The sequence below is a fragment of the Leopardus geoffroyi genome, chromosome X, assembly GCF_018350155.1.
Source record: "Leopardus geoffroyi isolate Oge1 chromosome X, O.geoffroyi_Oge1_pat1.0, whole genome shotgun sequence".
NCBI lineage: Eukaryota > Metazoa > Chordata > Mammalia > Carnivora > Felidae > Leopardus > Leopardus geoffroyi.
Genome location: NC_059343.1, coordinates 83107690 through 83179735, shown reverse-complemented (window position 1 = coordinate 83179735; position 72046 = coordinate 83107690). Strand labels below are relative to the sequence as shown.

The following is a 72046-nucleotide window of genomic DNA, read 5'->3' as shown; positions in this document are numbered from 1 at the left end:
GGATCCAGACCGGGTCATGTGCTCCTCCCTATCTGTCACCTCACAGCCAGGTGTCAGGCACTAGGTAGAGCCAGTTCTGGATTCTCTTACATGCTCCTCTCTGAGGAAAAGGGACACTACTCATGCACTTCCCAAGGTAGATCCTAGCTGCTTTCATGACTCCTTTTCTTTCACCACTACATTCTGCCTAATGAATGCATATGCTCTTTCTCCCTGACTATATATATTTCTTTGAATTTCCATTCTGAGCAGTATCAGGAGGGAATTTGAATTAGACTGTAATTCAAATTACATGAATTCAAATCCCCTTTCTCAGTCTTTGTTTTCCCTGTTCTCAGGCTTGTTCACCACTGTATCCTCAGTGCCATACATGGAAGACAAAGTAGTCAGTTAATAGTTGAAGGGGTTGAAGGCCATCGAATCATGAGAATTCCATGGTATCTTCTGTTGCTTGTAGATCAATGGCTGTCTATAAGTGTCTTTGTCTTTGATGTCTGTAACTCCAGGGCTTAGCCCAGAGTTTGCCACACAGGAGATGCTTTATATGTAATTTTTCTATGGAGGAAGAAAGCAAGGGTTTACCAAAATATATTTTAGAAAGAAACCTGGGTATCTTCATATCTTATATTGTAATTACACTTGGAAGATACATATAATTTGGATTTGGTATTAGTGGTTTGTTATTCTTTTTTTTGTCTTCTATTCATGTTTAGAATTATGCCTTACTAAGCTCCCTAGTATATAGCAAACCCCAATGAATTTATAAAGAAAATATAATGACCAACATCCCGATAGAAAAATAGGCAAATAAATGAACAGACTGTTCATTAAAAAGTCAAGTCTATGTTTCTTAAGTATGTGAGAAAATATTTCATCTCACTGGTAATCTAAGTGCAAGTTATAATTACAGTGATATATTGTTTTTCATCTATCATATTGGCAAAGAACAAAAGATTTGGAAACAAACTGTATTGGAGAAGAGGTGAGAAAACTGGCATTCCTATACATTATTAGTTGGAGTATAAATTGTTACACCCTCTGTGAAGGTTATTTGGCAATGTTTATCAAAATACTAATGTACATAACAATTGACCAGCGATTATACTTTAATAAACTATCCTAAAATATTATTTGTGCACTGAAAAATGCTATATGTATAAGGATATTCATTGCAGAATTATCTTTAATAGTAAAAGATTGGGAATTTTTGAAATAATCATAAATAAGGGAAGGTTAAATAAATTTTAGTGTATCTGCATGCAACATGCAGCTGTTAAAAAGAACGAGCAGCTCTATCTACATATACTGATACAGGAATGATGTCCAAAACACATTTTTAAGTGAAGAAAGCAAGATGCATAATCATGTTTAGTGTGCTATCATTTGTTTAATAATATTTTATTTTATTATATATATGCATATAATGAATATCTCTGTTAATATCAACAAGTAACTGGTAATAGGGCTTGTTTTTTGTTTTGTTTGGTTTTTGTTTTTGTTTTTTGTTTTTTTTTTTTGGTTTTTTGGAGGATAACCTATTGGCAGACAAAGATGTGAAGTACACTTGATGACTTATGTGTATGAACTTCTGTGCTTTTTGAATTTTGAACCTCATGTTTGTATTAACTATTAAAAATTGTAATTTAAATAAAATATTCCTTAGCATCTGAGGATATTTAAAAACTTAAACCACATGTTCTTAGAAAGGCTTAACTCCTCAAGCCTACATACCTGGACTCTAAGCTCGGCCACCATGTCGGTAAAAGACAATAAGAGAGTCCTTTTTGTTTGTTTAGGAATGTTTCCAATTCCGTAATAGCATTGAGGGTAAATGGCTTACCCTCCGGATTTGAAGGACAAGCTTGTTCCAAGAATCCTTTATCTACACACTTCTCCTGTGCAATTCACAATCTAGTTTACTAAGTAAGTCCATAATAAATGATGTTCTAGTACTAATACTACTACTAAAGATAATGCTTTCCATTTAGAAGATTGTGTTTGAATCCTTACAGAAATGTGATGTGAAACAGCACTCTTGATACTCATAAAACACCCAAGGAGTAGAAAGGGTAGCTATTGAAAATAATGATTATGGGAGCTATGCTTTATATTTCATAGGCATCTTTATTGTTTTGGAGAGGTTCCAGATTTGGGCCCTTTCATTGGAGGAAACAGAGAACAGTGAGATAATAGTTCTCATTATCATACTTTTAATTGAATTCATACATTGCTTTAGAAATGTCCCATATTCTGAAAATGATTTAGTTTCTTTTCTATTGCATCATTTTCTATTCAAATTTCCAGGAATGTCTGTTTTACACATGCTTTAACTTATTTTTTATTACCTAAGTTATATATGTTCACAGTTGAAAACCTAGTAATTATATGAAAATTAAAAGAAAAAGATATTGCATTTCCTAACACTGATAAATACTCCTAACATTTTAGTATATATCCTTCCAGACTTTTAGAAATGCAAATATGTGTATATATATTTACACACCGCCCCCCCAACACACACACATCTTCAAAAAAAAAGATTTCATTATACTTATTTCATTGTAATAAATTATCTTTCCAGCAACATAAAACATTCTGTTATTTCTCCCATTTTAAAAACATACTATCTTGAGACCTCTCTTTCCCCAACACTTGTGCCTCCACTATTTCTTGCTTCAAAGATTTTTCTACTTGTTTATTTATAGTATTATTTTAATTTTCTTTCTTGAAATTATGTTTAGGAAAATTTTAATGACATAAGGAAAATTCTTGTGAAATGATGCCAAGTGAAAATATATATATATATTCTCTAAAACAATTTCATCCAGAATATAAATTATAAAAAGAAATAATACGTGCAAAGAAAAGCAAAAATCAGCAGTAGTGATTGTATTTATGGTTTGGATTATGTGAGATTTCTCACCATAATTTTATATCCTTCTGTATTTCCCACATTTCTACAATAAGTATGTTATATTCATGAAAAAGTCAGTATTATTTTTTTAAAGAACCCCACTATGGATTTTTTTAAATTGTGGAAAAATACAGACAACATAACATTTAACATTTTAATCATTTTAAAGTATACAATTCAGTGGCATTAAGTACATCCAAAATGTTGTACAACCATCATCATTATCTAGTTTCAGAAATTATTCAGAAACCTCATGCCACTAATCACTCACTACCATTCCTCCCCCACCCAGCTTCTGGCAACCACTAATCTGCTTTCTGTTGCTGTGGCTCACCTATTCTGGATATTTCATATAAATGACTTTTTTTCATTTTCCAAAATGTTTTCAAGGTTAATCCATGTTTTAGCTATTTTTTATTGTGGAGAATGTCCTATAACATAAAATTCACCTTTTTAACAATTTTAATGTGTACAATTAGTTGCATATAGTACAATAAAGTTTTGTACAATCATCACCACTATCTAGTTCCAGAACGTTTTCATCACTCCAAAAGCAGACCCCATATCTATTAAGCAGTCATGCCCCCGTTTCCCCCTTTTCCTAGCCCCTGGAAAACACTAAATATACTTTCTATATCTATGGATTATTCTGGATATTTTATATAAATGGAATCATACAATATGTGGTCCTTTGTGACTTACTTCATTTAGAGTAACTTTTTCACAGTTCATTCATGTTGTAGCATGTACCAATACTTCATTTTGCATGGCTAAATAATATTCCACTGCAGGTATATACCATGTTTTGTTTATCCATTTATCTGTGAATGTGCATTTGGGTTGTTTCCTCCTTTTCACTATTGTGAATAAAGCTGCAGTGAACATTGTTGTATAAATATCTGTTTGAGTCTGTGCTTTCAATTCTTTGGGACATATACATAGAAACAGAATTGCTGGATCATATGGTAACTATGTTTAATTTTTTAAAGTATACTTTATTGTCAAATTGGCTAACATACAGTGTGTAAAGTGTGCTCCTAGTTTTTGGGATAGATTCCCATGGTTCATAGCTTACATACAACACCCAGTGCTCATCCCAACAAATGCCCTCCTCAATGCCCATCACCAATTTCCCCTTCTCCCCCAACTCCCCATCAACCCTCAGTTTTCTCTCTGTATTTAAAAGTCTATTATGGTTTGCCTCCCTCCCTTTCTGTTTGAAACTATTTTTTTCCCCTTCCCTTTCCCCATGGTCTTCTGTTAAGTTTCTCAAGATCCACATATAAATGAAAACATATGGTATCTTTCCTTCTCTGACTGACTTATTTCACTCAGCATAATACCTTCCAGTTCAATCCACATTGCTGCAAGTGGGATGATTTCATTCCTTCACATTGCCAAGTAGTACTCCATTGTATATATAAACCACATCTTCTTTATCCATTCATCAGTTGATAGACATTCAGGCTCTTTCCATAATTGGGCTATTGTTGAAAGCACTGCTATAAACATTGGGGTACATGTGCCCCTATGAATCAGGACTCCTGTATCCCTTGGTTAAATTCCTAGTAGTGCTACTGCTGGGTCATAGGGTAGTTCTATTTTTAGTTTTTTGAGGAACCTCCACACTGTTTTCCAGAGCTGCTGCACCATTTACATTTCTACCAACAGTGCAAGAGGGTTCCCATTTCTCCACATCCTGGCCAGCATCTGTAATTTACTGAGTTGTCCATTTTAGTCCCTAACCAGTGTGAGGTGGTATCTCAGTGTGTTTTTGATTTGTATTTCCCTGATGAGGAGTGACGCTGAGCATCTTTTCATGTGTCTATTTGCCACCTGGATGTCTTCTTTGGAAAGATGGCTATTCATGTCTTCTGCCCATTTCTTCACTGGATTATTTGTTTTTTGGGTGCTGAGTTTGGTAAGTTCTTTATAGATTTTGGATACTAACCCTTTATTCAATATGTCATTTGCAAATATCTTTTCCCATTCCGTCAGTTGCCTTTTAGTTTTGTTGATTGTTTCTTTTGGCGTGCAGAAGCTTTTTATCTTGATGAGGTCCCAATAGTTCATTTTTGCTTTTAATTCCCTTGCCTTTGGAAATGTGTCAAGCAAGAAATTGCTGCAGCTGAGGTCAATGATGTTGTTGCCTGCTTTCTCCTCTAGGGTTTTGATGGTTTCCTGTCTCACATTTAGGTCTTTCATCCATTTTGAGTTTATTTTTGTGTATGGTGTAAGACATTGATCTAGTTTAAATCTTCTGCATGTTGCTGTCCAGTTCTCCCAGCACCATTTGTTAAAGAGACTGTTTTTTTTCCATTGGATACTCTTTCCTGCTTTGTCAGAGATTCGTTGGCCATATATTTGTGGGTCCAATTCTGGGGTCTCTATTCTATCCCATTGGTCTATGTGTCTGTTTTTGTGCCAATACCATGCTGTCTTGATGATTACAGCTTTGTAGTAGAGGCTAAATTCTAAGATTGTGATGCCTCCAGTTTTGGTTTTCTTCTTCAATATTACTTTGGCTATTCAGAGTCTTTTGTGGTTTCATACAAATTTTAGGATTGTTTGTTCTAGCTTTGAGAAGAATGTCAGTGCAATTTTGATTGATATTGCAATGAATGTGTAGATTGCCTTGGGTAGTATTGACGTTTTGACAATATTTATTCTTCCAAACCATGAGCATGGAATGTTTTTCCATTTCTTTGTGTCTTCTTCAATTTCCTTCATAAATTTTCTATAGTTTTCAGCATACAGATCTTTTATACCTTGGGTTAGGTTTATTCCTAAGTATTTTATGGTCTTAGTGCAATTGTAAATGGGATCAGTTTCTTTATTTCTCTTTCTGTTCCTTACTTAATGGTGTATAAAAATGCAACAGACTTCTGTATATTGATTTTGTCCCCTTTGACTTTGATGAATTCATGTATCAGTTCTAGCAGCCTTTTGGTGGAGTCTTCTGGGTTTTCCATATAGAGTATCACATCGTCTGTGAAAAAATGAAAGTTTGACTTCTTCTTTGCCAATGTTAATGCCTTTATTTTATTTTCTTGTCTTATTACTGATTCTAGGACTTCCAACACTATGTTAAACAACAGTGGTGAGAGTGAATATCCCTTTTGTATTCCTGATCTCAGAAGGAAAGCTCTCAGTTTTTCCCCATTGATGGTGATGTTAGCTGTGGGGTTTTCATATATGGCTTTTATGATGTTTAGGTATGTTCCTTCTATCCCGACTTTCTAGAGGGTTTTTGTTAAGAAATGATGCTATATTTGTCAAATGCTTTTTCTGCATCTATTGACAGGATCATATGGTTCTTATCTTTTCTTTTATTAATATGATGTATCACATTGATTGATTTGCAATCACTGAACCAGCAATGCAACACAGGAATGAATCCCATTTGATCATGGTGAATAATTCTTTTTATATGATGTTGAATTCGATTTACTAGTATCTCATTGCAGAGTTTTGCATCCATGTTCATCAGGGATATTGACTTTTTTTGTGGGGTGTCTGTCTAGCTTGGGAATGAAGGTAATGCTGGCTTCATAGTATGAGTCCATAAGTTTTACTGCCATTTCTATTTTTTGGAACAATTTGAGAAGAATAGGTATTAGCTCTGCTTTAAATGTCTGGTAGAATTTCGCAGGGAAGCTGTCTGGCTCAGGGCTCTTTTTTGTTGGGAGATTTTTGATAACTGATTCAATTTGTTCACTAGTTATGGGTCTGCTCACATTTTCTATTTCTTCCTGTTTGAGTTTTGATAGTGTGTGTGTGTCTAGGAATTTGTTCATTTCTTCCAGGTTGTCCAGTTTGTTGGCAAATAATTTTTCATCATATTCTCTGATAATTACTTGTATTCCTGAGGGATTGGTTGTGATAAATCAATTGTCATTCATGATTTTACCTATTTGGGTCCTCTCTCTTTTCTTTTTGAGAAGTCTGGCTAGGGGTTTATCAATTTTGTTGATTTTTTCAAAAAACCAGCTCCTGGTTTCATTGGCCTGTTCTACTGTTTTGGGTTTGTTTGTTTGTTTATTCGTTTGTTGTTCTATAGTGTTTATTTCTGCTCTGATCTTTATTATTTCTGCTTCTAGTTCTTTTAGGTGTGCTGCTGGATTTTGTATTTGGGATTTTTCTTGTTTCTTGAGATAGGCCTGGATTGCAATGCATTTTCCTCTTGAGACTGCCTTTGCTGCATCCCAAAAGGTTTGGATTGTTGTGTTTTCAATTTCATTTGTTTCCATATGTTTTTTTTTTTTTAATTTCTTCCCTAATTGCCTGATTGACCCATTCATTCTTTAGTAGGATGTTCTTTAACCTCCAGGCCTTTGGAGGTTTTCCAAACTTTTTCCTGTGGTTGATTTCAACTTCCATAGCACTGTGATCTGAAAATGTGCATGGTATGATCTCAATTCTTTTATATTTGTTAAGGGCTGTTTTGTGACTCAATATGTGATCTATCTTGGAGAACATTCCATATGCACTTGAGAAGAATGCGTATTCTGCTTCTTTAGGATGAAAATTTCTGAATATATCTGTCAAGTCCATCTGGTCCAGTGTATCATTTGGGGCCATTGTTTCTTTATTGATTCTCTGTCTAGATGATCTGTCTATTGTTATAAGTGGAGTATTAAAGTCACCAGCAATTACCACATTCTTAACAATAAGGTTGCTTATGTTTGTGATTAATTGTTTTATATATTTGGGTGCTTTTGTATCTGGTGCATAAACATTTATAATTGTTAGCTCTACTTGATGGATAGACCCTGTAACTATTATATAATTCCCATCTTCATCTCTTGTTACAGCCTTTAATTTAAAGTCTAGTTTGTCTGATGTAAGTATGGCTACTCCAGCTTTCTTTTGACTTCCAGTAGCACGATATATGGTTCTCCATCCCCTCACTCTCAATCTGAAGGTGTCCTCAGGTCTAAAATGGGTCTCTTGTAGACAGCAAATAGATGGGTCTTGTTTTTTTTTATTCATTCTGACACCCTATGTCTTTTGGTTGGAGCCTTTAATCCATTTACATTCAGTGCTATTATTGAAAGATAATGGGTTTAGAGCCATTGTGTTATCTGTAGGTTTCATGCTTATAGTCATGTCTCTGGTCCTTTGTGGTCTTTGCAACACTCACAGAGTCCCCCCTTAGGATCTATTGTAGGGGTAGTTTAGGGGTGATGAATTCCTTCAGTTTTTGCCTGGGAAATCTTTATCTCTGCTTCTATTCTGAATGACCGTCTTACCGAATAAAGGATTCTTGGCTGCATATTTTTCCTGTTCATCACATTGAAAATTTCCTGCCACTCCTTTCTGGCCTGTCAAGTTTCAGTAGATAGGTGTGCTACTCTTCTTATGTGTCTACTCTTGTAGGTTAAGGCCCATTTGTCCCTAGCTGATTTCAGAATTCTCTCTTTATCTTTGTACTTTGCCAGTTTCACTATGATATGCCATGCAGAAGATTGTCTCAAGTTACATCTGAAGTGAGTTCTCTGTGCCTCCTGGATTTCAATGTATGTTTCCTTCCCCAGATTGGGGAAGTTCTCAACTATGATTTATTCAAGTACACCTTCAGCCCCCTTTGCTCTCTCTCTTCTTGTTCTGGAACTCCTATGATGCAGATATTATTCCGTTTCATTGAATCATTTAGTTCTCTAACTCTCCCCTCATGGTCCAGAATTTTTTTTTTATCTCTCGTTTTCTCAGCTTCATCTTTTTCCATAATTTTATCTTCTATTTCACTGATTCTCCTGTCTGCCTCTTTAATCCTCACTATCACCGCCTTTGGTTTGTTTTGCATCTCATTTACAGCCTTTTTTAATCGTCATGACTATTTTTTAGTTCCTTGATCTCTGCAGCAATAGATTCTGTGCTGTCTTCTATGCTTTTTCAATCCCAGCGATTAATCTTATGATTATTATTCTAAATTCATTTTGAGTTATATTGTTTATATCTATTTTGATCAATTCTTTAGCTGTCATTTCTTCGTGGAATTTCTTTTGAGGAGAATTGTTCCATTTCATCATTTTGGCTAGTTTTCTGTCCCTATGTGTTCTAAAAGCTTTTTATGTGCCCTGCACCTGTGAGCACTACTATATTAAAGAGGGGTCATAAACTGTCCAGGACCTGGCCCTTCAAGAGGTGTTTTTTGGAGTGTGTTACTTGTTCTCTGTTGTTGTGACTTTGGTTACTTTTATCTCCCTACTCATGGTGATGTTTTCGACCCTCCACCAGGTGTGCTTTGATTTGTTCTTTGAAGTAGCCCTGGAAAGGAAGACAAACAAATAAGCAAAAAACAAAAATGAAACAAACAAAAACACATTAACCATCAAAAAGCCCAAAAACAAAAACCAGAAACACCATCTACATGTTAACAACAGAGTGGAGGCAGTGCTGATGGAAGAGGCCTTGTTCCATACAAAGAGAGAAATGACAGGAGTGGGGAAAAAGAAAAGAAAATTGACCAGACAGAGAAACTATATGGCTTAATCCAGAGAGAGAGAAAGGAAAATAAAGAAGGAGGTGTAGAGCATGTATAAAAGAACGGATTAAATATTCCTGCTTAAACAAACCAACAACCAGAATAACTAGACTAGAGGAGGGAAGAGATAAGAAGCAAAAAAGGAAGGAAGAATATATATATATATATATATATATATATATATATATACACACACACATATATATATACATATATATATGCATATATATATGTATATATATATATATGATAAGAATTTTCGAGAATTAAATCAGGCAATGCAACAGCGCTAGTCTGGAGGAAGGGCTGTCTTGTTCCTCAGCGTCAATTCCGCTCAAGTAGATATTCAGTTACCAGGCATGGAGGGACCTGCTTTGGTGTAGTGGAGGTCCTGCCTCCCCTGTGGGCCCTCTGTATGCTCCCTGAAGCCCCATCTTGTTGGTGATGGGGAGAAAAATGGTGACACCTCAGTCTCTCCTCCATGGACCAGGTGTCCCAAACCACTCTGTTCAGGCCATCCTCACTGTGCTGTGGGCATGAATGAGGTGGTTTGTCCTGTTCTGCCAACTCCCATGCCTCCCTGGTGCTTGGCTGGGATTTAACCCCTAATGTCCTAAAATGTCCCCCTCCATGCGTCCCAGTTCCAGTCAAGAGCCACTCTGTACCGCCTCACAGTGCTGCAAACACAGTTTGTCCCACTCAGCCGACTCCCATGCCTCCGTGGTGCTTGCCTGGGACTTAAACCCTGATATCTTAAAACTTCCCACTCCATACGCCCTGGTTTCAGAGAAGTACTGCTTCGCTTCTCCCAATATATGGTCTCTGGTTGGCGGGTGCAGGCAGTCTTTGTCCTTTGAATGGTTATATACCTTCTTCCCACAGCATTCTAGGGCGGGGATTGCTTTCTCCCACTACGGACTGTGCTTCTGATCCAGTCTGAACTAGTTACTGAGCCTGGGACTGGCTCCCCTCCTCCCCCGGGGTGCATGAACAGGGCAGCCATCCCCAGTCAGGAGAAAGCCCTGTAGTTAGAGATTGGATCTTTCTCTGTCCTGGTCCGTGGTTTTTCTCTTGTCCTAATACAGTCCTACACTTCCCCAGCCTCTCTTTCTCTTCCCTTTGTCTTTCTGCAGAAGGGGATCCTGCCACTCTCTTCCTCCACTGCCCATTTTATCTCTCCCAGTTTGCAATCATGCACCTGTGGCCTGCCAGGTTGTCCCAGTGAGTCCCAGGAAGCAACTATGTCTCTTTGCTGCCCATATTCTTGGAGTCCAAAGTCCTTTGGCCTCAACACTGCTGTGTTTGGGAGATGAGAGAACTTCGGATCCCCCTGCTTCTCTGCCATGTTGGATCCCTCTCCCCTCTAGTGTATTTTTAATTCCAGTTATTGAGTTCTTAATCTCTGAGTGGTGCTTTTTAAATATTTTCTGTATCTTTGTTGAAGATCTTACTGAGATCCTCCACTATTTTCTCAAGTCTAATAAGTATCTTTGTGATCACTTTGAATTCTCTATGAGGCATATTGATTATCTCCATTTCATTTAGCTCTCTTGCTGTGATTTTGTCCTGTTCTTTGAGACATACTCTTCTGACTTCTCATTTGTGGAGTCATAAACTCCACAAACTCTCTGTGCTTGTTTCTAGGTGTCAGGAAAAAGGTATCAGATCCTTTTTTATACTTGACCACTGACAACTTTAAACCTCACCTCTGCTCCACATCTGGTAAGCTTATTAGAAAACCTAAATGCCCCCTTCTTTGACACCAAATGGGAACCAAACCACATGAGTCTGTGTGCAGAAACCCTCACTATGTCCCCACCCTTTATACACCATAAAAATCCCAAATCCCCTTTCTTTATTTTCTCAATACATTTTTAAATGATCTTGCGAGTTCCACTGTGCTCTCCCTAGCAGACACATTATGTGCACATTACATGCCTCTTTCTGTGTGTTTGGCACCATCAGTCTTGATATCTGCATCAAATTCTAGGTGGAAATTTATCCTATTTCTTCAGGTGGCTACAAAAAAGGGACATATTGGAAAGAATGTAATGTACTCATATACTGAGTATTAAGTTGAGGATGACAAGGAAATGTTTATTGCCAGATCTAACTGGTATTTCAACTTTGCTCACTGTACACTCAGATACATGAAAATATGTAGGGATTATATATATATTATATATATATTATATATATATTATATAATATATAATGTATTATATATTATATATTATATATATTATATATATATAATATATATATGTTGTATATATAATTGGTCTGGCCATCCTCATTGGATCCATCTACACCTGGCATTGCCTAGTTCACTACCCTCTGACTGTCTTGTTGAGAAAGCACAGCTTTTCACAATGGCCTTGCCATGCACCCAATCATTCTCTTATTATGAAGTTTTGGGCACATGAATGGTTGGAGGGTGGGATGGGGAGGCAAGTGGCAGTGGTGGCATATTTGGCCCTGTGGCACTGGAGAAAAGGTTCCTAGAATAAAACTCAAATGGCTTCTTCTGGACCTTTATTTGATGCTACTGGAAGGTAAATGCTCTAAGCTGTGCCCTGGATTAGTGATATCCTAAGTTTGACTGGTCCTGGTTGTTTTCAGAGGGTGAATGCCTGACATCAACTGCTTGGACCTGTGATCCATTTTATTTTACCCATGTCCTTGTGGTCCCTGTTGATTATTATCTCTTTTGTCTGAGCATTGCTATATTAGATACTCGTATATTTACACAAACACATATATGTGTAACATATATATTCAAAAATAATAACAAAATACAAAATGCACAATAAATACAAATGAATAATGGCCTTTGGCTGGAGAAAAGAGAACAAAGATATTGTGGACATCCAAACCTTAGTTTGAAGGCTTCCTCTGGGATCTTTCCCTTGTTCTGAAGGGAAGGAGTTGAGACATCAGAAGAGCCAGATCCCAGAGTTTCATTCCCAGGCCACCCAGCCTCCACCTTCTTAGCCTTTCTGAAAATCCAGAAACACCCATCTGTAACCCACTTAGTGATTCCCAAACCTCACCTTGAGCATAGTGAAGACCTGACCAGCTGTGGTGTAGTTCCACTCATTGTCCTGAAGACACCTGGAGTGGGAGAACAGGTGATCTCCATTAGTAACATAGTAGAGAGATGCTGACCATGCAGTACTAAATCTATGTCACTTTTTTTTTTTTTTTTTTTTTTTTTGCCAGGACATATGTACCAGTATGTGCACTATGTGTTATAATGAAGAAAGACCTAGTGAAAATGTCTATCACTAAGTTCCATGCCCACTAAAATTCAAAAATAGAGTTGTTTAAAAAACAGCTTAATAAAAATAAAGACAATAAAAAATTAACAAATCAACATTTAAAAATATAATTTTATAATCACTTTTAAATTGTTATAATGTACATATTGTATTCACCATTTTAAGGTGAAGTAAGCACAGTTAGTTCAAGGTCTTTCCAGTATATTCACAAGATTTTGTAATAATCACAATTCCACAATCTAATACCAAAGCATTTTTTTTTATCACCTTAAATAAAACTCCTTACTCACTAGCAGTCACTTCCTAATCCTCCTTTTTCCTGGACGCTGGTAATCATCATCATCATCATTATTATTATTACTATTAGTACTTTTTAAGTGTTTATTTCGAGAGAGAGCGGGAGTGGGGTAGTGGCAGAAAGAGAGTGAGAGAGAGAATCCCAAGCAGGTCACATGGGGCTTGATCTCATGAACATTGAGACCATGACCTGAGCTGAAATCAAGAGTCAGACACTTAACTAACTGAGCCACCCGGGTGCCCCAATACTGTAATCATTATTCTGCTATCCATCTCAATGGATTTGTCTATTTGGGCATTTCAGACAAATGGACTCACATAATATGTGGTCTTTGTTCCTGGATTCTTTTATTTAGCATAATTGTTTTAAGGTTCTTCCATGTACAAACATGTATGAAAACTCCATTATGTTTTATTGTTGAATAATAGTCCATTGTATGAATATATCACATTTTATTCATTTATTCATAAATTGATGGGTGTTTGGGTTGTTTCCACTTTTTGGCTATTATGAATAATGCTGCTATGAATATTTTTTTAATGTTTATTTATTTTTGAGAGCAAGAGAACAGGAGCTGGGGGAGCGGGTGCAGGGAGAGAGGGAGACAGAGGACCCAAAGTGGGATCTGTGTTGAGGGAAGAGAGCTGGATGCAGGGCTCCAACTCACAAACTGCAAGACCATGACCTGAGTCAAAGTTGGACACTCAACTAATTGAGCCACCCAGGTGACCCTGAACGTTTCTGTACATGGTTTCGTGTTAAAATATGTTTTTATTTCTCTAGTAGTGGACTCTCTGGGTCACATGGTAATCACATATTTAAATATTTTTGTTTCAATTTTTTATTTAACTTCTATTAACATATGGTGTAATATTGGTTTCAGGAGTAAAATTTAGTGATTAATCACTTACATATAACACCCAGTGTTCATCACAAGTGCCCTTCTTAAAACCCATCACCCATTTAGCCAATTCCATGCCCACTTCCCATCCAGCAACCCTCAGTTTGTTCTCTATCTTTAAGAGTCTCATATGGTTTGTTCCCGTCTATCATTCCCCCCCATCCCATTTGTTCATCTGTTTTGTTTCTTAAATTCAATATAAGAGTGAAATAATATAGTATTTGTGTTTCTCTAATTTCACCTAGCATACTACTCTCTAGCTCCATCCACATCATTGCAAATGGTGAGCTATCGTTCCTTTTGATGGCTGAGTAATAGTCCATGATACATGTGTATATATACCATATCTTCTTTATTAATTCATCATTCTGTGGACATCTGGGCTCTTAATAATTTCGCTTTTGTTGATAATGCTACTATAAACATCAGGGTGCATGTGTCCCCTTAGAATTGATATTTTTGTATCCTTTGTTTGGGTAAATACCTAAGAGTGCAATTGCTTGGTTGTAGGGTACCTCTATTTTTAATTTTTTGAGGAACCTCCATACTGTTTTCCAGAGTGGTTACACCAATTTGCATTCCCACCACCAGTATAAGTCCCTCTTTCTCCACATCCTCACCATCTGTTGTTTCCTATATTGTTAATTTTAGCCAGTCTGACAGTGTGAGGTAGCACCTCATTGTGATTTTCATTTGTAGTTCCCCAATGATGACTAATGTTGAGCATCTTTTCATGTGCCTGCTAGCCATCTGGGTGTCTTCTTTGGAAAAATGTCTATTCAACACATGTTTAACATTTGGAGAAACTGCCAAACTGTTTTTCATAGTTGCTACACCATTTTCCATTCCTACCAGCAATATATGAGTGCTCCAATTTCTCCACATCTTTGCCAACATTTATTTTCACTTAACAATTGTAGCCATCTTAGTGTGTGAAATGGTATCTCATTTTATTTTGATTTGTATTTCCCAAATGACTAATGATGTTAGGTATCTTTCCATGTGCCCTTTGATTATTTTCATGTCTTTTTTATGTATACTGAGATCTGTGACCATTTTAATAGGGCTACTTTTCTTTTTTAAATTCTAAGAGTTTATTTTTTTATTTATTCTGGATACACATTCCTTATCAGATATATGATTTGCAAATATTTTCTCTGATTCTGTGGTTGTCTTTTCACTTTATTATAGCGTCCTTTGATGTGAAAAAAATACATATTTTGATGAACTCCAATCGATCCAATTTTTCTTTTTGTGCTTTTGGCATTTTATGTCACAAACTGTTGGCCTAATTTAAGGGCACAAAGAATTTACCCTTATATTTTCTTTTAAAAATTTTTTAAAGTAAACTCTATACCCAATGTGAGGCTTGAATTCATGACCCTGGTATGAAGAGTTGCATGTTCTGCAGACTGATCCAGCCAGGAACCCCTCTTTTAAGACTTTTTTGGGGTCTGCAATAGCTTTATTTTAACAGAGAGAAACAAGGCTGAAATAAGTTTACGGAGCAGATGGTGGTTATCTTTCCAAAGGGTGAAGTGTGAGCCCAGCTGGCAGTACACAAAGGTTAAATCCAAAGCCCAGATATCCTCTTTCCTTGTTGGGCCCTGCATCTCTTGCTCATGATATGAGATGCACAACCACACTGAACGAAGTAAAAGTTCCAAATGGGCAGATGATGAGAAAGGTGAGGGTATGGGATGAGTGGTAAGTTATGTTCTTTTTTCCTCAAATAAGTAAATCATATAGGATGGGGTTGAGGGCCAATCATGCAGTAGAATAGGATGAGAATCTAGGCTAGTTATAGATCTCTGTGCCTAAAGAAAAGAACAGCAATGATAAGGGAGAAGAGGGGAACAATAAAATGCCTGAAAGTATTAAAAAGAAAAGTTTTTTTTTCTTAAGACAAGAAACAGCATCTTTTGTTTTCCTCGCTGCAGTGGCCGCAGACTTACTGGTTTAGAACTAGGTCTTTCCCCCAAATCTTCTTGTAGATGCTATTCTCACGCTGGTTCTACAGAAGTACCCCCAACACTATAAGGTGCTTCAGTTAAAACTTCTGAAATATTGCAATGACATAATCAAGAGGTTTTTTGGGCTATGTCTTTATTGTACATGTAAACTCTTTTGGAACAGCTTAAGTTAAAGGATGAGCAGGAGTTTGGTTTTAAGCCACAAAGTTTCAGACACCATCCACAGATGCCTCTGCCCTACTTTATTCCATGTCCTTTTCTGAGAAATGCATTCAATGCTTGATTGTTGAATGGTATGGGCAAGATAGCCCACGTTGCACAAGGTGACCCCTGCCTCAGAGATGCAGCCATCCTTTGTCATGTAGATGGAGAACTCCTTGTTCAGCCTCTAAACCAGTTCAGGTTTTAGTCCTGTGAAACAAAACATACCAATCTGGTCAGTAATGCGCTGTCAGTTGGGGGCAGTCTTCCTTTTGAGGTTGGAGACCAGCTGAATTTGCATGCAAATTATGTGATGGCCCATGCTTTTTACTTCCTGCAACCACTGTTTTTGCAGGTCAGGACTGGTCAGGATAGTTGAGGCAATCTGGGTCCCATTGATTGGAGGGTTGGAATATATGGGATGCATCAAGATCTTCCTTTGTGATTGGCCTCACAGCATCTTGGCAAACCACAATGAAGGCTCCCACATGCTCACTGTATAAGCCAATGTTCTTGGTATAGGATTGGCAGAGACAAACAGTAATTCCCTGTTTGATGAAGATGAAGTGATATACAGCCCAGGCATCTTTTTGCCATCACCACTGGCAAAGCCTTGGTAGGACATGTAAAACGACACAAAGAAATTGTTTTTCTTCATCACTGTTGCTGCTTCCTTCCATTTCTCAGGGTAAGGGTCCACTCCTGGACTGTGGACACAAGCATGAAGGAGAACACTTTGCTGTGGCATTTTCAAAATGTCCTCTATAGTGCCTATAAAGTCACAGCTGCATGTCTTGGGGCCTTAGTATCGATAATCATGTAATTGCACACCAGCATCCCTGAAGATGGGTGTGTAATTTCTCCAAGATGGTTGGGCAGAAAGACATCTTGGCTTAACTTAAAAAATCTTTTCAAAAAACTGGCTCCAATCATCAAGGCTGCATTTCCAGAAATGGTCTGTATGGTGACATACCAGCTACTTTTCAACACTTCATTGTTCTCACTCAGGGCTAGTTCTGCAGATGCCTTACAAAATTTACCAAATCCTGCGATGGACAGGTATTCCTTGTCAAATTTTTTGGCAGTAATCTGGGCCTTTGCCTTCTGAACACTATAAGGCACATAAGGCTTTCCGTTATCATCTCAGTAGGCACCAACTACCATTTTTTTTTTTTGCTGTTGACACCTCTCTTAAAGGTTTATGTGACTCCCAGGATGGGATCTGGGGGCCCCATCCCAACACGGGTCCACCAGGAGCTGGCTCTGGCAGAAGTCACGGCAGCAAGGCCTCAGTGGAAGGTGGTGGCAACCTCAGACAGAACATGGCTGGAGTGCAGCACAGCCATGGTGGGTGGTGAGAAGACAGTGGGTAGCTGCAGGATGGAACAGAGGGCCAGTGGGCACAGACACCGCTTTTAAGATTTTTATGGTGATTTATGCTTGTACATGGTGTGAGATAGGGATACAAATTAATTATTTTGTGGGTGGATATCCAGTTATTTTTTTAACCAGTTGTTGAAAAGACTATTCTTTACTCTGAATATTTTTGGAACTCTGGTTGAAAATAAATTGTTCATAAAGGTGAGGGTGTGTATATTTGTGTGTGTGTGTGTACTTTAATTCTATTACATTAAACTATATGTTTATCTTTAAGGCAGTACCATATGGTATTGATAACTTTAGCTTTGTAGTAAGGTTTAAAATAGGGAAGTATGAGTCTCCCAACTTTATTCTTCAAGAACATTTTGTCTATTTTGGGTTCATTGGATTTTCACATGAATTTTAGTATTAACTCATCAATTTCTGTAAAGAAACAAGCTGAGATTTTGATATGGATAGCACTGAATCTGTATATTAATTTGGGGTGTATTGCCATCTTAACAATCATAAGTCTTCTAGGGGCGCCTGGGTGGCGCAGTCGGTTAGGCGTCCGACTTCAGCCAGGTCACGATCTCGCGGTCCGTGAGTTCGAGCCCCGCATCAGGCTCTGGGCTGATGGCTCAGAGCCTGGAGCCTGTTTCCGATTCTGTGTCTCCCTCTCTCTCTGCCCCTCCCCCGTTCATGCTCTGTCTCTCTCTGTCCCAAAAATGAATAAACGTTGAAAAAAAATTAAAAAAAAAAAAACAATCGTAAGTCTTCTGATTCAGGAGCATGATATACTTTGTACTTATTTAGGTCTTTTAAAATTTACTTCAATAATGTTTTACAGATTTTTGGAGTATATATTTTGCATTTATTTTATTAAATTTGTTTCCTAAGTATGTTATTTAAATTTTTTCCTGAAGTATTGTTGACACACAATTGTACATTAGTTTCAGGTGTACAATATAGTGATTCAATAAGTCTATACGTTATGCTGTGCTCACCATAAGTGTAGTTACCATCTGTCACCATACAATGCTATTACTATACCATTGACTATATTTCCTGTGCTGTAACTTATATCCTTGTGACTTATTCATTCCACAGCTGTAAGCCTATACCTCCCACTCTTCTTTACCCATTTTGCTCATCCTCCATCCCCTCTCTTCTGGTAAACATCAATTTGTTTTCTGTATTTATGGGTCTATTTCCTAAGTATGTTATTTTGGATGCTACTGTAAATGGAATGTTTTCTTAATTTCATTTTCTGATTGTTTATTACTAGTTATAGTAACAAAAGTTACTCTTGTATATTTATTTTGTATCCAGAAACAATGCCAAACTTATTTATTAATTCTAATATTGTTTTGGTAGTTTCCTTAGGACTTTACATATACATGTTCATGTCATCTCAACATAATATTATTTTTAAATTATTTACATATTTCACAGTAAAATTAATATACCTTTTTCATGAGCTTACTTTTTTTGGAAGTACAGCATCCAAATAGTTATTTTATACAAAGTAACTTCAAGTTCCTATTATCCATTCCTTCATTTCTCCTAGCTCCCTCTTATCCTTAGAGACTCTAAGCACTCACTTCTGAGATCACAGGAGGTTTGTCCAAGACTGAGTGCAGAAAACCTGCATCATTTCCTGCTGCTTCTGGGAGATGGTGGGCATGCAGTTTGAGAAGGGTGTGGGTACTGGAAAGGAGAAGGTGTTCTGAGTTTCTTTGGTCTTGGTATTCCTCACAATCAGTCAATCATTCATAATGCACAGACTGGGAGAAAGTTGGGCCCTCAGACAACTAGAGAAATGGGCAACCCCACACCCAACAACAATCCTGCTCTCACTGTCACTTAGCAATCAGATTCTTCCCATACCCTTACTGTGCCTGCCCCTGGATTCCTTGGCTGGTACTTCTGGTCCCCTACAGAGACTATTTTTGGAGGGATTGTCGACCAGCTTAGCTAGGTATGCAGATTTAATTCTAATGCATTTACCCTTTACAGCAGCACAAGGAATGGGCACTCCAATCCCCATTTTCAGGGTAATACAGTCAGTCACTGAGGTGTTATAACTTGACCAAGGTCACTCAGCTGGCTGGTGAGTGTTGAGGTCAGGAAAAGAATCTGGTACTCTGACTCCAGAGTCCATACACTTAACCACTAACCTAGAACTCTCCTTAGTTCTATCTGTTGTCTTTCCAAAATACTGAGAAAACCTCTATGCTGTACCACATTCCTACACCACTGGCCTCAGCCAGAGATGGGTGTTTGTTCCCATGCAGTGCACACAACACAGCACTTACTTGGAATTGCTATCAGAAGTCAAGATGAAGGTCCAAGTGAAAGCACAGAGAGAACCTTGAGAATTTCCTTCCACTTCAATGACAACAAACAGCAATGTCCCTTTAGAGTTGTACATACTTTTAACACAAGCAATATTCCCCATTCAGGGTTTTACCTGATAGTCTTGCAGCACCCTGATGGGAGCCAGATAGGTTTTTCACTGGGAGATATGAGGGGGCTTCAAAGACTGAGGGGGAAAAAGTAGGTATAATCAACTCCCAGAGATAGGACCCCCAACATGTATTGGATCCTCTGATAAATATGTGTTCACTTGATTCATTTTGTAAAGCAGCCCAAGATAAGGGTATTACTAGCTTATTTCACAAAAGAGGAAACTGGAAGGTTAGGTAATGGGACCAAAGTAACAGAGTAAGGAACTCAGATGAGAGCTATAAAATACCACAGCCTGTGCCTCTAACATGTAAGCTGTGTTGGGGAAGAAAGGCATGGATGTACATCAGACCAAGATAGTCTGGGGGCAAGGTGGGGATGGGAGAACACAAAGGGAATCAAAAGGGGAGGGAAGGGAAGAAAATAAAAGGAAGGAAGGGAAGGGGAAGGGAGGGGAAGGTAGGGGAGGGGAGGGGAGGGGAGGGAAGGGAAGTGAAGGGAAAGGAAAGGAAAGGAAAGGAAAGGAAAGGAAAGGAAAGGAAAGGAAAGGAAGTAACTTGGAAAGCCAGGAGAATTGGGAGGTAGCCAAGCCAGGGGCAGGATATAGTGCAGGATCAGGGGAGGGGACTCTACACTCACCTTCTTTAAAAACCCCATTGACAGAAAAATAGAGCAGGGAAGGTAAAGAACAGTTGCTAAGGCTCTCAGTATCCTTCTAAATCTCCTACCCATTTCTGACTTTCATGGTCTGCCTAAGGCAGGAAATACATGGTCGCCATCCAGATGCTCAGGTCTACCACATAGGAGTGAAAGTCATGCTGAGTTTTGGGCAACATATTGAGGGAGTCAACAATGTCATACTTTGTAGCTTAAAAGCTGAATCCACAGGTCTGTAGGGAAAAGAGAAGTAAGGGTCAGGTCATCAGCCTCTATATATGTTCCCTTCACATCCCCTTTCCCATGATGATCTTGCTTTATACATTTACCAGAGTCCTCAACATTCTTAATGTCCCTGATATCCTTGAAGTATTCTTCCAAGCTGTTTCTAGAAAAAAAGAGGGACAGAATGTGGTATATATGTTTCTAGGCAGTGTAGATGTTTCTAGGAGCTGACCCGTGTTTGCTGGGGAGACACATAGCCTAAGAGCAGAGTCTGAGCTGTGATACTCACAATGCTGCATCTTCAGGGTTTAAGGGAATGGTCAGGGAGAAGCAGGCCTCATCATGCCAAGCATTGAGGAGACCCTGTTCATCTCCAGAGTCATAGATCAAGTAATATCTGAAGAGGAACAAAGGCAATGGGCTATCTCTGTAGTTTGGGCCACCAAGGGGACATAAAAGTTCCCCTCAACCCAGTAACAGATTGATGCTTGGGTGGCCTGTCCCATTCCAGTCCTCTTCTGACTCATGGTCCCAAGGGTACTTACTGAAGCAGAAATGGAAGGATTCGATTCGTAAGAATCTAAAATCCTTTATAGTTTTCTTCATATCAAAAGATGCCTTGAAACTATGTGGTAGACAAAGCCTCCCTTGCAACATCCCAAATCTTCCTTGGTCCATCCTCACCTTACAAGGTGTTATTATCTTGGGGACTTCAATATAAATTATATTGGTATAACATACACCATATATATATATATATATATATATATATATATATATATACCAATAATATGCATTTATATAATATATATATACCAAATTAAATTGGTAACACCTGGCCATCCTGAGGAAGGAAGAGGAAGTCAGAAGTGCATACCACGAATGTTGCAATGGATGAAAAAAGGGCATGAATAGGTCCAAGGGGAACAAAGGTCAGAGTTCATATGTGAAATGGCCCCCAAAATTTTATCAGCAAGACTACAGTAGGAGTCTTCAACAGAGGGTCCCAGATGCCTCTATTATTATATGCAAACTTGGGTGAATAGGTGAGTGACAGAGAGTGTGTGTGTGTGTGTGTGTGTGTGTGTGTGTGTGTGTGTATGTGTGTGTGTGTGTGTTTAAGGGCATTTTTTCCCAGGAAGAAAAAAAAGAATAGCCATGCTTTTTTCAGGAGTCTATGGACCCTAAAAGGCTAAGGTCAGATACAAAAACATAACCTATGTAAGTCCCCCAAAAAGATGTAGGGCGCTTGTGGAAGTCATCAATGTTAATAAGAGGAGACAATGATGAATGTAGGCACTTACCAGGCATAACAATGTGGGGAAACAATCTCTGATGGCACTTTTCAAAGCCAAAAATAGAAAGAAATAAGTGATAGTTTAGGCTGTAAAAGTTCCCTCCCTCTGTCTCTTCTTCCTCCTGGGTAGCTCCCACCTAAACTGTCTTGATTGTCTTCTCCAGTATCACAAGAAGCAATATTTGGATCCCAGGCTCTAGGGATGCCTCCCCCTCCCTGCCTTCCTTCCTTCCTCCAGGTTCCCACTGAAGGCTCCAGAGAAAAGAGGGTACGGGGTGGGTGCCCAGGGCTCTGCTACCTCACTAGCGGTCCAGCATTCTGCAGGACCATGATACCCCTCAGGAATGACCCAGAATGCTGGAGAAAGGAGGTGAGTGAGGCAGGGCTCAAGAGGCAGGGATGGAAAGTGAAGACTGAGGGGGAGTGAAGGTGGGAGGAGAGAGGTGAGAGGGACATAGGGGAGTAGTGATAGAGGAAGAAGAGAAAAAAAAGCACAAGGAAAGGGAAAAAAAGTTCTACTATGGTGGTGGTGGTCAGAGAAGAAGAGAGAAGGGGGAAGTGGCCCCCTAGTTGCTGCCCTTTCCTTCATCTTCCCTGGCTGGCCCTGGCACCCAAGGTAGGAATGGAAAACATGAAGGTGTTGGGCTTGGTGCCCACTGGACTCTGGTTGAAGTTTTGTCACTTGTGTGAGCTCATCCTGAGCTGAGCATGGGGAACAAGGCAGCTACGGGGGCAGAAGAGCTTCCCTTGAAAGAGTAGAGGGTCAAGCCCAAGTCAGCATGGGGCTGATGGTCCATGGCCCCCTCTTACGATCACTACCTTCCCTCCTGCCCCGTGCCTATCTCAATCGGTTCCTAGCTTGAGGAATCATACCTGTGCTGGGCCACCCAGGGCTCCTCTGAAGGACCAGTTAGGATGATGTGACATGTATGGGGGTTGCCTCTGAGAGTCCTGTCCTTTTATCTCAAGTACCTCTTCCCTCTGACTTTCATTCCTGCCTCAGGAAGCCCTCTGCTCACTGGCAGTCACCCACTTCTGGCCACTTGACTCAGGGAAACCTGGTTTCTCCAAAGGAGGGCCAGTTCCTGGCATTGGGTCAGAGGAACACACAGATGCCATGATCGTAGCACCCCAAGACCTTGGCCCTCATCATGGGGCAGGAAAGCAATCATGGCCACCTGGGATTAGAGAGGGGGCCCATTTGTTTCAAGGGAAATAGGGCTCCTCTTGGTGAGAAGCAGGAATGCAGGAAGGCTGGTATCAGCATGAGGCCCTGGGCTGGAGGACCCTTCTCAGTTCAGGTCACAGAATCTGGCTCAAGGTGGTTACTCCTGTTCCTGAAGAGAAGATGCCCTGCTTCCTGGAGCATTTTCATGGGAAGGAATACTATGGAAAACCAGGTGCAGAATGGGTAAACAGAGCCCAGACCAAGAGAACAAGTGAGCAGGTCATAGGAAGGGAAATACCTCTGAGCACAGGTAAGAGACACAGAGAGAGGAGGGAGGGGTCTGTGGTCTTCCTAGAGGACCAGTGCTACCACATCCTTTAGGGAGGCACTCTCAGGGGGTAATTCAGACTTCCAACGTGCAAAGGTCCCCAGGAGGGGTGACAGAGGTTACCACAGACCTTATATAGGTGGACTTGTTTGTGCTGTATAAGGTGTTCCCTTTTAGTCACAGCTCTTCAAGCTTCAGCCCTTTCATCTTGCTTAACTCCCAGGCTGACTGTACCTGAAAAATGTAGGAAGAAACCTGGAAAAATGTCCCAGGAATAAAGAGACACCTGGGCCTTTGCCCTCTTAGTCCCCACCCACCCCCTCAGGTACCTTCTCCTGCCTCTGGTCAGTTGGCACTCTGAGAAGCACTACTACCCACTGTCAACCCCAACTTTGATCTGCTTCCTTCTTCCCACCTCATTTTTGGACAGGTTCAAGATCTTGACTGTGGGGACTATCTGTATAACGTCAGACAGGCCATCCAGCTGATACAGTTTGTTCTTGCACAAGTTCAAGGACAAAAGCTTTTGGTGAAGAAGAATTAGAGTGACTGTTACTATCTAGGGCTTCAGAAATAAGCCTTCCCCCCACCACATTTGTTCCACCCCCTACCGTAATACCAGCAGTATAAGGCATAAGGCCTTATCTTGGAGAAATTCTCTTTGATGATCTGCAGGGTGGCAGATATGCAGTTTCTTCAATTCAGTATTATAGCAATATCATGGTCCACCAACTCTTCAGAAAGGTGAGAGAATGTAATCAGAAGGTTGAGAGGGGTCCAGGACCAGCACCAGCCTCTCCTTGATCACCATCTCTGAGTGTCACTCCCAGGCAATCCCCTAGAATTACTGCTGTCAGTTGTACCTGGGTCAAAATGAAGTTTATGGAGGTCAAGACATTTTTGGACAATATCATAGCATTTTCTCATGGTCAGCTGCAGAGAAAGGTAGTGAGAGCCACTGAGTCTGTCATGGTATAGGGAAGTTGGGGGTTGGGGGAAGAAGAGTAGGTCTGGGTATGAACACACAATGGGCATCAAGTCTTCATTAACTTTAGCTTCTCCATTTCTTCTGGCTCCAATTTATTCTGAGAGTGATAAGAATAATAAGTAACAAAAACAGAGTAAGGTACAGCAGAGATATTGACACATATAGATACAAGAAGGAGAGGTGGGATAAGCACTAGGAACTCTCATTATAAGGAAGACGACCATGGGGCGCCTGGGTGGCGCAGTCGGTTAAGCGTCCGACTTCAGCCAGGTCACGATCTCGCGGTCCGTGAGTTCGAGCCCCGCGTCGGGCTCTGGGCTGATGGCTCAGAGCCTGGAGCCTGTTTCCGATTCTGTGTCTCCCTCTCTCTCTGCCCCTCCCCCGTTCATGCTTTGTCTCTCTCTGTCCCAAAAATAAAATAAAAACGTTAAAAAAAAAAAATTTAAAAAAAAAAAAAAAAAAAGGAAGACGACCAGCCACTGGCCTGCCTTATTGCATTGGGACTAGGTACGGGTAATATCTTCAACATATACCTTTTTATTTTCCTCATCACAAATCTTGTGGTTGATATCCTTCAATGCAGAGGCAGCACTACCATCCTGGATAAAGAACTGGGCCCGGTCTTTTAAATAATGGAACTACAGGAATTGAAGGCAACAGTAATAGTGTCAGAGGCTGTGGCCCCTGCTGAGCCATCTCTTTCCCCTCCCTATGGAGGGGATTCACCACACATCTGGATTCACCATCCTTTCTTACATCGACCATGGTGAAGGGGACACTATAGTGATTTTGGATTGAGTTTAGTAACCATGTCTTGCTATACTTTATTCCGTAAGGAATCTAAGGGTGAAAAGAAGGGATGGGAGAGAAGGGAGACAACAGGGCATTAAGACTGTAGAACAGACCCAACCCGGGTCTACTCAACTTTAAAAGACTTCTAAAGTAGGACTTTTGACATGATTTTAACTTTTTATTTTGCCGCCATGGATTTTCTAATCATCCATTCTCCCAATTCAAATATTTAACTTCCAAACAATAAAATTTAGATATTTAAAATGATATTCCTTTAATAATGTTCCAGCAAATCCTATGCATTGAAAACCTTACCTATTTTTCTGAAAATGAATTTAGAGTCTACACCTCCATAGTCAGCTTGAGCCGAATGCTGTGTCATCTGGTGAGGAGTTGCTCCATATCCTTGGCAGTAGTTTCAACTTTTGCCTTTAGTCAACTTCCTGTGACCTTCTTTCAGTCAACCTGTTTCCTTTGTATTTTTTGTGGGAACCTGCTCTTAGTTGATCAAGGATGTTATCTCCTCTTGTCCTCAACAAAGTTCCTAGCATTTCTATATGAGACCCACACAACTCCCCTTGATCTGCCTCTCCAGCACATTCTCTGCTTTGTGCCAGGACACTTACTGTGATCCTGAACCAGCCCCCTTGGTTTCCACCCTGTGTGTTCTCCATATCTCTCTCTGGAAATGTTCTGTTTTGGTATTCCTTATGCCATTTCACACTGCTATTGTTGGTTTGGAAGGCAGAGGAAGTGCTATGGTGAAGTGGATAGAAGGGAGTGTCCATAAATGTATAGAAATGCTACAAAATCTTCTATATACTCTCACCCCAATAATACCAAGTCTGTAATTAGGATTGCTTAGTTGTTACTCAAGTTCTATCACTCTTCACTTTTCCAATGAAAGAAGAAAAAGACCATGGAGAGTAAAAAGTTGCAGCATCTCAGCTGCTGCGTATGCAAGCCAGGCTCCCTGGTTACTGTCTTATTTGGAGGTCCTATTGGAAATGCTTCATTGCCATATTTCCATCATCCTCCTAAACGTAGGAAGGATGAAGCTAATACTGACCATGTTCATAACTAAAGATCCCTTTGCCAAAATTACCCTGGCAAGAATCCCCACCTTTATTTTTCCTTGAGGAGAGCTACTGCCATCATTTTTGTTTTAAATAAAAAATAAACTTAAAATCAAATTTATTTTAACATTGAAAAAATACATACAAGTTCGAATGAAGACACATCAGTGGCCCAATACCATGTACCTCATCTTGGTCTAACATCATGGTAGGGCAAGCAAAGTGTTAACCTGACCGAATAGAACAATGATACAAACACCAGAAAGCATACTTCTTTACCTGTCTAGATATGGAAGCTTTATTTGACAGATGGCATAAACCAGGGAGGAAATCTTGAAGTAGGAGATAACTATGTGGGACCATTGAGAAAATTGGGTGGTATTTATAAAGAATAGAAGTATGATGTTCGTGAGTTATACACTAGGTAGGCATCTGAATCTTGCCTTCTTTCAGGCATCTCTAATTTAAGAACTTCACCACAACCTGGTAGGCAAGCTTTCTCTTACCTTCCAAATCCAATAAGCTACCAAACTGATTTAGTTAATATCAGCAAGCTGTACTTTTTTTTTAGTATAGTACAAAATTTAATGTCAGGTGAGACTGATGTTACAGACTCCTAAACTGTCTCTCTCCCTTTAGCCTTGCTCTCAACAGTGCTCTGAAATATTCTGAGTGAGCTTTCTTTTGCCCAGTCTGAAATGTCCTTCAGCTCAGGAGACAATTATTTCTAATCTCTTCCCTTTTATAACAAGGAACTGAACAATGAACTGGAATAACAGATGTCAACTACAATTTCCAAGTGTCTAGATACTTTTCTATTTGCTTTCTGTTGATAGTTTGATTCCATTATGGTCAGAGAACATACTCTATATTTCATTTATTTTGGATTAGTTTAAGTTTGTTTTATGACCCAACAGATGGTCTATCTTGATGAGGTTACATGGGAACTTGAAAAAATGTGTACTCTGTTGTTGTTGAGTAGAGTATTTTGGCATATGTTACGTAGATTCTGCTACTGCATGATTGTATTATTCAGCTCTTCAATATTCTTGATGATTTTCTCTCTAGTAATTCTATTACTTGCTGAAAACAAGGTGTTGAGACCCCCAACAAAAATTGCAGATGTGGCCATTTGTCTTTTCAGCTTCATCAGTTTTTGTTTCTTGTACTCCGATGTTCAGTTTTTTGGATGCATACACATTAAAGATTGTTATGTCTTCTTTGTGGATTTATCCTTCTAGATTATGTAATATCCTCTCTGTCTCTAATTTTCTTTGCTCCAAAGTTTACTTTATCAGGTATTGTGGTCTCAGGTATGCATATAAACATGCTTTTTAAAAAAAATATTTCACTCTATTCACTCCTATAATTTTCTTGATTGGCCCCCACACTTGCACTAACATATCTAATTCACAATGTGGTGAGATTTGGAAGGTTTTTATGACATGTACAGAAATAAAATTGTTTCAGTAAGATTGTCTCAATCTCTCCCATAGGTAAATTCACTAAGGTTATTTTATTTTCACTATACTCAACTGAAGCAATGTATCAGTTAATAGTAATACTAGTGGTTTGGGGGAAGGGAGGAGTAAGACAATTAGACTGTTAGAAACTAGATTTTCTTTGGGTTTTAACATTTTAGGTTCTCTAGGTTTGTGTGCTGTACATTGTACATTAATTACTCCATTTTGTCTCAGAGCATGCTTATAGTAAAGATCTATTCACTCCTGGTTACTCCACAATGTACTGATTATGACCAGACATTGGAATAACTCCTTTGGGAAGTGGTTACATTCACTGTACTGCTACTTACAACTTTTGATACTTTTCTTGTATGGCGCATGGAAGGGAAATTAAAGCATTTGAACCAGAAATTTCATATGCACAGTCCCAAAAAACTTGGAGTTAGCCTAGAATAGTATTCTATTTATCCCATACTCCACACCTAATTTATCAAAAAATCCTCTTGGTTTGCCCTCAAAATAGGTCCCAAATCTAGCTACATTTTACCCCTTCTATTGCTACCAACCTCGTTGTTACCAACATCAATCTTCTGTATTATATTGCCTTCCAACTGGCCCCTAAGTTTTCACCCATGCTCCCTCACTGTCTATTTTTAACTCAGAAGGCAGAGTAATATTTTAAAACATAAGTAAAATCTTGTCACTCCTTTGCTATGAAACTCCTAAAAAAGTATTTGGAGCCCATCAATATGTTAAAAGGTGAGTTCATCATGATAACAACAACAACAAAGAAACCTTATTGGTGGCATTTGGAGAAGGTTAGTAAACCAACTTATGTTAACGAAAATTTATAAATAAAGAAGAATAAAATATGTATTCTTTTTCTTATATAAGCTGTTTATAAAGATAGCCAATTTATTGATGATGGAGTTTCTCTTTATAAGTGCATTCTAGCTAATATATGAAGGAGGCATGACAGAATTTGAGTATCATCATTTTAAAACTCATAAGTAAGGGACCTATATAAAGGCAATAAATGGCTGGTAAATCTCTCTCTCTCTCTCTCTTTCTCTTTCTCACACACAACAACAACAACAACAACAATAACCAGGCATCATGTGCTACGTTATAGGCGCTATCTATGAAGCATTCTTGTCAAAAACATCAAAGCTGAATCTGATCAAGTCTTTTAGTTCTTCTTTCAGCATTGGGATGCAATGAAGTGAACCAGGTTCTTTAACAAACAAATGAAGGGGAGAGATAAGAGAATATATTTGTTGTTGTATGTTTGTATGGTATGGAATATAGTATGCATCTACAACAAATATATTTTTCAAAATATAATCAGTTAAAAAATATTTGTAACCTGCTGTTTTCATTTAACAATTTTTTGATGTCACTTCACGTTCAGAAATATTTAATAGATTTTTATCATTTGCCAAATTAATATGCTTTTTCTTTTTTTTTTTAATTTTTTTTCAACGTTTATTTATTTTTTGGGGGGGACAGAGAGAGACAGAGCATGAATGAGGGAGGGGCAGAGAGAGAGGGAGACACAGAATCAGAAACAAGCTCCAGGCTCTGAGCCATCAGCCCAGAGCCTGACGCGGGGCTCGAACTCCCGGACCGCGAGATTGTGACCTGGCTGAAGTCGGACGCTTAACCGACTGCGCCACCCAGGCGCCCCCCCTTTTTTTTTTTTCAACGTTTATTTATTTTTGGGGGGGGACAGAGAGAGACAGAGCATGAATGAGGGAGGAATATGCTTTTTCTTTAAAGACATTGTAGAAATTAAAGCTAAGGTAATTTGTTTACCAGAGAAAGAACTTCACTGATCTGAAACATACCTTTTTCTCTATTTTAAAAATGTACCAACATTAAGTTCTGATTTTCATATAATTTATACATTAGATTATCATTTCAGTTAAAATTTTAATTGTAGCAAACTTTAACCTGATAATACAGTTTCAAATTTTAACAAATCTTCCCAAGTTTGTGCTACTACAAGCCACTATGAAAAATATTATACATGCATCTATGTATTTTGTGTTTTTCCATGCACTAATTTCCATAAGTATATTATTTTAGTCAAAACATGAAAACTATCCATTTTAAGAATTTTTTATGAGTGACATATATATGTCACTTAAAAATATATATACATATATATTTACACTATATATACATATATATACATATATATTCACACTATATATATGCACGTATATATACAAATATATATATATATATATATATATATTTACACTTATTTGCATGCTAAAAGAGTGAGGTAATGAGCTTATTTGCTCACCAGTTCACCAATAATTTAAAAAGTTCACATGCTGATAAAACAATTACTGTTTTTTGTTTTCTTTTTATTTATCTATTTAAATTTACATCCAAGTTAGTTAGCATATAGTGCAATAATGATATCAGGAGTAGAATCCAGTGACTCATTCCCCTACATATAATATCCAGTGCTCATTCCAACAAGTATCTTCCTTAATGCCCCTTGCCCATTTAGCCCATCGCCCAAAAACAACCCCTCCAGCAATCCTCAGTTTGTTCTCTATATTTAAGAGTCTCTTATGTTTTGTCTCACTCCCTGTTTTTATATATATTTTTTGCTTCCCTTCCCTTATGTTGACCTATTTTGTGTCTTAAATTCCGCATATGAGGGAAGTCATGATATTTGTCTTTCTCTGACTAATTTCACTTAGCATAACACACTCTAGTTCCATCCATGTAGCTGCAAATGGCAAGATTTCATTCTTTTTAATTGTCCAGTAATACTTCATTATATATATTATATATGTATATATAATATATATGTATACATAATGTATATATATATACATTATACATATATAATATAATAAATATAATATAATGTATATATTATATATATATATATATATATATATATATATATATATACACCACATTTTCTTTATCCATTCATCTGTCGATGGACATTTGTACTGTTTCCATACTTTGGCTATTGTTGATAGAGCTGCTATAAACATTGGGGTATATGCGCCCCTTCGAAACAGCACACCTGTATCCTTTAGATAAATACCTAGTAGTGCAATTGCTCGGTCATATAGTTGTTATATTTGTAATTTTTTTAAAGGAATCTCAATACTATTTTCCAGAAGGGCAGCACCAGATTGCATTTCCACCAGCAACGCAAAACTTCCTCTTTCTCCACATACTTGCTAATATCTGTTGTTGCCTGAGTTGTTCATTTTAACCATTCTGACTAGTGTGAGGTGGTATCTCATCGTGGTTTTGATTTGTATTTCCCTGATGAGGAGTGATGTTGAGCATTCTTTCATGTGTCGGTTGGCTATCTGGATGTCTTCTTTAGAGAAGTGTCTATTCATTTTTTCTGCTCATTTCTTCACTGCATTATTTGTTTTTCAGGTGCGGAATTTGGTGAGCTCTTTATAGAATTTGGATACCAGCCCTTTGTCCGATATGTCATTTGCAAATATCTTTTCCCATTCTGTTCATTGCCTTTTAGTTTTGTTGATTGTTTCCTTTGCTGTTCAGAAGCTTTTTATCTTCATGAGGTCCCAATAGGTCATTTTTGCTTTTAATTCCCTTGCCTTTGGAGATGTGTCAAGTAAGAAACTGCTGCAACTGAGGTCATAGAGGTTGTTTCCTGCTTTCTCCTCTAGGGTTTTGATGGTTTCCTGTCTCACATTCAGGTCCTTTACCCATTTTGAGTTTGTTTTCGTGAATAGTGTAAGAGTGGTCTAGTTTCATCCTTCTGCATGTTGCTGTCCAGTTCTCCCAGCACCATTTGTTAAAGAGACTGTCTTTTTTCCATTGGATATTCTTTCCTGCTTTGTCAAAGATTAGTTGGCCATACTTTTGTGGGTGTAGTTCTGGGGTTTCTATTCTATTCCATTGGTCTATGTGTCTGTTTTTGTGCCAATGCCATGCTGTCTTAATGATTACAGCTTTGTAGTAGAGGCTAAGTCTGGAATTGTGATGCCCCCTGCTTTGGTCTTCTTCAATATTACTTTGGCTATTTGGGGCCTTTTGAGGTTCCACACAAATTTTAGCATTGCGTGTTCTAGCTTTGAGAAGAATGCTGGTGCAATTTTGATTGGGATTGCATTCAATGTGTAGATAGCTTTGGGTAGTATTGACATTTTAACAATATTTATTCTTCCAAAACATGAGCATGGAATGTTTTTCCATTTCTTTATGTCTTATTCAATTTCCTTCATAAGCTTTCAATAGTTTTCAGCATACAGATCTTTTACATCTTTGGTTAGGTTTATTCGTAGGTATTTTATGCTTCTTGGTGCAATTGTGAATGGGATCAGTTTCTTTATTTGTCTTTATGTTGCCTCATTATTAGTGTATAAGAATGCAACTGATTTCTGTACATTGAATTTGTATCCTGCAACTTTGCTGAATTCATGTATCAGTTCTAGCAGACTTTTGGTGGACTCTATCGGATTTTCCATGCATAATATCATGTCATCTGCAAAAAGTGAAAGCTTGACTTTCTCTTTGCCAATTTTGATGTCTTTGATTTCCTTTTGTTGTCTGATTGCTGATGCTAGAACTTCCAACACTATGTTAAACAACAGCAGTAAGAGTGGACATCCTTGTGTTCCTGATCTCAGGGAGAAACCTCTCAGTTTTTCCCCATTAAGGATGATATTAGCTGTGGGCTTTTCATAAATGGCTTTCATAATGTTTAAGTATGTTCCTTCTATCCCGACTTTCTCAGGGTTTTTTATTAAGAAAGGATGCTGAATTTTGTCAAATGCTTTCCCTGCATCGATTGACAGGATCATATGGCTCTTCTCTTTTCTTTTATTACTGTGATGTATCACATTGATTGATTTGTGAATGCTGAACCAGCCCTGAAGTCCAGGAATGAATCCCACTTGATCATGGTGAATAATTCTTTTTATATGCTGTTGAATTCTATTTGCTAGTATGTTGTTGAGGATTTTTGCATCCATATTCATCCGGGTTATTGGCCTGTAGTTCTTTTTTTTTTTTTTTTATTGTGTCTCTGTCTGGTTTGGGAATCAAAGTAATGCTGGCTTCATAGAATGAGTCTGGAAGTTTTCCTTCCCTTTCTATTTTTTGGCATCGCTTGAGAAGGATAGTTATTATCTATGCTTTAAATGTCTGTTAGAATTCCCCAGGGAAGACATCTGGTCCTGGACTCTTATTTGTTGGGAGATTTTTGATAACTGATTCAATTAATTCGCTGGTTATGGGTCTATTCAACTTTTCTATTTCTTCCTGTTTGAGTTTTGGAAGTGTGTGGGTGCTTAGGAATATTTCCATTTCTTCCAGGTAGTCCAGTTTGTTGACATATAATTTTTCATAGCATTCCCTGATTTTTGCTTGTATTTCTGAGGGATTGGTTGTAATAATTCCATTTTCATTCACCATTTTATCTGTTTGGGTCCTCTCCCTTTTCCTTTTGAGAAGCCTGGCCAGAAGCTTATTAATTTTGTTTATTTTTCAAAAAAAAACAAAAAAAACAACTCTTTGTTTCATTGATCTGCTATATAGTTTTTTTATTTTTATTTTTTTTAGATTCTATACTGTTTATTTCTGCTCTGATCTTTATTATTTCTCTTCTTCTGCTGGGTTTGGGGTGCCTTTGCTGTCCTGCTTCTGTTTCCTTTATGTGTGCTGTTAGATTTTGTATGTGGGATTTTTCTTGTTTTTGAGATAGGCCTGGATTGCAATGTATTTTCCTCTCAGGACTGCCTTCGCTGCATCCCAAAGCATTTGGATTGTTGTATTTTCATTGTCATTTGTTTCCATATGTTTCTTAATTTCTTCTCTAATTGCCTGGTTGACCCATCCAAACTTTTTCCTGTGGTTGATTTCAAGCTTCATAGCATTGAGGTCTGAAAGTATGCATGGTATGATCTCAATTCTTTTCTACTTATGAAGGGCTGTTTTGTGACTGAGTATGTGATCAATCTTGGAGAGTGTTCCATGTGCACTTGAGAGGAAAGTATATTCTATTGCTTTGGGATGCAGAGTTCTAAATATATCTGTCAAGTCCATCTGGTCCAATGTATCATTCAGGACCCTAGTTTCTTTATTGATCCTGTGTCTAGATGATCTATCCATTGTTGTAAGTGGAGTATTAAAGTCCCCTGCAATTACCACATTCTTATCAATAAGGTTGCTTATGCTTGTGAGTAATTGTTTTATATATTTTGGGGCTCCCATATTTGCCGCATAGACATTTATAATTGTTAGCTCTTCCTGATGGATAGACCCTGTAATTATTATATAATGCCCTTCTTCATCTCTTGTTACAGCCTTTATTTAAAGTCTAGTTTGTCTGATATAAGTATGGCTACTCCAGCTGTCTTTTGACTTCCAGGAGCATGATAAATAGTTCTCTATCCCGTCACTTTCAATCTGAAGGTGTCCTCAGGTCTAAAATGAGTCTCTTGTAGACAGCAAATAGATGGGTCTTATTTTTTTTATCCATTATGATACCCTATGTCTTTTGGTTGGAGCATTTAGTCCATTTGCATTCAGTGTTATTAGAAAAAGGTGTGGGTTTAGAGTCATTGTGATGTCTGTAGGTTTCATGCTTGTAGTGATGTCTCTGGTGCTTTGTGATCCTTGCAACATTTCTCCCACAGGATCCCCCTTAGGATCTCTTGTAGGGCTGGTTTAGTGGTGATGAATTCCTTCAGTTTTTGTTTGTTTGGGAAGACCTTTATCTCTCCTTCTATTCTGAATGACAGACTTGCTGGATAAAGGATTCTCGGCTGCATAATTTTTCTGTTCATCACATTGAAGATTTCCTGCCATTCCTTTCTGGCCTGTGAAGTTTCAGTAGATAGATCCGTCACAAGTCTTATCAATCTCCCTTTATATGTTAGAGCATGTTTCTTCCTAGCTGCTTTCAGAATTTTCTCTTTATCCTTGTATTTTTCCAATTTCATTATGATATGTCATGCAGAAGGTCGATTCAAGTTATGTCTGAAGGGAGTTCTCTGTGCCTCTTGGATTTCAATGCCTTTTTCCTTCCCCATATCAAGGAAAGAAATCTCAGCTACGATTTCTTCAAGTACACCTTCAGCACCTTCCTCTCCCTCTTCCTCCTCTGAAATCCCAATTATGCATATATTATTACATTTCATCACATCATTTACCTCTCTAATTCTCCCCTCATACTCCTGGATATTTTTTTTTATTTCTCTTTTTCTCAGCCCTTCCATAATTTTCCATAATTTTCTCTTCTACTTGACCTATTCTCTCCTCTGCCTCTTCAACCCGAGCTGTTAGCGCCTCCATTTTATTTTGCAGCTCATTTATAGCATTTTTAGCTCCTCCTGACTGTTTCTTAGTCCCTTAATCTCTGTAGCAATTGATTCTTTGCTGTCATGTATACTTTTTTCAAGCCTAGTGATTAATTTTATGACTAGTATTTTAAATTCATTTTCTGTTATATTGCTTATATCATTTTTGATCAGTTCATTAGCTGTCGCTACTTCCTGGAGTTTCTTTTGAGGATAATTCTTCCATTTCATCATTTTGGATAGTCACTGGAGTGGCGCAGAACTGCAGGGCTCTTCCTCTGTGCTGTCTGGAGTAATTTGCGTTGGTGGGTGGGGCCACAGTCAGACCTGATGTCTTCCCCCAGCCCACCACTGGGGCCACAGTCAGACTAGTGTGTACCTTATCTTCCCATCTCCCAGGGGCAGGACTCACTGTGGAGTGGTGTGGCCCCTGTCTGGGCTACTTGCACACTGCCAGAGTTTTGGCGCTGCTTCGATGGGATCAGGCGTATTAGCCAGGGTGGATCTACAAGGTGCACAGTGGCCGGAGGTGCAGACTCAGCTTGCTTTGCCTTCAATGGTCCGCTTTGGAAGGGGCCCTGGTGCACCAGGAGGGAGGCAGACTGTCGGAGGGATGGATCCACAGAAGCACAGCATTGGGTGTTTGGGCTGTGCAAATAAGTTCGGTGATGGGAATTGGTTCCCTTTGGAATTTCAGCTGAGGGATGGGAGAGGGAGATGGCGCTTGCCAGTGCCTTTGTCCCCTCTGAGCTGAGCTCTGTCTTCCCTGGCTCAGCAAATCTCCCTCCCAGTGTCCTTTCACCCTCAGCGCTCTCAGAGTGCAGAGCTGTTGAGTTTTAACATTCCAGATGTTAAGTCCTGCTGTCTGTCAGAACTCATGCAGTCCAGCCCTTCTGCTTTTGCAAGCCAGACTTGGGGGCTCTGCCTTGCCGTCGGGCTGCCCCTCCACCACCCAGGCTCTCTCGTGCTAGTCTGTATAGCGTGCACTGCCTCTCCACCCTTCCTGTCATCTTCCGTGAGCATCTTGTCTACACTTGGCTCCATAGAGTCTGTTCTGCTAGTCTTCTAGATGTTTTCTGGGTTATTTATGGAGATGTGTGTGGAATCTAAGTGAACAGCAGGACGAGTTGAGCCCAGCATCCTCCTATGCTGCCGTCTTCCTACCCGAGTCCCGGATCTTCTTTTTTTATCCATTCTGTTACCCCGTGTCTTTTGATTGGAGCATTTAGTCCATTGACATTTAGAGTACTGAAAGATATGAATTTATTGCCTTTGTATTTCCTGTAGAGTTGAAGTTTCTGGTGATGTTTACTGGTCCTTTCTAGTCTTTGTTGCTTTTGGTCTTTTTTGTTTGTTTTTGTCTTTTCTCCCCTCAGAGAGTTTCCCTTAAAAATTTTTGCACAGCCAGTTTAGTGGTTATGAATTCTTTATGTATTGTTTATCTGAGAAACTATTTATCTCCTCTTTTATTTTTAATGACAGCCTGCTGGATAGTGGGATGGATCAGTTTTTTGCACAGGTGTGTGTATGTGCAGGAGTGGGAGAGTTGAAAATGGCATCATGCATGTTCCCAGTCTCTTGCATCAGAAATCTGTGCTCTCGTTTACTGGCCATTAGGCACCCCTCCTTTGTCTCTGGCCTTATTTCACTCCCTGCTTCTGCACTGTCCATGACCAAGGCATCAGCCTGCAAGGTGGCACCTCTGTCCTGAATGTTATCTAAGATTGGGCTGTGTTTCCAAACCCTTCACTTCTCAAGGCCCTGCAGCTTGGGCCTGCTTTTACCCTCTGGGGGAGGGTCTTGCCAAGCAAGTGTTGGGTGCTGGCTTACCCAAGGGAACACTCATGCAACCATGTTGCTGGAGAGGCCCAGAGACTGTCCAGGTGCCAGCCCACCCCAGAAAAAGTTTGTGCTATCATGTAGCAGCAGTGGTTCAGGGACTATGGCAAATCACAACACACAACTGGTGCCAGGCTTCATGGTTCCCTAGTGTCCTTGTTCCAACACTAGCATAAATGGCTGTTCTCTAGGGTCTGCTGGGACCTTTTCCCATGGGGAGGCCACATGGCCTCTACCAAATGTCCTCCCAGCAGGAGGCCTCCCCCATGTGGCCTGAGGATCCCTTGGACCTCCCTGTCTCCTCCTGGGGATTTGCCCTTCCCATGAGAGCACCACCAGGTATCAAACTGCAGATTTTCTGACTCTGCACTCCTCTGTTTACAGAGTCCTAATGGTATTGAAACCCTCTCCTTTCTCCTTTTTCCCCTTTGTTGTTCAGACCCTTCTGGGTGTTTCTACTCTCCTTCTCTCCAGCTGCTTTAAGGGGGAGTGCTTTTCCTGTACTCTCTCCCCTGTCTCTGTCCTCTCTCTGCAAACAAAATAGCTCCCTACCCTCCATGGCGTCTCTACCCCCAGTTCACCTCTCCGTGCCACCCCCCAGTTCACCTCTCTGTGCCACATACCTGCTGAGTTCTGTGGCTCAGGTTACGTAGATTGTTGCGTTAATCCTCAGATCAATTTTCTATGTGTGCAAAATGGTTTCTTGCTGATCTAGTTGTATTTCAGGGATGAGAGAGGCTGAGAACTTCCATGCTGCTCTGCCATCTTGGCCCCTCCCTGTGACATTTTTTGAATTGATTCTTGGAATAACATTGCACACACACACACACACACACATATATATATATATATATATATATATTCACACAAAACAGGAAGATATAGTGGAGTGAGGATCCAGAATCTATTGTCAGTGGAATAATTGAAATATGAGAGTGGCTGAAGGCTGGAACTGACCTGAGGACCTCAGAAGCAGGAGCAGTAAAAAATGGGTGGATAAGATGATGGTGTGCACTTGTAATATAATAAAACTTAAGAAAAATATCTGAGTTGTTGATCTGTGCTGGCCAGACATATCCATCTGGAAAACTTAATGAGAAGCATATTATTTGTGTTTTCTTGTTCTTGTTACATTATCTTCTATATATCAGACATAGCACAGTGCAGAAGATAGCAATGATAATAAGGACTGTACCAAACTAAGCATAAAAAAAATAAATTTAGAGTTTTGCTTCTACCAATGACAGATAAGCTAAATTGGACCAAACTTCCGACTAAGAACAACTAGATAATTGTAAAAAATTATTTAAAATAAAATATTATTTGAAAGCATCAAAGAGCTAATGGTGCTGTAAGATGTTATGGATCAAAGATAAGAGGAAAAAAGAAAATCCTAATGTTTGGCTCCTTTTCCTTTAGCAGCAATTGATGACTCCTAAGGAGACAAGACAGCTTAAATGCTGAAAATTCATGCCAGATTTTCTACAGTCATAAGGATAAGTACATACATGTTGAAGGTGGGGCTTCCAAAGGGAAGGGACCCTGGAAAACCACTCATGCTTAGGGATCTCTGAAAGCTATGCCAGGCAAGTAAGGGTAAATTGGAAATAGACCAGCCCCCCCACCAAGTGTCTGAAGTCCAGATTAATAATCTCAACCACTAATGGGATTAAAGGGATTTGGGGTTGTTTGTTGCTGTCTGGCAGTTTATCAGGAAAAACAAACAAACAAACAAAAAACCTTTTTCCTGAAGAAAGATAACTTCATTCTATGACTGAAGGAAATAAATCTACAATTTATTACATACAGTTCTCTGAAAATTTTAAATAACTAGGTTAAAAAAGATAATAAAAAATGATTGAAAATCAAGGAGTGAAAAAAAAAAGAAATTAAAAATAATCCACATGAAATCCAGACAATGGCATTATTAGATATAAACTTAAAAAAAATCATGCTTATAATTGTCAAGAAACCCTAAAACATTGAAAATTTTAGCTAACAATTTGATAATATAAAATATGAATGAAATTTCTAGAACTCAAAAGAGCAATACCTGGAATTAAGAATAATCATGGTATTAGCAGCATATGAGACACACTGAAGGAAGAGTTAGAGAAATAAATGAAGAGTGTGAAGAAACTATCCAGAATGAAGTATGGAGAAACAACATTATGAATGATATAGTAAGAGATGGAACAAAGTTAAGGGGGATACAGTAAATAAATCAAACATATGTTTAGGGGCACTTGGGTGGCTTAGTCCATTGAGCGTCCAACTTCGGCTCAGGTCTTGAACTTGCGGATCATGAGTTTGAGTCCTGCATCAGGCTCTGTCCTAACAGCTCGGAGCCTGGAGCCTGATTCAGATCCTGTGCCTCCTTCTCTCTCTGTTGCTCCCCAATTTGTTCTCTCTCTCTCTCTTTCAAAAATACATAAAGATTACAAAATGAAAAAAAAATAAATCAAACATGTTTAATTAGAGTCCTATAAAGGAGAGAGAACAGTACAGAATAGTATTGCAAGATAGAATGCTTGAGAAATTTTGAAAAGTAACAAAAGACATCAAGTCACAGATGTAAGAAGCAGTATATATGCCAAGTATACTGGGGTATGAGGGAATCCATGACCATCATAATAAAGCTGTTGAAACGCAAATAAAGAGAGAAAATATTTTTTTTATGTTTATTTATTTTTGAGAGTGAGAGAGAGTGTGAGCAGAAGAGGGGCAGAGAGAGACACACACATAGAATCCGAAGCAGGGTCCAGGCTCTGAGCTGTCAGTACAGAGCCCAACATGAGGCTCAAACCCATGAACCACTAGATCATGACCTGAGCCAAAGTCAAATGCTTAACTGACTGAGCCACCCAGGTGCCCCAAAGAGAGAAAATATTTAAAAAGGAAAGAAAAACAACAAATTATCTTAAAAAGAGTGAAAATAAGATTGACATAATTTTTGAAAATAAATGATAGTTTAAAGAAAGTGAAATTCTAACTTCATACTGCTGAAATAAAATAACCCCATACTTAGAATTTTGTGTCTATAAAAAACTTACCTTTCGAAAATGGAAGTTAAAGAAATAAATACCTTAATGCAAACAAAAGCTAGGCAAATTTGTCACAAGCCAACTCAAGCTAAAGGTTTATGCTCAGGATAAAAAATATGATCTGAGATGAAGGCATATAAATGCAAGAAGAATGAAGAATAATGACAGTTGAAAATATGGAGGAAAATCTAAAAAAGTATTGACTCATTTGATGATTTCTTTGAATAATTTATATATATTATATAATAATTATATTATACATACATTATATATAATTAAAATACATATCAATAAATCAGGAGGTGCATTGACAGAGTTTAATACTGAAAGGTGCTAGTGTTATCTAATGAAATGCAAAAGAACTAATTTATATTAAACTGTGATAAAGCAAAAATATATGTTGTAATCTGAAAGGTAAACACAACAAAAATGATAAAAGGATATTTAACTACCAAGCTAAATGGGTAAAAATTAAATAATTAAAATAATAATAATAATATTAAACATAACAAAATAGAGGAAAAGGAAACTAGAACAGGAAAATACATGCAAGGGAAACAGTAAGATAATTTAAACCAAATTATATCTTAAATTAAATTACATGTAAATGGACTGAAGCTTTCAAATTAAAAAGCAGAGATCATAAATCTAGATTAAAAAAATTCATTCAATCAAACGATCCTTAAAAGGGCCATATATAAAATGTAAGGATATAGAAAATTTGGAAAAAAAAATAAGATGGCTAAAATATACCACTTAAGCAATGACTGACTGGAAGCTGGTATAACAATTCATAAGAGATAAAATACACCTCAAGTAAAAGTTTTACTAGAGAAAAAGGGAGACTGCAAATGATGGAATGTTTAATTGAAAATAAAAATATTAATAAAACAATTTTAAATTTGCATGCACCTTTTAATATAGAGCCCAAATATATATAGCAAAAAGTGATAGAAGTAAATGGAGAAAATATAAACAGTAAAAAATGACAGAAGTAAAAGGAGAAATGGAAAAATCCAGTCCCAGTAGGAAATTTTAATACACTTCCTTGAGTTACAGAATAAACAGACAAAAAATCAGATAAAGAAGATTTAAATGCGTAGCAAAAGTTACTTAACTGACATAGAACACTGCACATGACAACCCATGTAACGTTCCAGAATATATCATATATGAGCCATAAACCAAGCCTGTAGAAACCTCTATGGGGAGGGAAGAGAAAAGATGGCGGCATAGGAGGATGCTGGGATCACCTCCTTCTGCTGATCACTTATATTCCACCCACATAAGTGTAAATAACCCAGAAAACCACCAGGCGTTTAGCAGAATGAATTCTCCAGAGCCAAGCATAGACAACAGGCCCACAGAAAAGGGTAGGAAGGGTGGAGACGTGGTGCGCACTACATGGACTGGCGGGAGGGAGCCGGGGCAGTGGAGGGGCAGCCTGCCAGGCAAGGCAGAGCCTCCAAAGTCTGGCTTGCAAAAGTGGAGGGGCCGGACTCCGTGAGTTCTGACAGCCAGCAGGACTTAACATCTGGAATGTTAAAAGTCAGCAGCTCTGCACTTGGAGATGGGAGGGTGAGAGGATGCCAGGAGGGAGAGTTGTTGAGTCCCAGAAGGGCAGAGCTTGGCAGGGGAACAAAGACACTGGCAAGCACCATCTCCTTTTCCCATCCCCCAGCAGAAATTCCAAAGAGAACCAGTTCCAGTCACTGAACTTGCTTGCACCATGCAAACGCCCAATGCTGTGCTTCTGTGGATCCATCCCTCCTATGGGCCTGCCTCCCAACCTGTGTTGCAGGGCCTTTCCCACAAGGGACCACCTATGGCAAAGCTAGCTAAGCCTGCCCCTACCACCCCTGTGCACCTGGCAGATCCACCCCTGCTGATATGCCCTTGGCCAGATCCCATCGAAGCAGCACCACAAGCCTGGCAGTGTGCAAGCAGCCCAGACAGGGGCCACACCGCTCTATAGTGAGTCCTGACACTGGGAGAGAGGAAGATAAGGTACACACCAGTCTGACTGTGGCCCCAGCGGTGGGCTAAGGGCAGACATTGGATCTGACTGCAGCCCCGCCAACCAAAACAAATTTCTCCAGACAGCACAGGGGAAGTGCCCTGCATTTTGGAGATACCGCAGGGACTAACCAAAATGATGAAACGGAAGAATTCTCAAAAGAATCTCCAGGAAGTAGCAGCAGCCAACGACTTGATCAAAACCGATTTAAACAATATAACAGAACAAGAATTTAGAATAATAGCCATAAAATTAATCGCTGGGCTTGAAAAAAGCATAGAGGACAGCAGAGAATATATTGCTACAGAGATCAAGGGACTGAAAAATAGCCACGAGGAATTAAAAAATGTTATAAATGAGGTATAAAATAAAATGGCGGTGGCCACAGCACAGATTGAAGATGCAGAGGAGATATTAGGTGAATTAGAAGATAAAATTATAGAAAAAGAGTAAGCTGAGAAAAAGAGAGATAAAAAAAAATCAGGAGTATGAGGAGAGAATTAGAGAATTAAGTGATGCAAACAGAACAATATCTGTATCATAGGAATTTCAGAAGAAGAGAGAGAAAGGGGCTGAAGGTGTACGTGAACAAATCATAGCTTAGAACTTCCCTGATCAGGAGAAGAAAACAGGCACTGAAATCCAAGAGGCACAGAGAACTCCCTTCAAACATAACTTGAATCGATCTCCTACATGACATATCATAGTGAAATTGGAAAAATACAAGGATAAAGAGAGAATTCTGAAAGCAGCTAGGGATGAACAGGCCCTAATTTAAAAAGGTAAATACATAAGAGTAGTAGCAGACCTACCTACTGTAACTTGGCAGGCCAGAAAGGAACGGCAGGAAATCTTCAATGCGATGAACAGAAAAATTATGCAGCCGAGAATCCTTTATCCAGCAAGTCTGTCATTCAGAATAGAAGGAGAGATAAAGGTCTTCCCAAACAAACAAAAACTGAAGGAATTCATCACCACTAAACCAGCCCTACAAGATATCCTAAGGGGGATCCTGTGGGAGAAATGTTGCAAGGATCACAAAGCACCAGAGACATCACTACAAGCATGAAACCTACAGACATCACAATGATTCTAAACCCACACCTTTATATAATAACACTGAATGTAAATGGACTAAATGCTCCAACCAAAAGACATAGGGTATCAGAATGGATAAAAAAAAAAAAAACAAGACCCATCTATTTGCTGTCTACAAGACATTCATTTTAGACCTGAAGACACCTTCAGATTGAAGGTGAGGGGATGGAAAACTATCTATCATGCTCCTGGAAGTCACAAGAAACCTGGAGTAGCCATACTTATAGCAGACAAACTAGACTTCAAATTAAAGGCTATAAAAAAGTTAAAGGCTATAACAAGAGATGAAGAAGGGCATTATATAATAATTACAGGGTCTATCCATCAGGAAGAGCTAACAATTATAAATGTCTATGTGCTGAATACGGGAGCCCCCAAATATATAAAATAATTACTCACAAACATAAGCAACCTTATTGATAAGAATGTGGTAATTGCAGGGGACGTTAATACCCCCACTTACAACAATGGATAGATAATTTAGACACAGAATCAATGAAGAAACAAGGGCCCTGAATGATACATTGGATCAGATGGACTTGACAGATATATTTAGAACTCTGCATCCCAAAGCAACAGAATAGACTTTCCTCTCAAGTGCACATGGAACACTCTCCAAGATTGATTACATACTCGGTTACAAAACAGTCCTTCATAAGTATAAAAGAATTGAGATCATACCATGCACACTTTCAGATCATAATGCTATGAAACTTGAAATCAACCACAGGAAAAAGTCTGGAAAACCTCCAAAAGCATGGATGTTAAAGAACACCCTACTAAAGAATGAATGGGTCAACCAGGCAATTAGGAAGAAATTTAAAAATACATGGAAACAAATGACAATGAAAAGACAACAATCCAAATGCTTTGGGATGCAGCGAAGGCAGTCCTGAGAGGAAAATACATTGCAATGCAGGCCTATCTCAAGAAACAAGAAAAATCCCACATGCAAAAATCTAACAGCACACCTAAAGGAAATAGAGGAAGAACAGCAAAGACAACCCAAACCCAGCAGAAGAAGAGAAATAATAAAGATCAGAGCAGAAATAAACAATATAGAATCTAAAAAAAAAAAAAAAAAAAAAACCAAACAAGCCTGTGTAGCAGATCAATGAAAGCAAAAGTTGTTTTTTTGAAAAATAAACAAAATTGATAAGCCTCTGGCCAGGCTTCTCAAAAAGAAAAGGGAGAGGACCCAAATAGATAAAATGGTGAATGAAAATGGAATTATTACAACCAATCCCTCAGATTTACAAGCAATTACCAGGGAATACTGTGAAAAATTATATGCCAACAAACTGGACTACCTGGAAGAAATGGACAAATTCCTAAGCACCCACACACTTCCAAAACTCAAACAGGAAGAAAGAGAAAAGTTGAACAGACCCATAACCAGTGAGAAATTGAATCAGTTATCAAAAATCTCCCAACAAATAAGAGTCGGACCAGATGGCTTCCCTGGGGAATTATACCAAAAATTTAAAGCAGAGATAATAACTATCCTTCTCAAGCTATTCCAAATAATAGAAAGGGAAGGGAAACTTTCAGACTCATTCTATGAAGCCAGCATTACTTTGATTCCCAAAACAGAGACCCAGCAAAAATACAGGCCAATAACCTTGATGAATATGGATGCAAAAATCCTCAACAACATACTAGCAAATAGAATTCAACAGCATACAAAAAAAAAAACTATTCAGCATGATCAAGTGGGATTCATTCCTGGGCTGCAGGGCTGGTTCAACATTCGCAAATCAATCAATGTGATACATCACAGTAATAAAAGAAAAGAGAAGAACCATATGATCCTGTCAATTGATGCAGAAAAAACATTTGACAAAATTCAGCATCCTTTCTTAGTAAAAACCCTCGAGAAATTCAGAATAGAAGGAACATACTTAAACATCATGAAGGCCATTTATGAAAAGCCCACAGCTAATATCATCCTCAATATGGAAAAACTGAGAGCGTTCCCCCTAAGATCAGGAACACGACAAGGATGTCCACTCTCACTGCTGTTGTTTAACATAGGGTTGGAAGTTCTAGCATCAGCAATCAGACAACAAAAGGAAATCAAAGGCATCAAAATTGGCAAAGATGAAGTCAAGCTGTCACTTTTTGCAGATGACATGATATTATGCATGGAAAATCCGATAGACTCCACCAAAAGTCTGCTAGAACTGATACATGAATTCAGCAAAGTTGCAGGATACAAAATCAATGTACAGAAATCAGTTGCATCCTTATACACTAACAATGAAGCAAGAGAAAGACAAATAAAGAAACTGATCCCATTCACAATTGCACCAAGAAGCATAAAATACCCAGGAATAAACCTAACCAAAGATGTATAAGATCTGTATGCCAAAAACTATAGAAAATTTATGAAGGAAATTGAAGAAGATACAAAGAAATGGAAAAAACATTCCGTGCTCATGGATTGGAAGAATAAATATTGTTAAAATGTCAACACTACCCAAAGCAATCTACACATTCAATTCAATCCTAATCAAATTGCACCAGCATTCTTCTCGAAGCTAGAACAAGCAATCCTAAAATTCATATGGAACCACAAAAGACTCTGAATAGCCAAAGTAATATTGAAGAAGAAAACCAAAACTGGAGGCATCACAATCCTAGAATTTAGCCTCTACTACAAAGCTTTAATCATCAAGTCAGCATGGTATTGGCACAAAAACAGACACATAGACCAATGGAATAGAATAGAAACCCCAGAACTACACCCACAAAAGTATGGCCAACTAATCTTTGACAAAGCAGGAAAGAATATCCAATGGAAAGAAGACAGTCTCTTTAACAAATGGTGCTGGGAGAACTGGACAGCAACATGCAGAAGGATGAAACTAGACCACTTTCTTACAGCATTCACAAAAATAAACTCAAAATGGATAAACGACCTGAATGTGAGACAGGAAACCATCAAAACCCTAGAGGAGAAAGCAGGAAACAACCTCTCTGACCTCAGCTGCAGGAATTTCTTACTTGACACATCTCTGAAGGCAAGGGAATTAAAAGCAGAAATAAACTATTGGGACCTCATGAAGATAAAAAGCTTCTGCACTGCAAAGGAAACAATCAACAAAACTAAAAGGCAACCGACAGAATGGGAAAAGATATTTGCAAATGACATATCGGGCAAAGGGCTAGTATCCAAAATCTATAAAGAGCTCACCAAAGTCCACACCCAAAAAACAAATAATCCAGTGAAGAAATAGGCAGAAAAAATGAATAGACACTTTTCTAAAGAGGACATCAAGCTGGCCAACAGGCACATGAAAAGATGCTCAACGTCACTCCTCATTAGGGAAATACAAATCAAAACCACACTCAGATGTCACCTCACGCTAGTCAGAGTGGCTAAAATGAACAAATCAGGAGACTATAGATGCTGGCAAGGATGTGGAGGAATGGGAAATTTCTTGCACTGTTGGTGTGAATGCAAACTGGTGCAGCTGCTCTGGAAATCAGTGTGGAGGTTCCTCAAAAAATTAAAACTAGATCTCCCCTATGACCCAGAAATAGCACTGCTAGGAATTTACCCAAGGGATACAGGAGTGCTGTTGCATAGGGGCACTTGTACCCCAATGTTTATAGCAGCTGCTTTCAACAATAGCCAAACTATGGAAAGAGCCTAAATGTCCATCAGTTGATGAATGGATAAAGAAGTTGTGGTTTATATACACAATGGAATACTACATGTCAATGAGAAAGAATGAAATATTGCCTTTTGTAGCAACGTGGATGGAACTGCAGAGTATTATGCTTAATGACATAAGTCATAGAGAGAAAGACAGATACCATATGTTTCCACTCTTAGGTGGATCCTGAGAAACTTAACAGAAAACCTTGGGGGAGGGGAAGGAAGAAAAAAAGAGGTTAGAGTGGGAGAGAGCCAAAGCATAAGAGACTCCTAAAAACTGAGAACAAACTGAGGGTTGATGGGGAGTGGGAGGGAGGGGAGGGTGCGTGATGGGTATTGAGGAGGGCACCTGTTGGGATGAGCACTGGGTGTTGTATGGAAACCAATTTGACAATAAATTTCATATTTAAAAAAGTTTACAATCAACACAGTAACAGAAACTTTGAGACTGTGAAGGGACTCTTAATGCTGAACTTGAAGAGATATATTGAGAGATAAGAAATCTATCAAATCTTATTGGTGAAACTTCTTCAATAGTCTATTCAGATTCATTCTTTTAATGCTGACACATTTCCTTTAAGGTAATAAAGAATGGTAATGATAGAGCAAATAAACTCACTGCCTGTGAAACCTCAAATTTATGGAGCTACTTAGGGACAGACACTCCAATAGTACCTACCACATCATAGAAATTCAATAATATTTATTGAATTGAAAAATGGTGTGTGGCATTATGTCTGGAAAAATCACTGGAGCAGACATAAGATTATTAAAAGTAGAAGTTCAGAAGGAATTTAATTGGTCTTCCAGAGACAGTTCTTGATGAAGGTGTTTTAGTTACTGTGATGTCTCAATTTGGCTAGGCCATAGTACTTAGTTATTTAATTAAACATCAGTCTAGGCATTGATGTGGAGGTATTTGTGGATGTAGTTAACATCTGAAATCAGTTGACTCTAAATAAAGATTATCCCTAACACTGTGAGTAGGCCTCATCCAATCTACTGAAAGTTCTTAAGGGCAAAAAGTGAGGTTTCCCAGAGGAAGAAGAAATTCTGTTGCAAGGCTGTAGCACTAACTCCTGCATGAGCCTTTTGGTTTCCTCTGTGGATTTCAGATATGCCATAGCCAATTCCTTGAAATAAATTTCTTGAAATAAAATTCTTTGAAAGAAATATATCTTACTGGTTCTGTTTCTCTGGAGAACCCTGACTTATACAGTCACTTAGGAGTCTTTGGCTTAATACTTCATAGGATAATATGTGCTACAGACCTTTACAGTCTTTTTGAAATGATATTCTTTCTCCAGTCTTTTAAATATTTGACTTACTTTATACCATATGGGGGAGTATATTGGCTTATTTCCTTATTAATTTATTTAATGACAAAGTTATCTAAAACCCATTTTACCAAAATTTATTTTATTTATGGTAGGTTAGTTTAATTCGTTCTGAGAATTTAAAATATCTTTTTTAGTTTTCTTTTTATATTTTGACAATCTAAATATTACATAAATGTCTTTAGTCGATTTTAGGACACAACCCTTTTATTTTCTTATTTCTATTTTTTAAGTTTTTATGTTTTTATTTTGAGAAAGAGTGCACACATGCACACAAGTAGTGGAGGAGCAGAAAGAGGTAGAGAGAGAATCCTAAGGAGTCTCCACACTTTCTCAGTGCAGAGCCTCATGCGAGGCTTGAACCCATTAACCATAAAATTATGACCTGAGCCGAAGCTGAGTTGGAAGCATAACTAACTGAGCCACCCAGGTGCCCCTGTTTTATTCTTTTATTTCTAAAAAGCATTTAAAATTTAACAGCATTTGATCTATGCTAGCACATTTTAAAGTTCCTAGACATTTTTGGCATCCTTTCAAGCATATCCTTTCCTATTTAACTCCTGTCAAAGAGTGTTTTGGCTAATTTATATATGACAATTTATGTGATGGTTAATTTTATATGTGAATGTGACTGGGCTTAGGGATGCCCAGATAACTGTTAAAATATTATTTCTGGGTGTGTCTTCAAGGGTGTTTCCAGGAGAGATTAGAATTTTAATTAATAGACTGAGTAAAAATAATTGCCCTCTCTGATGTGAGTGGGTGTCATCCAATCTGTTGAGGACTCAAATAGAAAAAAAATGCAGACAGGGGTCAAATTTACTCTCTCTGCTCAAGCTGAGACATTCTTCTATTGCCCTTGGCATTGTCACTCTGTTCTCAGGCCTTTGGACTGGACTTGGACGGGAACATATACCATTGTCTGTCCCCTGCCACCTATCACCACACCCCAGGTCCTGGGTTCTTGGGCTTTCAGGCTTGGACTGACTGACTCACTGGCTCTCCTGGGCCTCCAGCTTGCATTTAGTATATTGTGGGACTTCTCAGCCTTCATAATTATGAGTCTATGAGTCTATCCCTCATAATGAATCTTCTACATATCTATCTATCTATCTATCTATCATATTGGTTCTGTTTCTCTGGAGAACTCTAATAAAGGTATTAACAAGACGGCTATGTATACAGATGTAGTTGTGGGTAGACAAAATTATATGGTGGTAGAAGTCTGTGAAAGTTCTCTTTTGATAGCTACAATTTTCTAGTAAAATATAAAGTAACAGAAAATTTGGCTTGGGGAAATGGTGTTGGGAGTTTGAGGAAAGAGAAGGCATGAATTAATAATTTAGAAAAGTTGGAAAGTTAAGGGACAGGAGGCCCATTGAGTGATTGACTGGCAGCATTAGGGCCAGATTGAGATTCACCATTGAACTCATAATCATGAATTTAAGCTGAAATTGGTCATGTGGTTGTGCATTTTCCTCGAGCCAGGTTTAGCTGTGTGAGTTCAGGCTCTTTGAAGTTTAGCCAGGGTTATGATTTTTCCAGGAAAATAATACAAAGTGAGAGAGGGGCAGGAGAATATGGGGTATATGTAAACAAGTGCTAATGAAGACTGAACATAACATTTGAGCTGGAGAAGGAGAAGAGAGAAAAAAAATAAGGAAACAAAAGATGATGGAATCTGGTAAGATCAATGGGTTGGAGATTTTGGTGAGGTTGAGAGAAGGTGAGGTTCTGAGTGGGCTGAAAAGAGAGGCGGTTATAGAAAGAGGGATTTTTGAAATTGAGATTATGGAGGGGTTGTTAAAATTGCTATAATAAACCCTAGGGTGTGGACATGCAAGTGAGTACCTGAGGTGGGGTCAAAGACAATGTCATGAAGGAGAAATGTTCAAGGAACTGAAGAAGTCAGTGTGTCAGAATGGTTGCTCTTGAACTCACCAGGAATTAATACAGTACTATTTCATTGAGAGTGACTGTGCTCCAGGTTAAAATCTTCAAGAAATAAAGAGAGATGGGAAAATGAAATTTGGTAGATGACAAAAATAAAGGCTAGTTTTGGTGACAAGCTGCCAACAGCTGACAGTTTTCAAGGATGTGGGAAAGGAATTGTCTAAAGGCAATAATGAGAAGCAAGAAAGACATTTACTCAAACTTCAAGCTCTGTGGTACAATGGTGGTGGGAGAAAAAAGTCATATACTACTCTTGAATGGGCTTGAGTGGGCTTCAGGGGACAAAGGATCCTCAGGTGGAGAGCCTTGTTTCTGTTAGGGGAAGACAATAAGGACACATTGAGAGAAGAAGTTGAGGATATGGGGGAATTACTGAGAGTGCATTATGTTTTAGGAGTAGGGAAGGGGTGTGAGAAGTGAACTAGAGAAGGGATGTGGTCATAGCTTTATGGAGGTTAAAATGAGGGAGTTGAGGGGTGACAGTAAATATACACAAATGTTAAAAACATTCAACTCTGAGTTGTGGAAACACTGGTGCTTATTATATTTAATGCCTGCGACATTGTAGGTACTCAATAAATATTATTTGTTGAATGAGGATGGCTTTCTGCTTTAAAGATTTCTCCAGCAAACATACAAATCTCTCAAATTAACATGAAGTGCTACAAAACTCTCAAACTAACATGAAGTCCTGCAAAAGCATAGAAAACAAAACGAATGGAGAGAGGTGGGGAGGGCTTGAAAAATCCTTGTGGATAAAGTGGGTGCTGATCTATGTAGATCTCTACCACCACACATGAGACATATGGAAAATATGGGATGCAAGCTAATGACATAGTCCTATCTCCATATTACCTTAATGCTCTAAGATTCTGGAGGAGTTTCAAGAAAATGACTTTGAACAGTTAGTCCTTTAAATTAATACTGGATTCTCACTTTTATCCCCCATCATGGACACTGGGTGGTGCTGCTGTACAAAATTTCTGCTCTATCATGGCTGTATTACTGCAATCTCTAGACCATTATTTATCTAGTGTCTCCTGTTGGGCCAAAAGAGTGCTATGGATTGGGGAGATAAAGATGAATAGCCATAGTTGGATTCTCCTCTGATTACCCTAAACTGATTACTACTATGTTCAGTGGCTGAAAAAACTGAAAATGTGACTTTTACATAGGAGAGCATCTCTGTCACAGAAATGTCCAGCTATGGGGGTGAATGACTCTGAACTGCCCACCCTCTCAATGAGCTCCCCTCCTCCAAGGCCTAGCCAAGGATTAGAACAGACACAACTGAGCATTGCTTCCAAACCATTGTTTGGTTATCACAGTGTACTTAGGCTTTATGGCTGGCTATATAAAGCCCAGAGAGCCTAATTACAGCTCCTTCAGCTTGGATCTCCCAGTTCCAGACGTTGAAAGCCAACTGGACAATAAGTGTCTGCTTACTATAGAGGCCCCAATTATCTTGGAGGGGTGAATAAACTTGGAAGGAAGGAAAGTGAAATCTTCAGCAAGAACATAGTAGGAGAGGCGGAAGAGGCAGGCAGGCTATTCCTCGCGGAATCGGAGAAGGCCGGACGGGGTCTGGCGAGGCAGCTTGGGTATAACGTCACCAAGACAGTGTTGCAGAGCCGAGGTTCAAAGTAGAGAGGAGACAGTGGGGGACAGCCACTTTGCTGAAAGAGGAAAATGGGGGGAAGGGCGAAGAGGAGGGCCTGGGATCCCTCAGCCAATCAGAAAGGTCTGGGGCGGGATCGGCTCCGTGATTTATAATTTCAGGGTTCCGCGCAGGAACATTAACCTGGTACTGAGTGCGGAGAGGCGTTGGTCTAGCTGTAGGTCTTTCACCGGTTTTCAAGCCTTTAGGTGAGGACGTGTGGCCCCCCCGGAGCCAGAAGACTATGGGGACAGGAGGGTGCAGCAGCTGCGTGGCGGGAGGTGTCGGTCTTTCGGTAACTGGAGGGGCCAGGTTGGAGCTGGCGTTTTGTAACTTAGCCTCCTGGCGAGTCCGCGCCTTTGTCTTCTGTGGCGCCGCCTTCTGCGCGTTGCCAAGTCCTTCCCAGGTAGGTCCTTGGAAGGCCCGAGGGGGCGACCGCTATGGCTGCAAGGCCACAGGAGGGGAGAGGGGCGGGTCCGCTGTGGCTGCAGGCCGAGCCCGAGAGGAGGAGGAGTTTGGGGGCTCCCTGGAATGGGCCATGTGGGGCTGGCCCTTCGCGCTCTCCCCTCCTGTGGCCAAAAGGTAGGCTGCGCGCCTGACAAGGATGATAGTTATTTTAAAATGTAAGAAAACTTTTCCTGACAAAATGCCCCACGCGCCCAGCCCTTAATGATTTGTTAGCCCCTGTTTTCCTACCTCTGGAGATTGGCGTCTGACCACTCGTCAAAGGAGGGTTTTAGGGTAACGTCGACGGAAGGGAGGCATATTCAGGACTTCTTGCTGCTTGGGGGCCTCTCCATTCTACTCTGGACACTAGACGTGCCTTACCCCACCAGGGTGGGGCCAGTTACATGCTTGAGAGCTCTGTTTTCAGGTCGCTGGGGTCTCCTGTTATCTCTTCCCATACAAAACCAGAATGGTCACAGGGCATCTCATCTCCTAACCTCTCCCTTTGCAGAGAAAACATGGTGAAAGAAAAATCAATTCTATTTGTTTACCCCATTCTGCTGAAGGCCTTGGTATGATCCTAATCAGCTGTGCCTTCTTACAGCATTTACAAACCTGTGCCATAAGGAGTTATTATGAGACATGTAATTAGTTATGACTGGATTAAATCCCCTCCCTCTCTTGTTGTGACTCCTTAATCTATCTCTGGGCAGATAAAATGGAAAGAAACTAGTACAATTTATGCCAACCCTTTATGTGTGCTTATTCCTACTCCCCAAGAAAAATGCCCCCCAAAATTAATTGAATGCAAAGTGAAGTTGCTCAAATTACTGCTATCTCCAGTCACAAAATCATTAGCTGGTTAAACACAGTCCTTATTTTTCTTTTAACTCTATATGGAGGTGCTTCTGTCACCTCCATTTGACCCCAGCTGTAATCGAAAAGAATTAGACATTTTGACTCTGGATTTTAGAGCATCTTGGTTTCTATTGCATCCTGATTTAATGGCTTTTACTACCTAACACAAATGGGGCAGTGATGTGCAATTTAGAGTATTCTAATAAAAACATGGCTTTTCTAAGATGTGTGTTGTTGTCTTGAAAATCAGCCGGTAAAATACACATTGATATTAAATATGAGAATTTTTGGCTCTGATTCCTTAGTATGACAATAGCTCTGTGTATTTTAATGTAATTTTTTTTTTTAGTTTTTCTTTTAGTCAAGATGAGTAATAAGCCAGACTTGTCTGAAGTGGAGAAGTTTGGTCAAAACTGAAGAAAACTAACACTAAAGAAAAAAATACTCTCCCTTCAAAGGAAAGTAAGTCATGGATGGGGCTGGGGGTTTCTAATGGAGAAAAACAATGGTGAACATTGATAGGCTCAGTAAATAAACTCTTCTAGTAAATTTTGCCACTAAGAAATAATTATAGTACCACTGTATTTAATGCAACAGTTAAAAATACCAAATAGTTGTCTTCTTACTTGAATTATACAAATGGTTCTCACATGATAGACCCAAGAAGTAATGGGGGAATAAAAAACTAATTTCTTGTTGAAAATTACTAAAAATATCTTTACAACCAATCTTGGAATGTTAGACTTAGTACTAGAAAAATCTTTGTTTTGTCTACTTAATGGTTATTAGGTATTTTCTGCATCTAGCCATTTTGGCCTGTAATTTCATTCCTAGAAAACCACACAAACTGCAGTGTTGGCTTTCTCTACCTGATGACAAAATAAGGCAGAGAACAAGTTTAGATCTTGGGTGCACTCAAGGCTCCCAGACTCAAGGGATCAGGTTTGCCCTTGGGAATTTTAGCTTGATAGAGAAACTCCAAACATATTCACAAAATTGAGGGACATTTTTTGCCATGTCAGTGTTACTTGAGTTTCACAGTTAGTCATAATTGTCTAAAGGGTATAACTTCCTAATTACATAGTGATAGTTAAACCTGAGGAAAATGCTTCACTTCTTTAGTCTCAGAATAATCTATGGAAAAAATGGCAACGGCATAAATCTCCCTCTCAAATGAAAAAAAAAAACAGTTGATGTAAATTCTAATGAATGTTCAGGTGGTTAACATTCATGCATGCACAACACACACACTCACATACACATATACACACACACTAGAATGGGGATTTGTGGTTAGTGCCTTGGCCTTCTAAATTTAAAGCAGATATGGCAGCCTTCAGTAACTTGGCAAAGAACTCTTGGAAGAAAACTGAACTTCTAGAAATATACCTTCTTAATGATTTTTTGTGTTTGTTTTTTCCCCTAGCTATCCAACAAGAGAAAGAGTGTGTTCAAACATCATAAAATGTGGATCTCCTCCCAACAGAAAATTTCAACATTGCTTTAGCGTCTTAGTTTGGGGCTTGTTTTTTGTAAACTTATGTGTTTGTAGCTATTTTAGGCATCTTCTGATGTCTTCCCATCCATATCCCCTAGCCAAGAGGTCAGGGGAAGCCAGTGTTCCCTTTTTTTAAACTTTCCATTGGTACATACATTCCAGTTGGCAGATGCTGTTAATAATCTTACCATTGATGACATTTCTGTGTGTAGTCCTTGCACCCCCAAAGGTTAAACCACTTTTAACTTTCTATAGTGGCTGTATTTGTTGTTCCATAATATTCATGAAGTGGCATACATTTGCACCTTCTCAGTTTATTTTCATTTCTAATGTAGCGATAAAATAATAAATATAATCATTGTGTTGAGACTCCGGTGGTCCATTCTTGGTGGTCTTCTAAGTAATGAAAGTACAACAAAGGTACTCTTTACAGCCAAACAAAATAGTTTAAGAAAAGCCACTTTGGGAGATTGGTCAGAGGGATAAGGCTCTCCTTTGTCCGGGTCCAGTGGATTCTGAGTTGGGAATGCTATATGCTTTTCCAAGAGTTAGAATCATGATTCTCCCATGAGAACCTTGGGAGAGGAGGTAATGTGGACTAGCCTTCTTATGTAGGAAGTGAGAAAATGACAACACAGGGTCTGAAGTGAACTTCTAAAGTGAATAGGGCTGAGATGTTTAAACTGGGCTCTCTTGCTTTCTGGAATGTGCTTTCAGCTTGATAGGAGACACTCAAGGCTGGGGTTGGATGGGGGAAAGGGGAAGGAGGCACTTTCTAGGACACATTGTTCTAAGCACATCACATCTATTGAACATAAACTCAGATGTCTAATACCTGCTAATGATCTGCAGCACTGAATCTCTGGTTTCATTCTTGTCCAGAACAGAATTCACTGTTTTATGAACCAATTACTTTTGGTGTTCATGGTGAGCACAAGGAATACATATAAATGAGAGTATTCCATTCCCTGCTCTTAAATAATACTTTTATCAACTTTTGATTTGTAAAAATCAATCCTTATCATCCCATCAATTACAATTGTTAGCATTTGGGTGTATAATCATCCAGGCTGTGGTCTACTAATACACATGTCATTTCCTACAAAAAATATTATACTGTTTATATGTATTTGAAACCTCGTGTTACCACCCCCTTTCTAATGGCTTACATATTTAAATAACCACAGGAAGTGGAAACTGTTTTCTTTGCCAGACCATAAACTTCCATAAGCAAAAGAGTAGGTGGGACAACTCTGATCAGGTGTCAGTGAAGTAATGCAATCACAGTGCTTAGTGTAGCCACAGGATTTGAGACTTGGAAGTAACCATGTTGGTCACCAACACCTTACCTCTTGCCTGAAGCAACTGTCCAACAGAGTTACTCAGCCCCTTGCAGTGACCTGCTGCTTATACTGTGTCCAAATCTGCCTTCCTGTAACTTGTATCCAATAGTCCTAGGACTGCAGACTGGAAACTCACACAGCATAGTTAATCCCTGCTCCAGTATTTGAAGTCCACTGTTGTGTGCCTCCTCCCTTACCTCTAAGTGTTTTCTTGATGGCAATTCTCATATCCTTTGGACATAAGTTATATACCAGGAAGCCCATCCAGTGGAATTAGTTACATCTGGAACCCAGCCTGTAAGCCCACCCAAATGTGGAGGCCAGCCAATGTCAGCCCCCTGGCCTCAGAGCATGGGACAAGAGACCGTGAGAACAAGGTTCTCTCACCTATGAATGCTGTTGTTTATAACCCTTCCAAGGACTTTCCCTTGTGTAATTTGTAAGCAGCACCCAGACACATAGGATAGAGAGAGACTGAAGAAAAAGGAAGGCCACTCCAGGTTAGTAGGTTAAATTTTAATATGCAAAGGGAACTTACATATGCGGCTTGTTTGGGGTGTCAGTAAGACAAAGAGATCCCTACACTTACCTGCAAAATCTCAAAAGTTTATAAAGAAGCCCTAACTGGGTTCAGTCACATACATAATGTGGGTGTTCTCAACACCATATCACTATCTCAAGACTATGTCCATGGAGTAGCCTCTGAGAGTGGGAAAAGCAGTATGAGCCTACATTCTAAGGACAGAAGGAGGTGGGGAGCCTCCAAATGCCTGGATCCAGCTTATGGGTTAATTGGTGGTCACATATTTTTGATGGCATTCTCCAACTGATGTTACCAGCTGACTTACCAATACCCCAAACTGAGCTGACTGGTGAAGGTCTTTCTCTGACAAAGTGAATCTGTAAAGTCTGGAAGAGGAGATAGCTTACCCAGTTGTGCTGATACCAATGCAAGGAATTAAGAATCACAGAGAATTATGTATACATACTACCACAAAGGGAAACTAATAACACTTGAATAACTGACCCTAAAGAAACAACTACGAACTGTCTGACAGTTCAGAATAATCCTTTTAAAAAGTTTAGTGACCTACAAGAACACACAGACAAAATGACATAAGAAAAACAATGCATTAACACAATGAGAAGTTCAAAAAAAAATACCCCCCCAAAAGCCAACAGAATTTCTAAAGCTAAAGAATACAATGACTGAAGAATTCAGTAGATAACTTCAACAGCACACTTGATCAAGCAGAAGAAAAGAATCCGTGAGCTAGAAGATATCATTTGAAATCCAGTCAGAGAAGCATAAAGAAAAAAGAATGAAAAAAAAAAATGAAGATGCCTATGGGCCTTATGAAACACTATCAAAGGGAACAATGCATGCATCATGGGATTCTCAAAAGGAGAAAATAAAATGAAAACACAGAAAGTCTATGTAAAGCAGTAATGGCTCAAAACTTCCCAAACTTGGGAATAGAAATGAATGTTCAGATTCATGAGGCCCAAAAGACCCCAAATAGGTTGAACCTGTACAGGGTTACACCAAGACACATTATAATTCACTCATCAAAGTCAAAGACAAAGAGAGAATCTTATTAAAAGCAAGAGAAAAGGAATTCATCATGTATGTGTCAGCCCTATGTGTGTGCAGATTTCTCAACAGAAGGTTTGTAGGCCAGGAGAGAGTGGGATGATATATTCAAAATATTCAAAGAAAAAGCTGTCAGCCAAGAATACTATACCTCGTAAAGCTGTCCTTCATAAATGAAGAAGACATAAAGATTTTCCCAATCAAAAGCCAAGAAAGTTTATCACCACTACATCTGCCTTACAAGAAATGTTGAAGTATGTTTTTCAAGCTGGAATAAAAGGATATGAATTAACATCATAAAACATATGAATAGGTAAAACTCACTGGTAATAGTAAATATATATTCAAAGTTAGATTCTCTAATATTGTGAGGGTGATTTGCAATTCACTTACAACTATAGTTTACAAGTTAAAAAACAGGGGTGCCTGGGTGGCTTAGTTGGTTGAGCATGCAACTCTTGATTTCAACTCAGGTCATGATCCAGGGTCATGGGATTGAGCCTCACGTCAGGCTTTGCACTGAGCATGGAGACCACTTAAGATCCTCCTTCTCTCCCTCTGTCCCTCTCACCCACTGACACTTTCTCTAAAATTAAAAAAAAAATTAAAAACAAATGTATTAAAAGTAATCACAACTACAATTATTTGTATCAGATATATAGTACATAAAGGCATACCTTGTAGCATCAATAACCTAAAATGTGAGGAGGGAAGAAATAAAAGTATAAAGTTTCTGTTGGCCATCAAATTTAAGTTGTTACCAGCTTAAAGTAGGGTGTTATGAATATCAGATATTTTATGAAAACCTCATGGTAACTACAAAGGAAAAAGCATGCAATAGGTACATAAAAGATTATGATAAAGGTGTCAAAGCATAATGTTGCACAAAGTCATCAAATCACAAATAATAAAGAGAGGACGTAATAAAGAAAGGATCTATAAAACAGTTGGGAAACAACAAAATCTTAGTAAGTTCTTACCTATAATTAATTACTTTAAATGTGAATGGATTAAGCTCTTTAATTAAAAGACATAGTATGGCTGAATGGATAAAAAACAAGATTTAATGATATGCTGGCCCATAAGAGATTCACTTTAGCTTTAAGGACACACATAGACTGCAACTTAAGGAATGGAAAAATACATTTCAAGGAAATGGTAACCAAAAGAAAGCAAGAGTAGCTATACATATATAAGACAAAATAGATTTAAGCTAAAAATGATCAAAAGAGAAAAGGAAGGTCATTATATAGTGATAAAGGGGTCAATTCATCAAGAAGATATAGCAATTGGGGTGCCTGGAAGGCTAAGTTGGTTAAGCATCTGACTCTTGATCTCAGCTCAGGTCATGTTCTCATGGTTCATGGGATCAGAGCCCCACTTCAGGTTCTTTGCTGCAGCACAGAGCTTGGGATTCTCTCTCTCTCTCTCTCTCAAAATAAATAAATAAATAAGCCTTTAAAAAAAGAAGATGTAGCAATTATAAACATTTATGAACCTAACATTGGGCACCTAAATATATAAAGCAAATATTAACAGAAATAACAGGAGAAATAGACATCAATACAATAATAGAAATTTTGATGCCCCACTTTAAAAAATGGACAGATCATCCAGACAGAAAGTCAAGAAGGAAACTGCAAATATAAACAGCAGTATGGACCAAATGGACCTAAGAGACATATATAGAACATTCCACCAACAACGGCAGAACATACATTCTTCTCAAGTGCACATGGAACATTTTCTAAGTTATATCATATGTTAGGTCACAAACAAAGTCTCAGCAAATTCAGGAAGAAAGAAGTTATATCAGGTAACTTTTGCAACCACAATGTTAAGAAAGTAGAAATGTATAACAGGAGTAAACCTGTAAAATTCACAAATACATGAAAATTAACCATCACATTACTGAACAACCAAGGGATGAAAAAAAATGAAATAAAAAACTATTTTAAGACAAACAAAAATGGAAACACAACATACCAAAGCTTACAGGATGCAGAAGAAACAGTTCTAAGAGGAAAGATTATAATGATAAATGCATACATTAGAAGAAAGAAAAATCTCAAATGAACAACCTAACTTTACACCTCAAGGAACTAAAAAAGAAGAAGAAACTAAGCCCAAGGTTAGCAGAAGGAAGGAAATAATAAAAATTAGGCATAAATAGAGAATAAGAAAACAACAAAAAGATTAATAAAACAGAGGGTCAGGGGAAGATGGCGGTGTAGGAGGACGCTGGGCTCACTGCGTCCTACTGATCACTTAGATTCCACCCACATCTGCCTAAATAACCCGGAAAACCTCCAGAAGACTAGCAGAACGGATTCTACATCCAGAGCCAAGCGTAGACAAGCGGCCCACGGAAGAGGGTAGGAAGAGCGGAGAGGCAGTGTGCGCTACACGGACTGGCGGGAGGGAGCCGGGGCGGTGGAGGAGCAGCCCACCCAGCAAGGCAGAGCCCCTGAGTCTGGCTTGCAAAAGTGGAGGGGCCGGAAAGACTGTGTTCTGACAGCCAGGGGGACTTAACATCTGGAATATTATAAGTCAACTGCTCTGCTCAGACAGTGGGAGGGCTAGAGGACAACGGAAGGGAGAGCTGTTGAGCCCCAGAGGACAGAGCTGAGCTTGGTGGGGAACAAAGGTGCTGGGAAGCAACATCTCCCTTGCCCATCCCCCAGCCAAAATCCCAAAGGGTACCAGTTCCGGTCAGGGAAATTGCTTGCACCCCACAAACACCCAATGCTGTGCTTCTGTGGATCCATCCCTCTAAAGGGTCTGCCTCCCTCCCGGTGCCCCAGGGCCCCTCCTGAAGTGGACCACCAAAGGCAAAGCGAGCTGAGTCTGCCGCTCTTGCCCCTGTGCACCTTGTGGATCCACCCCGGCTAATAGCCAGATCCCATCAAAGCAGCACCAAAACCCTGGGAGTGTGCAAGTAGCCCATACAGGGGCCACACCAATCCACAGTTACTCCTGCCCCTGGGAGACAGGAAGATAAGATACACACCAGTCTGACTGTGGCCCCAGCGGTGGGCTAGGGGAAGACATCAAGTCTGACTGTGGCCCCGCCCACCAACACAAATTACTCCAGACAGCACAGAGGAAGAGCCCTGCAGTTCTGTGCCACTCCAGGGACTATCGAAAATGACAAAATGGAAGAATTCTCCTCAAAAGAAACTGCAGGAAGTAGCCACAGCTACTGAACTGATCAAAAACGATTTAAACAATATAACAGAAAATGAATTTAAAATACTAGTCATAAAATTAATCGCTGGGCTTGAAAAAAGTACAGAGGACAGCAGAGAATCTATTGCTACAGGGATCAAGGGACTAAGACACAGTCAGGAGGAGCTAAAAAATGCTATAAATGAGCTACAAAATAAAATGGAAGCGACCACAGCTCGTGTTGAAGAGGCAGAAGAGAGAATAGGTCAAGTAGAAGAGAAAATTATGGAAAAAGAGGAAGCTGAGACAAAGAGAGATAAAAAAAATCCAGGAGTATGAGGGGAGAATTAGAGAACTAAGTGATGCAACGAAACGTAATAACATATACATAATTGGGAATCCATAGGAGTAAGAGAGAGGGAAAGGTGCGGAAGGCTTACTTGAAGAAATCATAGCTGAGAACTTCCCTGATACGGGGAAGGAAAAAGGCATTGAAATCCAAGAGGCACAGAGAACTCCCTTCAGACATAACTTGAATCGATCTTCTGCACGACATATCATAATGAAATTGGAAAAATACAAGGATAAAGAGAAAATTCTGAAAGCAGCTAGGAAGAAACATGCTCTAACATATAAAGGGAGATTGATAAGACTTGTGACGGATCTATCTACTGAAACTTCACAGGCCAGAAAGGAATGGCAGGAAATCTTCAATGTGATGAACAGAAAAATTATGCAGCCGAGAATCCTTTATCCAGCAAGTCTGTCATTCAGAATAGAAGGAGAGATAAAGGTCTTCCCAAACAAACAAAAACTGAAGGAATTCATCACCACTAAACCAGCCCTACAAGAGATCCTAAGGGGGATCCTGTGGGAGAAATGTTGCAAGGATCACAAAGCACCAGAGACATCACTACAAGCATGAAACCTACAGACATCACAATGACTCTAAACCCACACCTTTTTCTAATAACACTGAATGCAAATGGACTAAATGCTCCAACCAAAAGACATAGGGTATCATAATGGATAAAAAAAATAAGACCCATCTATTTGCTGTCTACAAGAGACTCATTTTAGACCTGAGGACACCTTCAGATTGAAAGTGATGGGATAGAGAACTATTTATCATGCTCCTGGAAGTCAAAAGACAGCTGGAGTAGCCATACTTATATCAGACAAACTAGACTTTAAATTAAAGGCTGTAGGGGCGCCTGGGTGGCGCAGTCGGTTAAGTGTCCGACTTCAGCCAGGTCACGATCTCACGGTCCGTGAGTTCGAGCCCCGTGTCGGGCTCTGGGCTGATGGCTCAGAGCCTGGAGCCTGTTTCCGATTCTGTGTCTCCCTCTCTCTCTGCCCCTCCCCCGTTCATGCTCTGTCTCTCTCTGTCCCAAAAATAAATAAACGTTGAAAAAAAAATTTAAAAAAAATATAAAAATTAAAGGCTGTAACAAGAGATGAAGAAGGGCATTATATAATAATTACAGGGTCTATCCATCAGGAAGAGCTAACAATTATAAATGTCTATGTGCTGAATATGGGAGCCCCAAAATATATAAAACAATTACTCACAAGCATAAGCAACCTTATTGATAAGAATGTGGTAATTGCAGGGGACTTTAATACTCCACTAACAACAATGGGTAGAACATCTAGACACAGGATCAATAAAGAAACTAGGGTCCTGAATGACACATTGGACCAGATGGACTTGACAGATATATTTAGAACTCTGCATCCCAAAGCAACTGAATATATTTTCTTCTTGAGTGCACATGGAACATTCTCCAAGATAGATCACATACTGGGTCACAAAACAGCCTTTCATAAGTATACAAGAATTGAGATCATACCATGCATACTTTCAGACCACAATGCTATGAAACTTGAAATCAACCACAGGAAAAAGTTTGGAAAACCTCCAAAGACATAGAGGTTAAAGAACACCCTACTAAAGAATGAATGGGTCAACCAGGCAATTAGAGAAGAAACTAAAAAAATATATGAAACAAATGACAATGAAAAGACAACAATCAAAACGCTTTGGGATGCAGCAAAGGCAGTCCTGAGAGGAAAATACATTGCAATCCAGGCCTATCGCAAGAAACAAGAAGAATCCCAAATACAAAAATCTAACAGCACACCTAAAGGAAATAGAGGCAGAACAGCAAAGACACCCCAAACCCAGCAGAAGAAGAGAAATAATAAAGATCAGAACAGAAATAAACAATATAGAATTTGAAAAAAATAGTAGAGCATATCAATGAAACCAAGAGTTGGTTTTTTGAAAAAATAAACAAAATTGATAAGCCTCTAGCTAGGCTTCTCAAAAAGAAAAGGTAGATGACCCAAATAGATAAAATCATGAATGAAAATGGAATTATTACAGCCAATCCCTCAGAAATAAAAGCAAATATCAGGGAATACTATGAAATATTATATTCGAACAAACTGGAAAACCTGGAAGAAATGGACAAATTCTTAAACACCCACACATTGCCAAAACTCAAACAGGAAGAAATAGAAAGCTTGAACAGACCCATAACCAGCGAAGAAATTGAATCAGTTATCAAAAATCTCACAACAAATAAGAGTCCAGGACCAGATGGCTTCCCAGGAGAATTCTACCAGACATTTAAAGCAGAGATAATACCAATTATTCTCAAGCTATTCCAAAAAATAGAAAAGGAAGGAAAACTTCTAGAATCATTCAATGAAACCAGCATTATTTTGATTCCTAAACCCAACAAAGACCCAGTAAAAAAGAGAACTACAGGCCAATATCCCTGATGAATATGGATGCAAAAATTCTCAATACGATACTAGCAAATCGAATTCAACAGCATATATAAAGAATTATTCACCATTATCAAGTAGTATTCATTTTTGTGATGCAGGGCTAGTTCAACATTCGCAAATCAATGTGATACATCACATTAATAAATGAAAAGAAAAGAACCATATGATCCTGTCAATCGATGCAGAAAAAGCATTTGACAAAATTGAGCATCCTTTCTTAATAAAAACCCTGGAGAAAGTTGGGATAGGAGGAACATACTTAAACATCATAAAAGCCATGTTTGAAAAGCCCACAGCTAATATCATCCTCAATGGGGAAAAACTGAGAGGTTTCTCCCTGAGATCAGGAACACAAGGATGTCCACTCTTACCGCTGTTGTTTAACATAGTGTTGGAAGTTCTAGTATCAGCAATCAGACAACAAAAGGAAATCAAAGGCATCAAAATTGGCAAAGATGAAGTTAAGCTTTCACTTTTTGCAGATGGCATGATATTATATATGGAAAATATGAAAGACTCCACCAAAAGTCTGCTAGAACTGATACATGAATTCAGCAAAGTTGCAGGATATAAAATCAATGTACAGAAATCAGTTGCATTCTTATACACTAATAATGAAGCAACATAAAGACAAATAAAGAAACTGATCCCATTCACAATTGCACCAAGAAGCATAAAATACCTAGGAATAAACCTAACCAAAGATGTATAAGATCTGCATGCTGAAAACTATAGAAAGCTTATGAAGGAAATTGAATAAGACAAAGAAATGGAAAAACATTCCGTACTCATGGATTGGAAGATTAACATTGCTAAAATGTCAATACTACCCAAAGCTATCTACACATTCAATGCAATCCCAATCAAAATTGCACCAGCATTCTTCTCGAAACTAGAACAAGCAATCCTAAAATTCATATGGAACCACAAAAGGCCCCGAATAGCCAAAGTAATGTTGAAGAAGAAGACCAAAGTGGGAGGCATCACAATCCCAGACTTTAGCCTCAACTAAAAAGCTGTAATCATCAAGACAGCATGGTATTGGCACAAAAACAGACACATAGACCAATGGAATAGAATAGAAACCCCAGAACTAGACCCACAAAAGCATGGCCAGCTAACATTTGACAAAGCAGGAAAGAATATCCAATGGAAAAAAGACAGTTCCTTTAACAAATGGTGCTGGGAAAACTGGACAGCAACATGCAGAAGGATGAAACTAGACCACTCTTACACCATTCACCAAAACAAACTCAAAATGGATAAAGGACCTAAATGTGAGACAGAAAACCATCAAAACCTTAGAGGAGAAAGTAGGAATAAACCTCTCTGACCTCAGCTGCAGTAATTTCTTACTTGATACATCCCCAAAGGTAAGGGAATTAAAAGCAAAAATGAACTATTGGGACCTCATGAAGATAAAAAGCTTCTGCACTGCAAAGGAAACAATCAACAAAATGAAAAGGCAGCCAATGGAATGGGAAAAGATATTTGCAAATGGCATATTGGACAAAGGGCTAGTATCCAAAATCTATATAGAACTCACCAAACTCCAAACCTGAAAAACAAATAATCCAGGGAGGAAATGGGCAGAAAACATGAACAGACACTTCTGTAAAGAAGACATCCAGATGGCCAGCAGGCACATGAGAAGATGCTCCACATCACTCCTCATCAGGGAAATACAAATCAAAACCACATTCAGATATCACCTCATGCCAGTCAGAGTGGCTAAAATGAACAAATCAGGAGACTATAGATGCTGGAGAGGATGTGGAGAAACGGGAACCCTCTTGCACTTTTGGTGGGAATGCAAACTCGTGTAACCACTCTGGAAAACAGTGTGGAGGTTCCTCAGAAAATTGAAAATAGTCCTACCCTATGACCCATCAGTAGCACTGCTAGGAATTTACCCGAGGGATACAGGAGTACTGATGCATAGGGGCACTTGTACCCCAATGTTTATAGCAGCACTCTCAACAATAGCCAAATTATGGAAAGAGCCTAAATGTCCATCAACTGATGAATGGATAAAGAAATTGTCATTTATATACACAATGGAATACTACGTGGCAATGAGAAAGAATGAAACATGGCCTTTTGTAGCAACGTGGAGGGAACTGGAGAGTGTTATGCTAAGTAAAATAAATCATACAGAGAAAGACAGATACCATGTGTTTTCACTCTTATTTTAATCCTGAGAAACTTAACAGAAGTCCATGAGGGAGGGGAAGAAAAAAAAAAGAGGTTAGAGTGGGAGAGAGTCAAAGCATAAGAGACTGTTAAAAACTGAGAACAAACTGAGGGTTGATGGGGGGTGGGAGGGATGGGAGGGTGGGTGATGGATATTGAGGAGGGCACCTTTTGGGATGAGCACTGGGTGTTGTATGGAAACCAATTTGACAATAATAAATTTCATATTAAAAAAAGATTAATAAACCGAGTTGTTCCCTTGACAATACAAATAAAATAGACTAATCTTTAGTTAGACTAACCAAGAGAAAAATAGAGACCCTAAATAAAGAAAATTATAGAGAGGAGACAATATATCTGATATCACAGAAATACAAAGGATCACAAGAGATTACTATGAACAATTATACACCAACAAATTGTACATCCTAGAGGAAATGGAAAAATTCCTAGAAACCTACAGAGATGTCTGTTTCCTTCCCCAGATTCGGGAAGTTCTCAGCTATGATTTGTTCAATCACACCTTTCTCTTTCTTCTTCTGGAATTCCTATGATATGGATATTGTTCCATTTGATTGCATCAATTCTTCACAGAAGACCATGAGGGAGAGGAAGGGGAAAAAAAGTTACAGAGAGGGAGGGAGGCAAACCATAAGAGACTCTTGAGGACTGATAGCAAACTGAGGGTGATGGGGGTGGGGGAGGGGAAAGTTGGTGATGGGCATGGAGGAGGGCACTTGGTGGGATGAGCACTGGGTGTTGTATGGAAACCGATTTGACAATAAAGTCGATTTTTTTAAAAATAAGAAACCTACAGAGAAAAACAAAAAAACAAAACAAAACAAAACAAACAAACAAAGAAAAGCCCCAAACCAGAAAATTTCATTGGTTCATTCTACCAAAACTTTAAATAAGAATTAATGCCAATATTTGTCAAACTCTTCCAAAAATTTGAAGAGGATGGACACTCCCAAACTTGTTTATAAGGCCAGCATTATCTGTATACCAAAGATAGATAAAGACACTAAAAGATAATAAACCTAAATTAATATCATTGATGAATATAGATGTAAAAATACTCAACCAAATACTTGTAAACTGAAGTCAGCATCACATTAAAAGTATCATACACCGTGATCAATGGGATTCATTCCTGGTATGTAAGGATGGTTCATCATATGGAAATCAATAATCTAATAAATCACATCAATAGAATGAAAGATAAAAATAACATAATCATTGCAATAGAGGCACAAAAAAGCATCTGACAAAATTCAACATCAATTCATGATAAAATCTCAACAAATTGTGTGTAGAGAGAGTACCTCAATATAATATAAGCCATATGCGACATGCCCAGATAGCATCATACTCAATGGTGAAAGTTTGAAAGACTTTCCTCTATGGTCAGGAAAAAGGCAAGTTGTCCACTCTCACCACTTCTATTGAACATAGGACTGGAAGTCCTAGCCAGAGAAGTCAGGCAAGAAAAATAAATAGAAGGCATACAAATTGGGGAAAAAAGTAGTAAAGTTGTTTCTGTTTACAGATAATATGATCTTCTGCATAGAAAACCCTAAAAACTCCACCATAAAAACTGTTAAAACTAATCAACAAATTCAGTAAAGTTAGGATACGAAATCAACATGGAAAAATCAATTATGTTTCTATACAGTAACAGTTAAATATCTGAATAAATAAAATAATCCTATGCACAATAGTATCAAAAACAGTAAAATACTTAATAAATTTAACCAACAAAGTGAAAGATCTATACATTAATACAATAATACACTAATGAAAGAAATCGAAGACACAAATAAATGGAAAGGTATCCTATGTTCATGGATTATAATCATTAATATTCTTAAAATGCCCATACTACCCAAAGCCATCTACAGATTCAATTCAATCTTTACTAATATTCCAATGCCATTTTTCACAGAAAAAAAAAACAAACTAAAATTATTATGGAACCATAAAAGACCCAAAATAACTGAAGCAAAACTTTGAGAAAGAAGAGCAAAGCTGGAGACATCACACTTCCTGATCTCAAACTGTATTAAAAATCTATGTAATCAAATATATTTATGTATTGACATAAATATAGACACATAGACCAATAGCACAGAATTATATCAATGAAATAAGCCCATGTATACATGGTCAACTAATATTTGACAAGGGAACCAAGAATACTAAATAGAGAATAGAGAGTGTCTTCAATAAGTAGCATTAGGGAAATCAATAATTCTATGTAAATGAATAAAAATTTACCCATATCTTATACTACTCACAAATATAACTCAAAATGGATTAAACCTTAAATGTAAAATCTGAAACCATAAAACTCCTAGAAGAAAATATAAGAAAAAGCTTCTTTGTATTGGTCTTGACAATAATTTCATGGATTTGACACTAAGGCACAAACAATAAAAGCAAAAGTGAACAAGTAGGAGTACATCAAACTAAAAAGCTTCTGTACAACCAAAGAATGATTAATAAAATTAAAAAGTAACCACAGAATTAGAAAAAAATTTGCAAAGTACATATCTGATAAGGAGTTGATATCCCAAATATATGAAGAACTACAACTCAATATAATAAAAGCAAATAATCTGATTTAAAATGAGCAAAGGAGCTGAACTGACATTTTTTCCAAAGGAGGCATTCAAGTGAATAGCAAACACATAAAAGGTGATCAACATCACCAGTTATTAGGGAAATGCAAATCAAAATCACAATGAGATATCACCTCACACCTGTTAAAGTGGCTATTATCAAAACAACAAGATATAACAAGTGTTGGTGAGCATGTGAAGAAAAGGGAATCCTTGTTCCTATCAGTGGGAATGAAAATTAATACAGCTACTATGGAAAACAGTGTGGAGGTTTCCCAGAACATTAAAAGTAGAACTACCTTTTGATCGAGCAATTCCATCCCTGGGTATATATCTAACGGAAATGAAATCACAATCTCAAAGAGATAGCTGCATCCTCATGTTTATTGTAGCATTATTTACAATGACCAAGACATGGAAACAACCTAAGGGTCTGTTGACAGATGAATGGATAAATAAAATGTGATATATATATACACATTTATACACAATAGGATACTATTTTGTTATAAAAAAGAAGGAAATCCTGCCATTTGTGACAACAAGGTTGAACATTGAGGGCATTATGCTAAATGAAACCAGTCACAGAGAAAGGCAAATATTGTATGATCTCACTTATATAGGGAATCTAAAAAAAGCTGAACTCATAGAAACAGAGCATATTGGTGGTTTGCAGGGCCCAGGGATAGGTGGCATGTGGAGTAAATGAGTAAAGGTAGTCAAAGGATACAGACTTTTATTTATAAAATGAATGAGTCCTGAGGATGTAACATACAGCATGGTGACTCTACCTAACAATACTGTATTGTATATTTGAAAGTTGCTGAGAATGTAGATCTTAAAAATTCTCACCCCCCAAAAAAATAAATGTAATTATGTCAGGTGATAAATGTGTTAACTAAGCTTACTGTGCCAATCATTTAACCATATATAGATATGTCAAATCATTATGTTGTAAACCTTAAACTTACAATGTTATATGTCAATTATATCTCAATAAACCTGGAAAAACTGAAAAATCAACATCACTAAGTTCTATCTGCAGCAGTTACATTTATGGGAAAGAAAAAAAGTTACTTGATGGCAGAGCCTAGAGCAGAACTAGAACTTGCTGCATGGTGGAGCTGCATTTGTCAAGTGAAGAAACTGAGACTCAGAAGAGACTTTTTGAAATACTTAAACCTTTTTTTATTTCAAGTTTTTATTTAAATTCTAGTTAGTTAACACATATAGTAAAATTGGTTCCAGGTACAGAATTTAGTGATTCATCACTTACATATAATACCCAGCGCTCATCACAAGGGCCCTTCTTAATACCCATCACCCATTTAAACCTATCCCCTGTCCACCTCCCTCCATCAAGTCTCAGTTTGTTCTCTATAAGAGAAAAAAGAGTCTCTTATGGTTTGCTTAGGGTTGTTAATAGTCTCTTATGATTTGCTTCACTCTCTGGAAAAGAGACATTTTAGGTCACACAGGAGAAGGTGCCACTCAAGAAAAGAAGGTAACTTAGGATGATATACATAATTTCCCTTGGCTGTTTGATAATTATTTGAGAATATATACAGCAGAACTTTTTTTTTTAATTTTTTTTCAACGTTTATTTATTTTTGGGACAGAGAGAGACAGAGCATGAACGGGGGAGGGGCAGAGAGAGAGGGAGACACAGAATCGGAAACAGGCTCCAGGCTCTGAGCCATCAGCCCAGAGCCTGACGCGGGGCTCGAACTCACGGACCGCGAGATCGTGACCTGACTGAAGTCGGACGCTTAACCAACTGCGCCACCCAGGCGCCCCACAGCAGAACTTTTAAAAGTGTGGTCCCTGAGTCATGAGCCTGAGAATAACTCTTAGTGATTAGTGAGTATTCCTAGGCCTTGCCCCAGGAGATTCAGATTCAGTGAGTCAAGGGATGTTCTTATGTCATAGTTTTGAAAAGTGATGATGTATATATGACCACTTCTCTCTGTGATGCATGGCTTCAGATGTTTCCAATATCTGTCTTCTGGGCCTCTTTCATGTATGGTCTTTGTTTCCTGGATATGGGTAAATATTATTGATGTCTTTACAGGAAACTGATGGAGTAATTAGTCTGCAAGACTTTTACTTTAAATCACTTATTCTCCAAGTGTGGTCTCTGAATCAGCAGCATCAGCTTCACCAGGGAACTTGTTAGAAATACAAATTCTCAGGCCCCATCTTAGACCTACTAACTTAGGTCTAAGGGAATGACCTAGTACTCTGTTTTAACATGTCTTCCAGGTGATTCTGATACATAATTAAGTTTAAGTATCACTGATTCAGGGGTGAACTACCACTGCCTGGGGAGCTCAGTAGGTTAAGCGTCGGACTCTTGATTTCAGCTTAGGTCATGATCTCACAGTTCATGAGCCCTGCATCAGAGTGCAAAGCCTGCTTGGATTCTGTCTCTCCCTCACACTCTGCCCCACCCCTGCTCATGTGTGTTCTCTCCCTCTCTTTCTCAAAATATATAAACATTTAAAAAAAACACTGCTTTAGATAAATGGTTTACCACTTAAAATGCTTTTGAGGCTGGGATAGCACAGACTTTATCCTTTAAAGGGTAAAGCATTTCTTCAATTAAGTCGACCGTTGTCAAGAGCCTGTTAAGTCTAAGGATCTGTATATGGAATATGGGAGACAAGGAGAAGAGAATTCTGTTCTCCAAGGACTTATAGATTCATATAAGGAATAAGGCAAGAATTCAAATGAGTGACTTTGTGACTCTGTGAAGATCTTAAGAAAAGAGGGTTAAAAAGAGGGAGAGCCACATTTCAAGGTGTGTATTCAGCCTTTACAGGTCCTTGTGCTGTACATTCTTCTGCTTCTTTAAGCTGTACTTACCTAGAATGATCCATGGGCAGAGTACCATTGTTGGAGATTGGAAATAAAGTTAAAAATAATAAACTCTGTTTAGTGAGTCATAGAAGGGAAAATGTGTATTGCACATGCTTCAACCATGATAGGTTTCTCTACAGCTAGGTTTTGAATTCAGATGTATTTTCACAAAGGCTGGGCCTGAATTGTAAGAGGACAAGCAATTGGTAAACAGAGAATTAGTGGTGTCAGGGACAGATGTGGGAGAGAATAGAAAGGAGCTGCATTATTATTATTATTATTATTATTATTATTATTATTATTTATTTTTATTACCACCATATTGACAAAGAGGATATGAATGTTTCTTCCTTTGATCTCTTGCTTTACATGGGGAGTGGAGAATGATGTGGTTATGTCTCCTGAATCAAGCCCTGGACTTTTCCACCTGCTTCAGAACCCCAGGTTTCCCAATCTAAAGTAGGCTTTCTTATAAGAGAACTGCCTATGGATATAAATGCTTTTTCTTGGTACCTGGCTGTTCCAGTGTCCTGAACCTAATTCATTCTGATTCATTAGACATCTTGTTGAATACATGGCAATTTAAGTTTACTTTTCTATTTTCCTAGAGACCGCAGTGGAGCAAAAACTGGAAGCCAGGGTCTTTCCCTCAGCCTCGGCTCAGACTATATCTGTGCACAGTAAGTTTGACAGATTGTAGTTCAGCTCCTCTACTTCTATAGTTAAACTTTGTAATCAGTAGCTACTTCCACAGGTTAAATGGTTGTCTTCTCATCCACGTCCTTTGAAAAGGTAACTTAATTACTTGGACAGTGCTTTTACACATTTATCCCATTAATGTACACAGAGAGATATGGCCTT

General features: G+C 38.7%; 2 protein-coding genes and 1 pseudogene across 2 annotated transcripts; all 3 read right to left on the bottom strand.

The window, feature by feature from the left end:
• Positions 1-16023: 16023 nt before the first annotated feature.
• On the bottom strand, positions 16024-17401 carry LOC123594406 (annotated as a pseudogene).
• Positions 17402-19026: 1625 nt separating this feature from the next.
• LOC123594405 (nuclear RNA export factor 2-like) lies at positions 19027-21443 on the bottom strand. The gene is given in 7 exon segments (XM_045471173.1): positions 19027-19201; positions 19733-19805; positions 20523-20574; positions 20663-20751; positions 20864-20928; positions 21055-21162; positions 21244-21443. Coding segments are annotated over 7 exon segments (762 nt in total).
• Positions 21444-21585: 142 nt separating this feature from the next.
• On the bottom strand, positions 21586-26012 carry LOC123594404 (nuclear RNA export factor 5-like). Its single transcript, XM_045471172.1, is given in 10 exon segments — positions 21586-21609; positions 22070-22106; positions 23689-23792; positions 23974-24081; positions 24192-24292; positions 24422-24486; positions 24603-24715; positions 25080-25184; positions 25303-25386; positions 25965-26012. Coding segments are annotated over 10 exon segments (789 nt in total).
• Positions 26013-72046: the final 46034 nt, after the last annotated feature.